This window comes from Convolutriloba macropyga, chromosome 14, assembly GCF_964194025.1.
Source record: "Convolutriloba macropyga chromosome 14, txConMacr16.3, whole genome shotgun sequence".
Classification (NCBI taxonomy): domain Eukaryota; kingdom Metazoa; phylum Xenacoelomorpha; order Acoela; family Convolutidae; genus Convolutriloba; species Convolutriloba macropyga.
In genome coordinates, this window is record NC_134481.1 from 5,887,742 (window position 1) to 5,959,830 (window position 72,089).

At 36.0% G+C, this 72,089-nt stretch overlaps 1 protein-coding gene across 2 annotated transcripts; it reads right to left on the minus strand.

Annotated features, from left to right (window-relative positions):
- Nucleotides 1-22,472: 22,472 nt before the first annotated feature.
- On the minus strand, nt 22,473-49,452 carry LOC142353279 (zinc finger CCHC domain-containing protein 24-like). Of its 2 annotated transcripts, none has more exons than XM_075405510.1 (3): nt 49,203-49,452; nt 36,005-36,161; nt 22,473-22,817 (listed from the first exon to the last, which is right to left on the minus strand). In XM_075405510.1, the coding sequence occupies exons 2-3, from the start codon at nt 36,140-36,142 to the stop codon at nt 22,674-22,676; spliced, it is 282 nt and encodes a 93-aa protein (XP_075261625.1). In that variant the 5' UTR covers nt 36,143-36,161; nt 49,203-49,452; the 3' UTR covers nt 22,473-22,673. The 2 variants fall into 2 exon arrangements, with proteins under 2 accessions (XP_075261625.1, XP_075261624.1); XM_075405509.1 differs by lacking the exon at nt 49,203-49,452 and adding an exon at nt 40,021-40,168.
- Between the last annotated feature and the right edge of the window lie 22,637 nt (nt 49,453-72,089).

Here is a 72,089-nt window from a genome sequence, read left to right on the forward strand (position 1 = left end):
GACGCAAATTTCGACCGATAAAAAGAAACTTTCTAGGCCCAGTTGATTTGTTTTTCTATTGACACTAAAAAAAATTTTTCCAATCGATTGAATGACTACGGCAGAGTAATGAAGGTGACCCTAAACAAGAACATTCAAGATTAGTTCTAAAGATGATCTTGGTAAAGAGTTGCAAATTGTGTATAAGGTTCTTATTCAAAGAGCCATTTTTTCAACAGAATATTGATTTCGCTCTGGAATGTCAGTCTATTGTCTATATGAACACCTAAGTATTTGATTTCTTGAATTTCCTCAACAAGAGCGCCATCAATTTTTAGAAGTTCCCTCTGATTTTTTCTCGAAATTTTGCTAAAAACTATAAACTCAGTTGATGTTCTTTGAAATAACTGGTTAATTTCATAGCACATGATGAAAGCTGGTTTTTGCTTTTTTAAATTGAATCGCCAGGTGTGAAAATGACTGTGTCATCTGCATATTGATTCAGCTCTGTTTTGTTGTCAACTTTTTCATGCATATCATTGATAAAAAAGATTGAACAAAAGAGGTCCTAAAACAGCGCCCTGAGGAACACCTCTTAAAAACACTTAAACTATCGGGAAGAAAATAATTTAATACCACTGACTGTACTTGATCCGATAGAAAACTACCAATTAATTTCAGTGCAGATGTATCGAAGCCCAGATTATCAAGCTCGATGCTTAGTATTTCAAGATTAATTGAGTCAAAGGCGTTGGAGAGATCAAGGAACGCTGCTGTTACAAATTTTGTTTTAATCTGTTTCTTTTCTGATGAGCTCTGTTGCGTACATTATTGCATCTATTGTAGATCTTTTTTCCTTTAAACCATATTGATGTTTACTGGAAAGGCAATTAACATTCGGATAATCGTTGATTTGATTTCTCATAATGGTTTCAATTAATTTAGAGTGATAGGAGGTAATTGATAGTGGTCTATGATTATTCTGTTTTTCAAGGACACTTTTTTTGAAAACGGTATCATTTGGGCTTTTTTAGGCATTTGGGAAAATTAGATTCCTTGATGCAGTTGTTCACAATGTAGCTTAGATGATGAGTAACAAAAAGACTCGCATCTTTAGGAGCCCGTGCGGAAATAAGAGATGGAGCAAGAGGTTAAGTTTTACCAAGTTTTTTTATAGCATCAAAGCATTTTTTTTCGGTGACAAATCTAAACGAAAATGTTTTCCAAGTATAGCGATTTTGCATCGGAAGAGTTTTCTCAGACCCAGAAAATTTACTTAGTTTTGAAAACCTATAGTTCAGAAGATTGGATAAATTTAGGGTCTGTGACATAATCGCTGAATACATTTTTCAATCAAGTTATGTTCGGCTGAGTTTTTTTCGAGTTTCTGATCTCCTTAATAAGCAACCATTTCTTCCGGTCGCGTTCAGCGGCTTCGATTAAATTCTAATAATTTTTTTTACAATCTTCACTGAAGGAAGTACTTGGTACTTGAAGTTTCTTGACAAGACAAAATTTATTTGAAATCCTCATTGTTCAGGAAATTTTCATCATCTGCTGTATTGTGGTATTAGATATCCATTTTTCTGATAGAGAGAAATTGTTTTTGTTCTTACTGATAAATGAAACTAAATGTGAAAATAACTGTGTCATCTGCATATTGATTCAGCTCTGTTTGTTGTCAACTTTTCCATGCATATCATTGATAAAAAGATTGAACAAAAGAGGTCCTAAAACGGCGCCCTGAGGAACACCTCTTTCAACATAAAAACTATCGGGAAGAAAATCAATTCATACCACTGACTGTACTTGTTCCAATAGAAAACTACCAATTAATTTCAGTGCAGATGTATCGAAGCCTAGATTATCAAGCTCGATGCATAGTATTTCGAGATTAATTGAGTCAAAGGCGTTGGAGAGATCAAGGAACGCTGCTCTTACAAATTTGTTTTAATCTTTTTCTTTTCTGATGAACTCTGTTGCGTACATTATTGCATCTATTGTAGATCTTTTTTTCTTTAAACCATATTGATGTTTACTGGAAAGGCAATTAACATTCAGATAATCGTTGATTTGATTTCTCATAATGGTTTCAATTAATTTAGAGTGACAGGAGGTAATTGATTTTGGTCTATGATTATTCGGTTCTTCAAGGACACCTTTTTTGAAAACGGTATTATATGGGCTTTTTTAGGCATTTTTGGAAAATTAGATTCCTTGATGCAGTTGTTCACAATGTAGCTTAGATGATGAGTAACAAGAGGACTCGCATCTTTAAGAGCCCATGTGGGAATAAGAGATGGACCAAGAGGTTTAGTTTTACCAAGTTTTTTATAGCATCAAAGCATTCTTTTTCGGTGAAAAATCTAAACGAAAATGTTTTCCAAGTATAGCAATTTTGCATCGGAAGAGTTTTCTCTGACCCAGAAAATTTACTTAGAATTGAAAACCTATAGTTAAGAAGATTGGATATTTTTAGGGTCTGTGACATAATCGCTGAATACATTTTTCAATCATATTATGTTCGGTTGAGTTTTTTTCGAGTTTCTGATCTCCTTAATAAGCAACCATTTCGTCCGGTCGCGTTCAGCGGCTTCCATTAAATTCTGATAAAATTTTTTACAACCTTCACTGAAGGAAGTACTTGAAGTTTCTTGACAAGACAAAATTTATTTGAAGTCCTCATTGTTCAGGAAATTTTCACGATTGATCATCTGCTGTATTGTGGTATTAGATATCCATTTTTCGGATAGAGAGAAATTGTTTTTGTTCTTACTGATAAAACACTTTTTTATTGGAGCGTTTTTCTCAAGCGCTTGAACGAGTGTATTAGTAAAGAGATCAAACATTACATCAATATCCGTAGTTTGATATCTTTTATCCCAATTTGATGAATAAAAAGTTTGTCTAAACTGTTCTGCCTGATATTTTTTTATCAAAGAACGTTTTTATTGTGCAAAGCTGCTTGCTGAATTTTTTGTATTTTAAAAACCTAATGTAGCAAATTGGTCACTAAAAATAGCATTGTCAAAGACTATAGTACTGTTCACCGTAAAATTGTCTGCAATCATATAATCAAAAAGACTTCTGGTAAAATTATTTTACTGATACGAATTTGAATAACTTTGTGCTGAACTTTTAAATTATACTGTGTTAAAACGGTCTCCAAACTTTGTTTTTCAACATCTTTAAAATAATTGATATTATAGTCACCCAAAAAGACAATTGTCTCATTTCGTGAAACACCGTTATCATTGTTTATAGCAAGCTCAATTAGAAATTGCATGCTTTGTTGTTTGCTTGGGCAATACTTCAAGTTAAGTAGCAGGTTCTGTTTGTGAGGTAGTTTAAAACTAAACCAAAGGCTTTCAAATTGTGTTGAAACTTTGTTTAGATCGTTTCGTATTTTTGGTGATAAATTTTTCGAGGCTAAAATCATTAATCCACCTCCTCTTCTAACTTTGTTTTCATTCATTACTTTGCTATCGTATCTAAAGCAGCAGAAACTTTATTTGTCAGGGTTGTACAACTGTTCATGGTCATTTTCATTGAACCAAGTTTCTGTAAAGCAGTAAATACAATTTCGACATGAGTCATTAACCAGATTTTTTAGTTGATGAAAGCTGGTTTTTGCTTTTTTCAATTGAATCGCAATGTGTGAAAATAACTGTGTCATCTGCATATTGATTCAGCTCTGTTTTGTTGTCAACTTTTCCATGCATATCACTGATAAAAAGATTGAACAAAAGAGGTCCTAAAACAGCGCCCTGAGGAACACCTCTTTCAACACTTAAACTATCGGGAAGAAAATCAATTAATACCACTGACTGTACTTGATCGGATAGAAAACTACCAATTAATTTCAGTGCAGATGTATCGAAGCCCAGATTATCAAGCTCGATGCTTAGCATTTCGAGATTATTTGAGTCAAAGGCTTTGGAGAGATCAAGGAACGCTGCTGTTACAAATTTGTTTCAATCTGTTTCTTTTCTGATGAACTCTGTTGCGTACATTATTGCATCTATTGTAGATCTGTTTTTCTTTAAACCATATTGATGTTTACTGGAAAGCAATTAACATTCAGATAATCGTTGATTTGATTTCTCATAATGGTTTCAATTAATTTAGAGTGACAGGAGGTAATTGATATTGGTCTATGATTATTCGGTTCTTCAAGGACACCTTTTTTGAAAACGGTATTATATGGGTTTTTTTAGGCATTTGGGAAAATTAGATTCCTTGATGCAGTTGTTCACAATGTAGCTTAGATGATGAGTAACAAGAGGACTCGCATCTTTAAGAGCCCATGCGGGAATAAGAGATGGACCAAGAGCTTTAGTTTTACCAAGTTTTTTTATAGCATCAAAGCATTCTTTTTCGGTGCAAAATCTAAACGAAAATGTTTTCCAAGTATAGCGATTTTGCATCGGAAGAGTTTTCTCTGACCCAGAAAATTTACTTAGTATTGAAAACCTATAGTTCAGAAGATTGGATATTTTTAGGGTCTGTGACATAATCGCTGAATACATTTTTCAATCATATTATGTTCGGCTGAGTTTTTTTCGAGTTTCTGATCTCCTTAATAAGCAACCATTTCTTCCGGTCGCGTTCAGCGGCTTCGATTAAATTCTGATAAAATTTTTTACAATCTTCGCTGAAGGAAGTACTTGAAGTTTCTTGACAAGACAAAATTTATTTGAAATCCTCATTGTTCAGTAAATTTTCACGATTGATCATCTGCTGTATTGTGGTATTAGATATCCATTTTTCTGATAGAGAGAAATTGTTTTTGTTCTTACTGTTAAAACACTTTTTTATTGGAGCGTGTTTCTCAAGCGCTTGAACGAGTGTATTAGTAAAGAGATCAAACATTACATCAATATCCGTAGTTTGATATCTTTTATCCCAATTTGATGAATAAAAAGTTTGTCTAAACTGTTCTGCCTGATATTTTTTTTATCAAAGAACGCTTTTATTGTGCTAAGCTGCTTGCTGAATTTTTTGTATTTTAAAAACCTAATATAGCAAATTGGTCACTAAAAATAGCATTGTCAAAGACTATAGTACTGTTCACCGTAAAATTGTCTGCAATCATATAATCAAAAAGACTTCTGGTAAATTTATTTTACTGATACGAATTTGAATAAATTTGTGCTGAACTTTTAAATTATACGGTGTTAAAACGGTCTCCAAACTTTGTTTTTCAACATCTTTAAAATAGTTGATATTATAGTCACCCAAAAAGACAATTGTCTCATTTCGTGAAACACCGTTATCATTGTTTATAGCAAGCTCAATTAGAAATTGCATGCTTTGTTGTTTGCTTGGGCAATACTTCAAGTTAAGTAGCAGTTCCTGTTTGTGAGGTAGTTTAAAACTAATCCAAAGGCTTTCAAATTGTGTTGAAACTTTGTTTAGATCGTTTTGTATTTTTGGTGATAAATTTTTCGAGGCTAAAATCATTACGCCACCTCCTCTTCTAACTTTGTTTTCATTCATTACTTTGATATCGTATCTAAAGCAGCAGAAATTTTATTTGTCAGGGTTGTACAACTGTTCATGGTCATTTTCATTGAACCAAGTTTCTGTAAAGCAGTAAATACAATTTCGACCTGAGTCATTAACCAGATTTTTTAGTTGATGTTTTTTCTTAACTAAACTCTGGCCATTCAAATGAAAAAATTTGAACTCATTTTTTGATTTCTGCGCGGTAGTTTTCAATAGGGCCTGGGTTGAAATTTTAAATGAATGAGCAGTGTAAACAAAAGAAAGTGACTCCAAAATTGCAGACTATACATGGTAAAGTGGGATCTGATCAGAGTAATGCTCAGAACAAAAAAACATGCTGTTTTAAATTTTTTAGCGCTGTATTCCAATGCGCGGTAGGTCCATGTACAAGAATGTCACAATCATTTCCTTCAGCCCATTCAAATCATCAAATCATTTACGTAAATAAGATGATCAGAACTGAATAAAATGTGAAAATTCAGAAGTAATTTAAATGAAGATCTAGGACAGCATTCATGTTACAATTTTTTTTGAAAAAAAAACAATGCAAAAACGAGATTGCAAACCTTGATAATCTTTGCTTGATTCCCAACTTATCATCTTGCTATCTGTTGATACTTCTGCTTCTGTTTTCTGAGGAAAAATGCAGCAAAAGTTAGTTCTGCTTGGATTGTAATGAATAGCGATTGAAACGTACACATACACAATAAGACATGAATCAATTAAAACAATGGAAAATTGAACCAGCGGCCAAAAAACGATATATTTCCTTAACATATGATCCATGTTATCGTGCACTAATCTCCTGTTTTTAAAGTAAATCAGGAAGAGAAATCCAGATGAGATGACAAATATTGAACAGCAAACTACAGAAACAGAAGTTATAATGGCAATAACTGTGCGTTTTTTGAAATAGTATTTATATTTGAACGGTTTAACAACCGCAATATAACGATTGAGGGTCATGCAAAATATAAGTAACAAGGAAAATAGTGTCAAAGCACTGTCAAGGAACAGGTAAGATATCATAAAACAAATGCCAAATTCAAATTTATTCGGACAAATTAAAGTCAAAATTTTGATTACGAAAGGAAAAGATAAAAACATTAACCCATACACTCCATCTCCCAATAGACCAGTTATAATGAGATAATCTGAGGCGAATTTCTTATCCTTCCTTAGAAATATAAAAGCGATTGCTAAATTGCTGCCCAAAATAATCATCGCCATCACGCAGTAGGCAATTAAAATCACAGTTTCAATCAACGTGTCCTCTGTTGACATCATTTTGATTGAAATTCAAAAAATCAGTGATCTTGATTTGTTTCCTACTGAAGTCGAAGTTTGTTTGAAAAGTTATAGATGCTGCGGCAGTGAAGATAACGGCAAGGTCAAATCATGGAAAATTGAATTGTTGCATGGTGTTCGGCCTTCTAGTGCCTTCAAAAACTTCGTAAACATTGAAATTTTACTAACAGAGAAAAGTATTATAGCTGCTTGTAGCTGCTTGTGCTGGAGAAATATACATTTTTATGATTATTTAACGTCTAATGCTCGCATTCATGCGATATCAACACACTCGACAACTCTAGTTTAGTGAGGGATTTCTTCTCATTAAAAGTTTCGTATCGAAACTAAAAAAAAATTTTAAAAACCAGTGCAGTCAATCATTATAGCCTCGAAAAGTGTCATACTAAACTTGGTAAATCTATGCACTACCATTTTTGTTGCAAGTCAGAAAAACTTAATGACTTTGTAGAACAAAGGCAGACTATAGTTGGGCTCCGTTCAGAGCCCTAAAGAATGAACAAATAGGGCCAGTAGTTCTCTCAGACTAACCGGCTCTGAAAAACAAAGACAACCTTTAGTTATTACGGTGAAAAAATTACATAAAACCGGAGTCAAAATATGAGATATACACATAGTGATCTCATATAATAGACTGACTACAGCCAACTGAGCTAGCTCTATATAAAAAGAATATAGTCCTCTCAATCTTGGATGGTGGAAAATACACATACTTTGGAAAATACACAGGTTTCTCCGTCTGCTACCTCCATCCGGGTTTGAGACTTTTTCATCGAATTTGTAGAACGCAGATGAAATGTTTTGAATGAAGTAGTCCCTGTAATTTGATGGAGTCGATAACTCTAGTCATCAATGAGAAACGCTGTCAAGTGAAGTGCTTGATCAGAGGCATCAGTTACTGGTCCAAATCCTGTCGGTTGAAGATCCATTAAAGATTTCAACTAAAAATATGCTGACCAGTGATGTCAGTTCTGTGGTTGTATCCAGTTGTCTCCCACTGTCATTTTGTTCGGATTTGTTTCCAGCTAGGTGGAGAGTTGTAGTTTGTAGTCTGTGTAAGTGGTACAAAGGGTTTTCAATTGGTCTCCGTTTAGTAACGTCTTTTGCAATCGGATTTACAAGCTTAGCTTCTGGTTAAAAGCAAAGATAAAGGCACGGTCAAACTATGGAGAAATGATTTACTGCATGGTGTTCAGCCATCCAGTCACTTCAAAAAAGTTTTAAACATTAGGATTTTTAGTTCTTGTCTCAGTCAAAACATGTCTTTTGAGTAGATAATTTAGGTCTAAATATGAATTTTCAAACTGACTGCTCTAAAAGTAATATGTTATTATCAGACACAATTATCATAGCTGCCAGTACATGTGGTTAATGACCAGAGGCGTCAGTTATTGGTCCAAATCCTGTCGGTTCAACATCCAGTAAAGATTTCAGTTACAAGGTATGCTGGCCAGTGACGTCAATCCTGTGGTGGTATCCAGTTATCTCCCACTGTCATTTTGTCCGGATTTGTTTCCAGCTAGGTGGAGGGCTGTAGTTTGTAGTTCCTGTCAGTGGTACAAAAGTTTTTCAATTCATCTCTGTTTAGAACTGTTTTTTGCAAGCGGAGTTACAACTTAGCTTCTGGTTAAAATCAAAGATAAAGGCAGTGTCAAACCATGGAGAAATGATTTGCTGCGTGGTGTTCAGACTTCTAGTCCCTTCAAAAAATTTGTAAACATTAAGATTTTTTGTAATTTTCTCAGTGAAAACAGGTTTTTGAGTAGATAAATTAGTTCTAAATGTGAATTTTGAAACTTACTGCTCTAAAGGCAAAATGTCAATAGCAGAGAAAACTATAATAGCTGCCAGTACATCAGGAGTAAAATACATTTTAATGATTGATTGACCTCCATTGCTCACAATCATTCGACGTCAACATATTCCACAGCGGCAAAGCAGTGATGGAAATCTAGTTTTAAAATTATTGTTACAAAATATACAAAATTTCAAAACAACTTGTTCTGATTTTGTTCTCAATTTGTTAACCCGATGCATTATCATATAGCGCTGCACGTCAAATAATCCAAACGACACTCTAGGACGAAGGCAGATCATATCTGGGCCCATTTTACTGCCATAAAGCATGAAGAGCTAATAGTTCTCTTAGACTAACCGCCTACGTAAAGACGAGCTTTAGTTATAACGGAGAAAAAATTATACAACACCGGAGTCAATAGAGAAGATATACACGCAGTGCAGCTATCTAATAGACTGACTACACTCAGCCATGCTAGCTCAGTATAAGATGGAATAGAGTCTTCTCATTCGGATTGATGAAGAGTACAAATTCTGTCTATCTGTCTGCTACAACGATTCATATTTGAGAGCCTTTCATCAAATTTTTGATATGAAGCTGAAATAGCTCGATTTCTGTCATTCCCTGTCGCAGATTGGAGTCAGTGACTAACGCGCCAATGATAATACCTGTTAAGTGAAGGGATATAATAAATATTAAGAGGGATATAAGAAATATTAAAAAAAACCACGAGTTAAAAAATTTAGAGGCATTCTGTCTCGCAGATGAGGAATTGTCGGAACAGTTGCCACTAGTGGTGTCCAACTTTCAAATTCGGAGCTTTATTGTCAGAGTTTTGGAACAATTGAAGGGATTCTGGATCCCCGGCGAGATATGCAACAATAACCCAAGGATAAATATTGAGGTTGCAGTGTGGTTACATGGTAAGATATGTTTGAGTATCGCTTCTTTGGCCTGCAAAGTCTCCTTGTCTTCTAGCCTATGAAAAGCTTAGTCATGTTGAAAGAGATTAAACATACGGCCATTCATAAATTCTGTAGTGCCTCGCTCTAAACATTGCAGGTACTCAATAGGCAATTCGTCGTCTGCGGGGGATCAAAGAAGAAGTAATTCCGATTTGTGTCAAATTGGTTCATTCGCAGTATTGCGGTTCGTTGAATTATGAGTATTTCAGATAATATGCGGATGTGTTATTTTTGTTCACATCCCGTAGACGTGAACTGACGTGCATCAATGTTTCAGTATTTTTGAAATGATATCGCACAAAAAGATAGTTGTGAATGATCTGCAACATCTTTACCCTGTTGAACCACGTGAGACTGGTTGTTCAGGACTATATGCGTTGGATGCAGGAATCCACATCGCAAATAGAAATGGTATACCTGAAATCGTATTTCTGGTATACATGTTATATGCTGATATAATCGGTGGCGTGAACATTTTGTTTCAATAATCAGTGACGCGGTCTACCAAAGCGAAGAAGTATTTGAAGTGTGCCAGAAAGTTTCCATGATCCTAGAATTGATCAGAAGGTGTGAAAATTCAAGATGGAGATCTTTGTCGCGGCTCCCATCCGTGTATTCATTTTTGAGCTGAACAGTGGTACGTGTGCTCGAGGTCGGTTTGAGCATTTGCACGGTTTAGGTAGCATTATAATTGATCATCTCAGCAATATGGTTGCGATTTCTGTCCTGGACCCCAAAAAAATTTGTGAACTGATAAAGGTGACAATTTGGTCCCGCTGCCCTTTGGCATGTGCTTTGTGTTGGCACAAATTTGTTCGGCTTTGGGTTGCCTTAACGAGGACTGCGAGCCTCTAGAGGACTCTAATTTGACCTCTTAGAGCAGCTGGCGGAAAACTTTGAGCCCCTTACTGGAGACATCTTGACTGTTTTTTTAACCTTATTGGGCGGGTGGACGTCAACTAGGTGAAGGACCAGTACGAAGGTAGTTGTGCGTGGAAGTAAGACTGTCAGAGAGAATAGGTTAAGGAAATTACTACTGTAGGAGTGGAGCAGGTAGAAGTGGTCTACTGTACCAAGAACTGTGTTGTGAAACTGGTACCAATGGCGCTCTGTTGGGGCGGATAGACCAGAGGTTGGGACCGTGCTTAAATCATTTGGAACCCACAAGCGTCATCCAGTTTGGTACGATCATCTCCGGGGTCAAGCGTGGTGATTGCTCATTAGCAAGGTCGTAAACCAAGGCAATGTATTGGCTGTGTACCCTCTTGGCCCACCTTAAGTAGCTCTGGTGACAAACCTGAGGATTCTTGCATTCTCGTCTGTTCTGAGCCGTTAGGGTCACTCCCAATAACGAGTAGGAGGTGTCCAGCTCCGGGTGACGAGGAAGCAGTTGATGGTGATTAAATTATATAGCAATGGATTCCATAGAAGAGATGTACTCATAGTGCAGCTTTTTAGTATACTGATTACACTCAGCCGTGCTAATTCAAAATACGATAGAATAGAGTCTTCTCAATATCGGATTGGCAGAGAGTACACATTCTGCATTTCCATCCGCCACACCAATCCGGATTTCAAAGTTTTTCATTGAATTTGTTGAGTTTCAGCTGAAATACTTTGAATGTGTTAGTGCCTGTCATGTGGTTGATTCAATTACTATTTTCATCAACGGGAACCCCTGTCAAGCGAAGTGCATTACAAGAGTCTTCAGTAGGTGGTTCAAACCCTGTCGGATGAATCATCAGTAAGGACGTCAGATAAAGAGTTTGCTGGCCAGTGACGGCAATCTTGTTGTTGTATCCAGCTCTCATCCACTACCGTAAAGTGACAATTTTTTTCCAGCTCGGTGGAGATTTGTAGTGAAATTTATGTTCTGTGCGCTACTCAAAAAGTACAAGACAATTGCTCCCTATTCTTCAGTTTAGAACAGATTATTTTTTGATAAAATTTCATTAAGGAATTTTTGATTTTTAAATATAAACAGAGACAACAAAATTAAGATTTTCGAGTTTTTCGGAGCAGTGAGTCATGACAATGCGTTAGAGACCATGTTTGGTGGCACTGTGGCTCGCTTGCGTAGTTCAAATTCGAAATCAGGAGGAATTTCAGGAACTCTGGATGTCTGGCAAGAAAGCAGCAGGAGCCCAAAGATATATGTTAACGATTGACGCTGCAGTGTGGGTGCATGACGAGAGGGTATTTGAGCACCGCTTGTTCATCCTGCGACGGCTATTTGCCTGCTGGCTTGTCTGCGATGCATTCATTTTAGAGGACGCTAATTATATGGCATTACATACATTTTCTAGGGCCTCCCTCTACACATCGCCCGTACGATAGGTTATGAGATAATCAGTGGCGAGAACATCGTGTTTAAATCAGTAGCGCGGAAAGCTAACGCAGAGAGGTATTTGAGGTGTGCAGGTACTATTTCATCAATCTAAACCTAAGCAGAAAAATTTCACTTTCGAGAGGGATATCTTTGTCGCAGTTTTCTTCCAAGTACTCATTTTTGAGCTGACGAGTGGTACATGGGCTCGAGGACAGTTTGTGCGTGTGCTTGGTAGGGGATGCTTTATAGTTGATCCTCTGACGACCATAAATGCCGAGTTCTGTTTTGATCCCGAGATTGCTTTTGAGCTGGTTGAAATGCAAATTTAATCGCAGTGCTCTATGTTGTTCTTTGTGTCGTTACCATGATGCATTGTTTTGTTGTATTGATGAAGACTGTGGGCCCCTGTGAGTACAGCAAGTGGGTCGTTGAGGGGAGCTGGAGTAAGAGTGTGGCGCCCTGACAGGAGACTTGGTGCCTGACTAATACTCATGCCGTGTTGAAGGGGACGACTTCAAACTGAAGTTTAAGTACCCGTGTAGTGGTCCTTGTGTCCTTGAATGCAGGCCTGTTATAGGGAGGAGGATGAGGAATTCAATACTACGGGAGTGAAACAGGTTAGAGTGGAATATTTTAAAAAGGCATGTGTTGTGAGACTGGCATCTGTGGTGTTGGCATTTGCTGTGGAAAATGGACCAGAGGTTGGGATCAAAAAATGGCCATTGGGACCCCATCGGTTTGTTATTACCGTCTGAGTGGTGAATTGTTGTGAGTTCTCAGTAGCAACAACGTGCGTCCAGGCTTGTTTTGGAGGATGGGTTCTGTTGTTCCGTGAGTTGTTCATGCGACGAGCCTTGTGATTTTGGCATCCTTGTTTGTATCGGGGAGTTACGGCCACTGCAAAAAAGAGCCGGAATTCTCCAGCTCGAAACGAGGAGGAAGAAGTGGCTGTGAAGACAGTGTTTTCACTTGTGAATATTTGGCGGCGAGAACAAGCTGTGGCTTTGGTGATGCCTGTGCTTTTGCATCTCACACACTAGTTCTGGCATCGGAGGGATTTTGGCAAGGGTGTGAGTGGCGGCGGAAGAATATCATCGACATCCAAAACGATGAAGTCGAACGCTTAGTGTATGATGTTCGGAGCTGCTGGGGATCCCTCGTGGTGAGTAGCCATGGATGAGGTGACGTCTTTGTTGTCACTGAACCAAAATAAATTTTGTATGCATGCGTTTGGTAAATTTAGAAAAAAGATCCTCTGGAAGTTCCTGATAATCAGGATCTTCATCAAAGGAGTCTTGTTGTAGAGATATAGTCTGCATGCGTTCTGTTTTACTGCGGATACAGAATTCAAAAGTTTGGATTAAAAAGTCTTGTTTGGGATGGATTTCAATAGACAGCTCATAAAAATCATAAATTGATGTTGCTAGAGTTGATGTTCTACGTTTCGAGTCAGATTTTTTGTGTACGGGTGATAAAGAAATTTTGTAGAAATTCGCAAACCGCTTTTATAATTAATTCATCTCCCCCTTTGTGAATGGTTGTGAGTGGTATTTGCATACTATCTGTGTTTTTTTGGGATGATGGTTTATAAATTTTTGAGTCCGGTTGTAGTACATAAAAAAATTTCTGTGGATAAAATTTTCAAACAATCCGGATATAATTAGCCAATTTGTACCTTTCAGTTCTAAATTATTCGGTTCCAAAAGTACCTTTCAGATTATAGGCAATAAAAGCGCTGGCGATTAACGCAAGGAAATTTTGTAAAAAAAAATTGAACGCTGTTTCTTTTAGAACATACCATGAGTATCCAAAGAATCCAATAGGAGAGTGTACCTGTTAAATTTCGTTAAATATGACACACGAAGTCAAGTCGGTGAAGTGTAAACTCTAACCCGTTAATAAATACTTCAATAAGTTTTTAACACCTGTCAAGGCAGAGCCCGTTTTGGCTCGCTCTACAGTCTTAAAATTTAAAGAGTTAGGGCTCCATAGTTCTGTGCGAGAAGAAGGCTTACCTAGTTCTCTCGGACTAACCGGCTCTTTAAAACAGTAAATACAATCTTTTACTAATACGATGAATAAATCATATAACACTGTAATTAATAGAGAACAAATACACATAGTGCAGCTATCTAATAGACTGACTAGAGTCAATCGTGCTAGCTGTGTTTAAAAGGCAAAAGCATCTCCTCGTTCTCCGACTGTAACACGGTACGCAATCTGTATTTCTGTCTGCTGCAGGACTATTGAGATCTTCGCATGAGTATTTTTGAATCAAAACTCGACCAACTAACAGCCCAGAATGAATTTATTTCTCATGGCCAGTAATAACATGATGATAAAATTAGAAGACACTAAGCAACAAGATGGCAAAATTAGAAGACACTAAGACACAAGATTAACCAGGAATTATCACAAACTGACATTTAATCTGATATGCTTAGCAAAGGGTGATTTAATTATCAGAATTTGAGACTCTCTATTTAGATTTGAAATATTTAAATAATTGATAGTTCTGTTTTTGCGATTTTTACACCATATACAAGATTATTAACTGAGGGAAACAATTTAGATCCCATGGTAGTAGGAAAATCTACTAATGACGCAATTGTGGTCTCACATGAAACATATAATGCTTAGCGACCAATATTGAGGTCACGACCAATGTAAAAATTAAAATTTTGACAGAAAAGTTTTGCTGCACTCTGGAATTGAACTTCACATAATTTGATGAGAGTTTGTCTGATGAATCAAATTTTGGCAGAAAGCACTTCCTCGCTAAAGAGCCAAAACCACTGTTAAAGATGCAGTTTTTCCTGGGAAATTTTGTTATTGTAAAAATATTTTACCGGATGACTGAGTTCACTTATTGTGTCCTCCTCAATGATCAGACTTCGGCTCGTTGATGATCAGAATTTAGATCGCGTATGGTCAGACTTTAGCTCGTTAATGATCAGAATTTAGCTCGTTAATGATCAGACTTAAGCTCGTTAATGATCAGACTTCAGCTAGTTGATGATCAGAATTTAGCTCGTTAATGATCAGACTTAAGCTCGTTAATGATCAGACTTCAGCTAGTTGATGATCAGAATATAGCTTGTTAATGATCAGACTTAAGCTCGTTAATGATCAGAATTTAGCTCGTTAATGGTCAGACTTAAGCTCGTTAATGATCAGACTTCAGCTTGTTGATGATCAGAATTTAGCTCGTTAATGATCAGACTTTAGCTCGTAAATGATCCGAACCTAGCTCATTAATGATCAGAATTTAGGCAGACTTTGACTAAGAAGCTCGTTCATGTAGGCAGACTTTATTATGACGCTCGTCCATGTAATCAAAGCGCAATTTAACCCCCACCCCTGTGCGTTTTTAATTGTCTGATCATTAACGCACACCTCGACCTGGGGGCCTGTTATTTTCTGTAATGAATAACATTCAACGTATTCAATTTTATGTCGACTTCCATTAAAAAAGACCTCTCAAACTTTTCTGTATGACATAGAATTGTCAAATTTCGCTTAAAAAAGTTTGCATCACACTCTATGGATTACAGAATCGTTTCACAACTGGTTACCACAGAGCGGTTGACCCATAGATTCAAATATCTTGGATGTCATGCTTATTAGTGAACTTTTAAAAGCAAACGCCTCTGTTTTTTTTCTTTTCGGTGATCTAATTGGAACGTTTGGTGTGCTTCATTTTTACCATTTTCATTCAGAGGTTCAAAATTCAGAGAGTTGAAATGGCTCATAAAATCTATTTTGTTAAAAATCAGAGTTAAGTTCTGTATTAGGTCGAGCCAAATATGTTGGAGATCTTGGTTTTTTAGTTCATGTATATTGAAGCACAAAGGCATCGTAGCATAGTGACATCGACCCAAAAATGATGTTATATCTATTCCGAGCTAGAAATAAAAAATACAAGCAACTTTTCCCTGTCTTTTGAGAGTCTGCGCTGGCAAACGAGCCAAGACTAAAAATATAAGCCCAGCAACCCGGATCAATTTATCAGAGATTTTGAAAGCGGTTTAAAAGTAAAATTTGTAGTAACAGACAAGAGATTGAATTCGTCAAGAAGAACAGAAATGTGCTCTGAACAACCAGACCAACCGAGGTCAAACTCCTTGGAGGGGTTCTCACGTTCATCAAAACCGAAGTGATATCTTGTCTCTAGTAAAAAGCAACGGCGATTAATCACTGGTGTATTACGTCTAAAAATTTCAGGTCAATTTAGAGACTGTCAGCGGAGCACAGATTTTGAGAGCACCTCTTTTCGAGCTGCTGCCTTGATTTCTTTCCAAAACTCGTAAATTAAAAAATAACCGAATAGTTACAGTTTTACATGCCTTCAGCATAAAAAAAATTATGTATTGAAATAATTAAATTCATACAGAAATCTATTAATGATCTTTTGGTTATTGATTGATTTTGCACATTAAGCTGTGCGTTCCTATATATAAAAATGTAGATAAAAAACAAGGCAGTATCAAAATAACTCTTTGCAAAAATAGAAAAAATATAATTTCAGTATCTAAAAATTGATCCCGAATTAGTTAGTGGCTATAATGGAAACAGTGGATATAATCTCCCAAAATTTTCAGAAATGGGTTCACCTATCTGTCCCCCAAGAGAACGCACTAACTGAAAAGTCCCCAGGAGAAAGCATCCACTTGCGAAAATACCTATAACGTCTGGTCTAAGGGGGGGGGGGGGTTTAAAGACTTTAATTTCATAGTCGAGGGACTCTAGTTAAAGTCAAGTTAAGTCTTTTCCATGGGTCAAGCTTGAAGTCTAAACAGTGAGAATGGCACATGAAGGAGTAAATTGACCGCCTCATTTAATTATTTGGTTTCGGAGAAACATGGATCTTTTTTCCGCAAAACATCCATGATTTTTCGTTATGATTTTATAAAAACAATATAAAAACTTACCCAATAAAAACCAACGACGCTTCACTCTCGTTAAAAATTAAAGTTTCTGTTCCAGCTTTTTCTGGCGCTATCTCTATATCATAGAACTATCAATTGCATCATATTTCCATCTACCACAGAAAGTTTTTAATTGCTAATGATCAAAAAGTATTGATTTTGATCTATTAAAAATTTGAATATTTACGAGTTCTTCTTGGAACCAAAACTAGTCAGACGTCCATCAGGACGGGATGACAAAATTCGCATCCCACAATATAAAATATATCTAGAATTAGCTTATCTAACCTTTTTTATATATCTTTCATCAATAAGTACCAAATAATTGCAATTCAAGTTTATGATTCCACATTTTATATCATTCGACCAAAAATGAAATCTTGGGGGTAAAATTAACAATTGTTAAAAAACCATAGATGCAGATTTTTTGCTAAACCCGCTGATATTTAACATCAGGATGCGACTATGCCTGAAGCCCAGTAGATGAAGAACAAAAACTACAAAAATATTGTCCTCCTGGTTCTATTATTAAAACACTGCTGGATGCCAACATTTTTTTTGCAAAAAACACACAATTGCTCGAGTGTATATACTCTGAAAATCGATGTTTTACGCATGGATTCTAAGCATATAAACTAAGATCTGGAAATTAAGCGAGCGCAAAAAAGTGCAACGTGCTCAAAAACTTGGTATACAAGTCGCTATTTTTTGCATTTTACTTTGTGGAAAAACTAGCAAACTAGCGACAAGTGTAATTAACTCTAATCTTTTGATATCGTCGCCTAATCTAACTGTTTGATTTTAGGGAATTAGTCGTCAATTTTTGCTGTGCTTTTTTCACTAGAATTCGCTGTCGGAATTAGCCACGAAGGAAAAGCAATTTGGTTGGCAATTTTCACATTGTTTTTGATTTCGGCAATTTTGCTAAAATACGAAAAAGCCACGAAATGAACAATGGGTTTACATAAAAGAAGAACCAATTTCAAAAACGTGTACTAAAAAAATATTTCAATTTTTTTGAAATTTTTTTGTTTGTTTTTAAAAGTGCTGGTGAGCCACTTTTAAGAACCCATGCAACAAAACCACCCCCTGAAGCAAACTAACAAATTTGTTATCTTTTGTAGAAGATTTAAATAAGTTTGAACACGCAATCAAATAACAGAAATGGTTTGTCTGAATTCACAATAGTTGACAGTTGTTACAATCGAAGCGAGAGAAATTAGAAACTGTTTTGAGGCAGACTCTATACAAATGCGATTAGGGGTGAGTTCATAGCTAAGCAAACAGAAGTTCTCCTGGAAACATCTTCAATAAAGTTCATGTATATTTAATCTTGTCACGCGCCATCACCTACGTAGGTGTAAAATAAACTCAGTAAGTTAGCAGAACTGTGGCTTCTAGGGTTATTTCAAACCCCAGTTCACTTCGAATAGTTACTTTTCAAGATTTTGCAAGATTCTGGAATGATCTTGCGAGACGACACATCGTTTTTTAAGTTTTCCATCCAAATTCTTGGAGGTTCTTTCAAGATGACCATTCGTCTTGCAAGAACCTTGCAAGATAAGCATTCATATTGCAAATATGCAAATAAAAGAACATGATCGAACACGACCAGAATGAGACGACCCGGGTCGAGGTGTCACCGCCATTCAACGCAAAATTATGTAAGATAAGCGGTTAATGCGAAAATTTTTGTAAGATAAGCGGTGAATGCGGTGAAATTACATAAATCAGGCGGTGAATGCGGTGAAAAAAAACTTTATCGCCTGGTAGCGCTGAAATTACATAATTTCACCGCTGAATTTAGCGGTGAAATTACATAAATTCACCGCTTCGAAAAAAGTGTCCAAATTATGTAAGATAAGCGATGAATGCGGTGAAATTACATAAATGCACCGCTCAACTTAGTGGTGAACTTACATGAATTCGTCGCTTAGAAAAAATTGTTAAAGATGTTTGAGATCAGCAAAGAATGCGGTGAAATTAATGGTGAGTATGGGAGGAATTGTTAGATTTGCCTTTCCACTAAAACTACCGCTTAATCTTACATCTTTTTGACACTTTTTTCTAAGCGGTGAATTTATGTAATTTCACCACTAGAGTAAGTGGTGAACTTACAAAAATTCACCACATTTCACCGCTAAATTATGTAATTTCACCGCTAAAAATTGCAAATCTTACAAAAATTCACCGCGCATGTTTTGCAGAAAGCAGAGTGAATTCGATTTATCTTCAAACAAAAAATAATATAATTTAGTGAGAGATGGTGCAGTGGAAGAAGAAGTGGATGACATGCAGGAGGTGAGAGGTTCGTAACCTTGTAAGAGCGGTGAAATTACATATTTTAGTGGTGAATTGTGGTGATTTTTTGTAAGATCACCGCTTAGTCTAGCGGTGAACTTACATAATTTCATCGCATTCACCGCATTTCACCGCAAAATTACGTACGAAATTTGCAGTGAAAAAACTAAATTTTCACCGCTTATCTTACATATTTTTGCATTTTTTTCTCGACCCGGGGAGAACGTTATTGCCTCACACTTTTTTTTCATTATGGAAAAGATTTACTACCAAAATAGCTTCAGTCTTGTTTTTTCCGCGCAAACTTAAATATCAAATAACTTTTAAAAAGATTATATATTGGATAGTGAAATAAAAAAGTGTCAATAATTGATAATAAAAGTACTGATATCAAACAGTTTAATTAATGCTTTGCTGAGTTCTCTATCTGTGCTTTTAATGTTCAAAGAAACCCTAAAAATTTGATTTTAGTTGACTGAGCTTATGAGGTACTTCTAAAAGACATAAATGTGTAGGGAAAATTTTGCTTCAAATAATCTCTTACAACTCACTCAAGTTTTTTTTCAGAAAGTCTGCGCTAATTGAACGCTAACTTTCTGAAACAGCAGATAAGAGCATAGCTCAACAGGAAAGAGTTTGCAAGAATCTTGCCTGATCTTGCAAAATTGGCATCATCTTTCAAGATCTTGCACAAAAGCTATCGTCCTGCAAGATCTTGTAAAACAGCCATTGTCGTGCAGGGTCTTGTAAAAAAGCCATAGTCTTGCAGGACTTGCAAGATAGCTATCGTCTTGATAAAATTCTCCGGTTTTTAGTTTTTTATTAATTTTTTGGCTCTAAGTTCCGGCGAAAAAACAAGCAGTTCTAATCTTTTTTGCATATCAATCTGAATGGCATCTGACTGGTTGCAGTTAGCATGTAATAACAAAGTGCTATGGCACACAAATACTTTTATAAAAAATAATGCCCAGCACAAAAATTTTCGGAAAAGAAAAGGAGGGTAATGTATTGAAACAAGAGTGGTATCCTGAAGTTAAGGTGCGTAAGATTTTTGAATTCTAGAAAAATTAAAGAGCTGAAAACGAGATCAAACATTTTAAACATTTCCTTCCCATTAATTTTTTAAGAAAAAATAGTCTGGATTAAAAACTGATGAATAACTTAATGGTGTAAAAGACATCAATCTTTATACAATTTTTATATAAATATATATATATATATATATATATATATGTGTGTGTGTGTGTGTGTGTGTGTGTGTGTGTGTGTGGGTGTGTGTGTGTGTGCTTATAATATTTTCTCAGCGGAGATATAGTAGACCAAATAAGATATAGGAGATATAATATTAGATCTCAGCGAAGATCTCTATGGGATCTCTTCCAAGACTTGCGAGAACTTGACAGAATCCAATAATATCTTTGATAGCTCAAACTCTTCTTCCCGAGAAAGCATGAAGAATTTCTGGAAGAAAACTTTGGAGTTGCTTAACTTAAAATTGTTCAGATCTTAGTAAAACTCTATGCAATTTTTTGGGTTTTGAAGTATTCTTTATATGTCAAAAAAAACTCTTTATTCTCAAATTTCTTGAAAAGATCTTGACATGGACTTACTTAGTATATCTAATTGTTTACATACTCTGCTTTTAGAAAATTGCCTTTTTTGATGATTGGGTCCTTTTGTAAGCAGTCTTCCTTTTCAGAATTTTATTCTTCGTTTTCATTCTAGAGGACAATCAAGTGCGCTCAAAATAGTCTGATCAGAGAAAGATTTTATTTATGAACAATTCTCTTAACTTTGCTATAATATATTCATTTCATAAAAACTGGTGTTTGCAATATTAAAATCATCTAAGGAAAATCCAATTCGGAAAATATTGCTAATGAAAACCAATTCTAACTGTTGAGAAAAAAATCTTATTTCCCCTTTGTTCATATTTATGACTCAATGGATGAACTTAGACAGCTTTCCACAAGAAACGTCGTGGTCTTCAGTTAATCAAAATTTCCTCTTGAGGGGACCGGCATTTGCAATCAGCTGGTCTCCTTGTTTCTGATCAGAGTCATCGGACTTTAGATGAGTCTCTGATCAGAACGCTGCTTTATTGTTGCCTCTTGTCAGAGCCAACATCCCTCAATAAAAAAAACAAATTGAATAAATAATGCACTCGAAATCAGACCTTCCAGACCGAATTGACCTCTGATCAGACCGAACCCAGACCATGGTCCAGACTATAAAGACTGTGATCAGACCTTCCAGACCGAATTTACCTCTGATCAGACCGAACCCAGACCATAGTCCAGACTAAAAAAGACTATGATCAGACCTTCTAGACCGAATTGACCTCTGATCAGACCGAACCCAGACCATGGTCCAGACTAAAAAGACTATGATCAGACCGTCCATACCGAATTGACCTCTGATCAGACCGAAATCAGAACATGGTCCAGACTATTGTGCGCTCGAACCGCTTTCCAGACCCTGTAATTTCGGTCTGGGAACATGGGGGTGTGCGCTCGATTGGGTCTGATCATAGCTCAATTTGGGTCTGGACCAAAACCTGGGTATCTTTCTGTGATTTTAGGACAAAACTTGGACAATTTTATGGCTCTTTATCCGTATTCCGTACCTATTTTGGACGATTCTTATACGGATTTGTCTTGTATTGGCTCAGACCTGGATTTCTACATGCTACGTATTGGCCAAGACTTGGTATGAGACTTGGACGTCTTTGCCTCGACGTGCATGATGCTGGCAAGTGCAAATAATGACATGATCGTTTTCCTAAATCAATACAACTTACATTTGCGATCAGACATTCCGGGTACTGGTGTTGGGTTCGAGCGTTTATTAAACCTCACTCACGAATTTTGGCAGATAACTGTCAAAAAATATTAATCAAAGAATGTTTCTGATCCTTCTTTTTCTGTTCGTAAACAAAACATACAGTCTATAAATGCACGAATTAAGTTTGAATACCGAAAACACTTACTTTTTTCGTATTTTTCAAAGGTTAATATAACGACAGTTTCTCTATGCTTGGAAACAGAACAAACTAGAGTTATCCAAGTGAAAACGTTAAAAATATTTGTTTCCGGATAACTGATTTCAAACATCTCAGAAGTAACTTCCCACGTTTAAAAATAAATTTGTGGAATGGGGTCACATTTTTTTGAAAAAGAATATTGGTCTGATATAATGGAAATATGGAAGTGGAATCAGAACATTGATTCAAAAAATATGCGAGCTCTCTAATCTCTTGTCGTATTTGTTTCAAAATTTGAACCACAGATCTAATTTTGTTCTACGATTTTCTACAAATAGCTCACCGATCAGGACTTTAATGCTTGCAGATATCATCAGCATTGAAAAAGTTGAATTAAAAAACAACCAAACATTTGTTATTAAATCAGAACATTTCAAGTTAAATTTCCCAATTAATCAAAAAATTTCACATTTCTCAGTTCTTTATGTTCACTATTATCAGAATTCTGTTCAGATCGTTCTCGCAATTTGTTCTTGTCGAAACTGGGGGGGGGGGGGGGGGGGGGGGTTAAAATTTAACGCCAAGATCCTCCATTGCACGGCCGTCCCAGTTGTCGACACTTCTGGCATTTGTCTTGTGGGTGGTCTTTGTTCCGATTGATATGATCTTCATCTGGTTTCAACAGCTGTGTCTGTTTGTATGGGTACACAAAGTCACCCTAAAAAAACAAAATCAGAAAGATAGCCCCACATTAGGGACCGTTGCCGAGTATGAACTTATAGTCGAGCTATAGACTTCGTTTAAGAAAAAGACACAAAAAGTCATCTAGGGACAATAATGACCCAAATTACATGGCTGACGTCAATATAATGTCTTTTCATGGGTCGAGAATGTTCTTATCATACAATAATTTAGTCGAGAGACTATCTTTTCATCGGTCAATACAGTGTCTTTTCATGAGTTGTTATTGAATAAGGGAAGGAGGGGGTTAATTAGATCTTATGATTTGGGAACTGTTTTGATTAATAATGTAATTCAGTTATGTTTTGTTTCGCTTGATTTTGTTGCTACAGTTTTTGGAAGTCAGCTACTTCCGTCCAGTTTGATGATTATGATTGTTGTAAAATGCCGGGCTTTTGTTAACGAGAAGTCACAGTGTCCTTGACATCGCCGGCCCCATTTGCAGGATTGCAAAGAAAGAATAAAACTGTCGGATTGCAGCGTGTTGAATCATCCGTAAAGTTGAAACAAGAAGTAAAATAAAAATTGACTGTAATGAAATATAAGGGTACAAATTAAAGCTGGTGGTTCTTAAAAACGAGCCAACGAAATCAATAATCGGAAATACTAACCAAAATACCTCCATTGTCAAAAGAAAGTAAGAGGGGTGGGTCTTAGACCTGCGAGAAAATAAAACCAATAACAAGTTGAAATGGGCTGGTGATAAGGGATGATCAATGGAACATAAATATGTGATGAATCGATCTGCTGGTTTGTAAATGACAATCCAGAACGTAAGAGGGTGTAACGTGTTAATCAGAAGCCTTGAAAGTATGAGCAGCCACTTTTTCTTTAGAAGGGCAAACTGTTGTCCCTAAATTTCCTATCTTTAAAGAGATTGTTTGTTTATGCCGCAATTTGGGTTTCATTCTGCGAAAACTTTGCTCAGTTTCACAACGGGTCTAATGCGTTCTCCGAAAGACGTCTTCAACTTAACTGATCGGACAATCCCATCTGTGCCAGGGAAAAGTTGAATGACTCTAGCCAAAGGCCAGAGGCCACGAGGGGTGAAATCTTCTAGAATCCATACCAAGTCGTCAACCTGTAAATTTTTCAACGTCTTATGCCATTTACAACAAACTTGTTCACCTGGTAAATACTCCCGTAGGAAACGATTCCAAAAGTGAGTTGCAATTTGTTGTGATGAACGCCAACTTTTTGAAAGATTCTTCTCTTTACCAATGAAGACGCAAGGAGACCAGTTAACAGATGAACGACCTAGGAGAAAATGATTTGGTGTCAGTGGTAAGGGGTCGTTTATATCATATGGAACATTTGTGAGAGGCCTGGAGTTCATGCTTGCCTCTATCTCGCAAGAAACTGTATTCAGAATTTCGTCAGTTAAAGTTCTCGAACCAATGACCTTGTAAAGTGATAGTTTAAAAATTTGTACCAATCTCTCCCAAATTCCACCGAAAAGGGGGGAGCAGCTGGGGGATTAAATTTCCAATCTATCTCCACATTCACTAGATGTAGTTTAGCTGCAAATAATTTTGATTCCTTCAGTTCTGCGATGCTAGATTGCAGAGCGCTGTTTGAACCAACAAAAGACTTGCCACAATCTGAGACGAATTTGTTGGGTTTTCCTCTGCGGCTAATAAAACGCCTGATGCAGTTGATTGTAGAGTCTGTTGTGAGATCATTCGAAACTTCAAGATGTACTGCTCTAACAACAAGACAGGTGAAGAGCAAAATATATCGGCTAGATAACCTGCCATTGTTTTTAACAGGAAAGGGTCCTGTGAAATCGAGACCAGTTGTTTCAAAGACAAACTGATTTTTCTTGGGTAATTTTTCCTCGGGTAAATCAGCCATCTGGGGGGGGGGGGTGCTAACATCTTGCAGCATTCTACGACATGGCAAACAGTGGCGTATAGTCTGTTTAACAACTGCTCTACAGCGAAGTATCCAATAGTATTCCATGAGAGTGTTTCTAGTCTGCTCGGGACCACAATGACAATTAACTTCGTATGTGTGTTGCACCATCAGTTTAACTAAAGCATTGTTACCGTCAAGTATTATGGGATGACGAGCGGTTATCAAAAGACTTGCTTTGTCAGACGACCACGTGCTCTTATTAGGTTATTCACGTCTAGGAAAGGTGATAGTGCTTTCAATCTGCTACTTCCAGAGACTTCAAGTTTTTTTTTCAACAACATGTACTCTGATTGAAAATCTTGTTTTCGAATATTGTGCATAACGTGCAAATAAGCTCTAATGTAATGTGCTAACTTCATTTCTGCGTTGCGTTTCCTACATTTGTCCGCAAAAAGAATACAGACTGCTGTCACACGTATTATTTTGTTCCAACTGCTAAATCTTGTCGCGTCGACAAGGTTTGACACAGTTGAGTTTACTGAAGAAAACGAAACAACCTTTACTTGTTGAGCATGCAAAATTTCCTGTTTTGGCCACGCAGATCTTTTTTGACTCAAAAATCACGGTCCTGAAATCCATCGAGATTTTGATGTCATTTGCTCAACGCTATATCCTCGAGTTCCGTCATCTGCAGGGTTAGCTGTGGATGAAACGTACTTCCAATCGAAAGCGGAGGAGACATCTAGAATTTTGGCTATTCGATTTGCAACAAATATTCTATGGCGCATTTCAGGTGTTCTCAGCCAGTACAGGACTGTGGTGCTGTCAGACCAAAAACACAATCTGAATACTCTATATCTTGTTCTTCTTTTATAAACTGGGCTAGTTGGGCTCCATATACAGCGGCTTGCAATTCCAGATTGGGGATAGTCATCCTTTTTATTGGGGCTACACGAGCCTTGCCCATAACAAATTTAACGGAGATCGATCGATCCGAGTACTCAATTCGCATGTACGAGACGGCAGATTGAGCGTATTCCGAAGCGTCAGTAAAGGTATGAAGCTCAATTGAGCTAATAGTTTTATCTAGGAAATAGTTCCTAGGAATTTCGATGTCCTTAAATGCCGGAATTTCTTCCCTTAAGCTACTGAAATCCTGGATGTTATCGAGTAAAAGGGGTTTGTCCCATTTTGGACCATGGTTCCAGGCGGCTTGTAAAACTTTTCGTAGACGAATTGTTAGAGGCGCTATGAACCCAAGGGGATCAAACAAAGACGCCACTAACTTGAGTAATACTCTTTGAGTTTTGTTGCCTGAAATCTGGATTTTTTGAAGTAGTTTACTTTCAATGACATAGCAATCTAATGCTGCGTTCCATGGTAAGCCAAGTACCTTTTCGTACTGAGGGAGAGCGTTGTCCGGATGTAACTTTATTTTAGGTTCTATTGAATTAAGAAATTCAAGACTGCTTGAATTTCATTTGGTTAGGTTGAAACCTCCCTTAGAAAGAACTTTTCTCATTCCCCTGCAGTATTTTTTGAGCATCTTCGAGTGAATTTGTGGAAACATAGAGATCATCCATGTAAATGTTGCGTTCTACAAATTTGAGAGCATCTGAAAACTGTTCTTCGTTGTCACGAGCCGTTTTTCGCAAAGCATATGAGGCAATGCATGGTGAGTCTGTGGCTCCAAAAATGTGACTGGTGTACTCGTAAGTTTCGATACGACCATCATTGTTCCAAAGGAAGCATAGGAATTTTCTGTCTTCGGGAGCTAACTTTACCTGCATGAACATTTGTTCAATATCAGCGGAAAGCGCTAATTTGTTCTCCCGGAATCTCAAAATTACACCGGTAAGATTGCTCAGCAAGTCTGGACCTTTCAGAAGATTAGAATTTAAGGACTGAACTTGAAACACACTTGATGCATTAGCGACACGGCGTACTTTTCCAGGTTTGTTCTCATTAGTCACGGGGTGATGAGGAAGGAACGAAGTCTTTTCATCTGGTTGTTCTTTAATTTGATTAATTTTTGTGACATAGCCGTTCTGCAAGTCCTTCTCAAGCGTTTCCTCGTATTTTTGCATTAATTCTGGATTATTTGAAAGTTTATTGTTGAGCTGATGAAGTTGTTTCTCCGCAAGCCATCTGTTATTTGGGAGATCGGCGTTCTCTTTCCACAGAAGTCCAACTTCATAATGACCATTGACGAGTTTAGTGGTATTTTCTAAAATATCAATATTTTTAGACATTGCTTTCTTGGATGATGCTATGCCTAAGTTTTCAATTTTCATCCAATCGGAGACCAACTTGAACATACTGTTGTCCATATTAGGATTGCTGTTTAGCTGAGTGAATTGAACTGGATTGCAATCATCTGGGATTAAGTCAGTTTTTCCAGCGCATGTCCAACCAAGTTGGGTTTCAACTCCCCATGGTGCATTCTTGGGTCCTTTAACTATTTGTTTGTAGTGTATCAGATCTAGATTGTCAACTCCGAGAATGATGGAAACATTATTGTCCCCTTATGTCTGGGAAACATATATGGTTGAGGTGTTCAAAGGAATCACAGAGGCAATTCAGTTTCTTTGTATCAACGGGTGACATATTGAGATCCAGAACGGCGACGACGTCTATTTGTTCGAATGACTGTTCCCCTTGTAAGGGTCTAATTTGAAGTTTTACAGGTGCACAATCAATTTCTTTAGTCATATGATAGCCACTAATTGGCATTTTTCCAATGGTATTCATGTTTAAATTCAGATTTGTTGCAGTTGACCTCAGCAACAAGCTTTGGCAGCTACCATTGTCCAAATTAGCATAAGTATCCAAAACTTCATCACCGTTTTTGAGTTGTACAGGAACAACGGCTACCTGTCCTGTTCCTTGTAAATTTAAAGTTTTCACATTAGACTTTTTTGAACCTGACTTAATAGCGAAACTATCGTGCAATAGAGTGTGGTGTTTCATACCGCAATTGTGGCTGCGGCAAACGTTTTTGGAAGTGCACTTTTCTACGTGATGGTTTCGAAAACAGTTGAAACATAATCTAAGTTTTCTTATGTGCTCTCTGCGAATGCTTGCTGGGAGAGCTTGGAAGTGGGTACATTTGTATAGGAATTGGCAAATTTCATTGCTTGGGCAAAGTTTCACAGGGGGTTGCCTGCCTTCAACTGTCAAGTTCCTGCTAGAACTGCTATTTGACTGTTTATATTGATTAGTTTTCCATCCACTTGTAGCTGATGTGTAGTTTTGTACACTCGGAGAAATTTTCCAGGACGATTGTGCGTGGCTTGATTGAAAAGTTTGGAGGCTAGAGTATAAATCTCGACACGTTTTGGAGTAGTTCAGAAGCCAGTCAGAGAGTATCTGTAGAGACGGTTCCTTTTCTAGCACAAATTTGTTCCACTCAAGACGTACGGGATTGGGCAATTTTGCTAGCGCCACATTTAGGTTGTTAGTTGAATGAAGGTCGTGAACGAATCCTAATTGCTGAAAGGTATCCACCATTGTCAAAAGAAAAGAAGAGAATTGTGTGTAGCTCTCTGGATGGGATAATTTGGGTGATTTGAATCTATTCAGTTTCTCAAGGAAAGCGTTTACAATTCGCTTTGGATTCCCAAAGTGTTCTTGAAGGCGATGAAGTGCTGAAGCGTATAAGTCACCGTTGCAACCATAGCCGTCGACGAGGGCTTTCGCCTCACCTGTTAATAGTGATTGTAGGTGAATCATTTTTTCAGAAGATGTCATTGGTGCTCTGTCAAAAGTAGCTTGAAAAATGCTGTACCATTTCATCCAGCTTATTGGATCACCATCAAAATGGTCCGCATGTAACTTGGGTACGGAATTTTGAAAGCATGTAGATATTGAGGCACTGTGTATAGGAGCAAATGACATCTGCGTAACTGATGTGTTAGGAATATTACTGAAGCTTGGCTGTGTTAATGGAAAAGAGTTATTTTGTCCAAGTGAGTTGCTATCAGTTGAGGTAAATCCGCAAGGAAAAGTTGAGAACGATTGCTGAGATGCACTGCAGGGTGCAGCTGACATTTTACAATTTGAGGTGAATGAGGTATTGTTGACAGGTAGAGTTGTACCACCGGGTGCAGTATAACCATAACTGACAAAACGCGAAATCTCAGCGGGCGCTGACGAATTGCTTTGAGTGGTGTGATCAGTCGAAAGAGTGTCGTCAAAGACAAAATGAGTCCGGCGTTGTTGTAAATGTGATAAGGTGTTGTCATGTGTTTCTATGTTCTCATTGGAGTTCAAGGATAATCCACCAGATGAGGTTTGCTGGAGAGGCCTCTTTGTCTCTTTAACGTGTTTTCGGAATAGTGTCAGAGTCTGTTTTATTTCTATCTTCAAACGACTGTGTTCTCTGGACATAATATCTTGTTCATCAGGCTCCAAGCCACTGATTAGGTCAATGACAACTGGTTCAAGCTTCTGCTGCATTTCCCTGATTTCATTAACTGTTTCCTCTAAAGTTTCGATATCTTCTGAGGAGTCTATAGCAGCGATCAGGTAGTCAGTATGTAGTTTGATGTCATTTTCGATCATAAGTTTAGAGGTTTCCAAACGCTTCTGTTCATTTGACTTGGTTGCTGTTGAGGTACCAATAGATTGTTGAGTTAACATTGCTCCATCTGGGGAATCGGATGAACTGGTACTCATTTTGGGCACTGTATTGTTTGAGGTTGACCGCGTCTCAACCATTAATGAGAAGTCAGAGTAGTTCAGACAAACAGAGTAAAATCAGGAATGTTTGGTGGTAACAGTAGTAGTTTTTACCGCCAGAACCTACTGAAACCTATCGATATCAATGCCCTACGAGTGTTAGAACCAACCAATACCTACCAAATACCAATACCTACCGAAAGCCGGAACCTACCAATACCTACCAAAACAATACCTACCAAATACCGAAGCCTACCAATACCTACCAAAACCGTAACCTACCAGTACCTACTAAAACCAATACCTATCAAATACCTGAGCCTACCTATTCCTACCAAAAGCCGTAACCTACCAATAACTACTAAAACAAATACCTACCAAATACCGGAGCCTACCTATACCTACCAAAGACCGGAACTTACCAATACCTACCAAAACAAATACCTACCAAATACCGGAGCCTACCTATACCTACCAAAGACCGGAACTTACCAATACCTACCAAAACCAATACCTACCAAATACCGGAGCCTATCAATAACTATCAAAAGCCGGAATTTATCAATACGGCCGACCAGAAGGGGTCCCTGGGGCGGGTAAAACCCCCAAAAAGACCGGAAAGAAGGCAAGGGGTTGGGAAGACGACCAACCAGAAGGGTGTCTTCGGGGCGGGTAAAACCCCAGAAGAACCGAAAAGCAAGTGGGGGGTTGGGGAAACGACCAACCAGAAGGGAGGTCCTCGGGGTGGGTAAAACCCCAGAAGAACCGAAAAGCAAGTGGGGGGTTGGGGAAACGACCAACCAGAAGGGGGTCCTCGGGGTGGGTAAAACCCCTGAAGAACCGAAAAGCAATAGGCAAAATTAAATATCGATAATATGTTGAATGTTGCAATCTTTATCTTTGTCTTTTTGTGTTGTTACCCCACCATTGTTTGATTGTTATTAGACAAGGAGGGGGTTAATTAGATCTTATGATTTCGGAACTGTTTTGATTAATAATATAATTCAGTTATGTTTTGTTTCGCTTGATTTTGTTGCTACAGTTTTTGGAAGTCAGCTACTTCCGTCCAGTTTGATGATTATGATTGTTGTGAAAGGCCGGGCTTTTGTTAACGAGAAGTCACAGTGTCCTTGACATGAGTCTAGGTTTGTAACAAAATTTTTTCATTACTGATCTTTTAGTTGCCCTGTTAGTGTAGCAGTAGAAATACTGGATGTACACCTCAATCCAATCAGAGTCTGAAAAGACTATTCTTTTTTATATAGAGCGAACTCCACTAACTATATTCAGTCCATTAGTTAGATACAACATTTGTATACTCTTGACTCCGGTGATGTACTTTATTACCACTGCAATAATAGAAGTTTATCTCCAGTGTTTTACAGAGTCGGTTAGTCTGAGAGATTTAGGTAAGCCTACTTCGCGCGCAGAAATAATTAGCCCTAGCTCTTTATACCTTAAGGCTGTAAAAGGAGCCCACATCGGGTCTGCCTTATTAGACCTCGACTTAAGAAAAGACTATGCTCGAAGCAAAATGCGCATGCAGCAATTTTGACTTCAAGAAAACGGTAAAACCGGTTGCACTTGAAAGATTTCACAGAACAAGATCATTTTTAATATCCTCCTAAATGAGCTAATCCCATATATCTCGGGTTACATAAAGATCATACCTGAGGCTCCTGAATCGTAATTCCCTTATATGGTAAAAATTGTTCCCCGGGGAACCATTAATAACCATAAAAATTTACTTCAAATTATAGAATCGCAGAAAAAATTCAATTCAAATGATCGAAAGTTTAACAAAAAAAGAAAAAAAGATAGTCAAGAATCGCAAATTCTCACTTGGGACAAAGTATACCTGAACTTTAGCACCATAGAGTCCAAAAAAAAATTCAATAACTGCAATTTACCATATTTGGAATTGACCTCAATAGTGCATTTTATAAATAAAAAGGACAAATCGTTTTCTTGCAATCTGTAGCCATGACAAAAAGTGACTGATAAAAAGAGTTTCACAGAATAAACTCTCCTTAAATCTCCTTAAAAATAAAAAAACAGTCACATTTTCGGGAAGCAGAAGCTATCAGGCGAGTGATTTTCTTGCCCAGTCACTCTGGCATGCACAGTCACTCTCATTAGCTGCGATTTGTGGTTCTGATTTAACGTTGGTAGCCTGCAGGCCGTGTCTCTGCCAAACCGTAGAAAAAATTTGAGCTCGCCAAATGTAAGGGGCATTGTATGCACTTTCTCCTCAACTCATGAAAATGGATTAGAAGATCTCAATTTGGCCAGAAAGGTGGCCAAGTGGTTACGTTATGAGGTTTAGGTCCTAAGCTACATTTCACCAAAGAAGAAGGAGCATTGAAATGCGCGTCAAATTATTGAACTAAGTTGTCAACGTTGATGTAATTTCCAGCCAATTTTTTTAAATGTATTTTTGAGACAAAGGCCGTGTTATTGTATTAACTATTGTAATGTGTTTTCTCTTTGAAATTACTGTACCCTTTTGTTCAAAAGTGAGATACAATTTTTATACTCGTTTCTTTGTCCAAGTTCGCTTTTACAAGCAATAGGGTACGTATTCTGGAATCATAGACTTCTAAAAGTCCAAAAGGTCCGCTTAACTTGGTTAGATGCCTTTACGTAAAATTGAAAACGATAATAAAAAACTGAGAAGTTTTGGAAAAATGGGTTGTCCACAAAATATTATTGATAATTAAATCAGTTTGAACTGATCAAATAAACAATAAAAACAACGCGGAAAACTACTTACTGATATCAATCAAGAAGGCCGTTAATGAAAAGAGAGAAGACCAGACTTCCTAAAAGCGTTTTGCGTTATATTAAAACAGAAGAGATGTTAAAACACATTTTTATCGTTTTGACGTTTATCTATCTTAAAGAGGAAAAAATTATTGAGAATCAGTTGACTAAAGTCTAAGAAATTTTTTGCACACCAATTTAAAGCCAATTTTTAGCAATACCCTAATCTCTTATGCTCATCTATAACTAGAGACGGTCATAGACAACCGTGGAAGACATAAACGAGAAAAAAGTCTTTGGTAATTCTGCACGAGCCCTAATTATGAAAGAACTTATGCCTCAAACTTTAAGAAGTATAAGATAGTCAAGAATCGCAAATTCTCACTTCGTAAAAAAAAACTTCTCAGCACTTGCACCATAAAATTCTGAAAAAATCTACAGGCCGAAACGTTAAGTTATCACGTTTTAAGACTGACCTTAGTAAGGCCATTTTTAAATTAAAAAGGGCAAATAGTTCACTTGCAATCTGTAGCCATAACAAGAAGTGACTGATAGAAAAAGTTTCACAGAAAAACCTCTCCTTAAATTTCCCTAAAAAAACAAAAGTCACACTTTTGGGAAGCAGAAGCTTTCAAGCAAAGAATTTTCTTGCCCTGTCACTCTGGCATGCACAGTCACTCTCAGTAGCTGCGATTTGTGGTTCTGATTTAACGTTGGTAGCCTGCAAGCCGTGTCTCTGCCAAACTGTAGAAAAAATTTGAGCTCGCCAAATGTAAGGGGCATTGTATGCACTTTCTCCTCAACTCATGAAAATGGATTAGAAGATCTCAATTTGGCCAGAAAGGTGGCCAAGTGGTTACGTAATGAGTTGTAGGTCCTAAGCTACATTTCACCAAAAAAGAAGGAGCATTGAAATGCGCGTCAAATTATTGAACTAAGTTGTCAACGTTGATGTAATTTCCAGCCAATTTTTTAAATGTATTTATGAGACAAAGGCCGTGTTATTGTATTAACTATTGGAATGTGTTTTCTCTTTGAATTTACTGTACCCTTTTGTTTAAACTGAGATACAATTGTTATACTAGTTTCTTTGTCCAAGTTCGTTTTTACAAGCAATAGTGTATTCTGGAATTATAGACTTCTAAAAGTAGAAAAGGTCCGCTTAACTTGGTAAGATCTTCACGTAAAATCGAAAACGATAATAAAAAAATGAGAAATTTCGGAAAAATGGGTTGTCCACAAAATATTATTGATAATTAAATCAGTTTGAACTGATCAAATAAACAATAAAAACAACGCGGAAAACTACTTACTGATATCAATCAAGAAGGCCGTTAATGAAAAGAGAGAAGACCAGACTTCCTAAAAGCGTTTTGCGTTATATTAAAACAGAAGAGATGTTAAAACACATTTTTATCGTTTTGACGTTTATCTATCTTAAAGAGGAAAAAATTATTGAGAATCAGTTGACTAAAGTCTAAGAAATTTTTTGCACACCAATTTAAAGCCAATTTTTAGCAATACCCTAATCTCTTATGCTCATCTATAACTAGAGACGGTCATAGACAACCGTGGAAGACATAAACGAGAAAAAGGTCTTTCGTAATTCGGCACGAGTCCTAATTATGAAAGAACTTTATTTATGAAGTGAAGTTTATCAACAATTTTGATGTTTATCATAATAAAATTTACTATACCCTTTTATTTAAAAGCCAAAAACATTTTTTATTAACGTTTCTTTGACTTCGTATCACAAGCAACAGAGGCGTTTTTACATGAAATAGGATACGTTTTGTGGAATTAAAGACATAAAGAAATCAAAAATGACCGCTTTACCTGGTTGGAGGCTTTCTCTTAAAGTCGAAGACCAAAAAGTTTGAACGGATAATATAATAGAGGCTGCATGGAAAACAACTTATTGATATCAATCAAGAAGGCATCTAATAAAAATCGTCTTCCGGTAGCGTAAAAAAATATGTTGAAATACATATTTATCGTTTTTACGTTTATGCATCTCAAAGGCGAAAACCATTGGCAGAGAATTAATTAAATAAACGCTAAGAAAGTTTTAACACTTTATTTAAAACCAGTTTTAAATAATACCGTTTTTTTGTTATGCTCATCTATATCTATAGACGGCGCTACAAAACCGTAAAAGAAGAAAATGAGCAAAAATTGTTCTCAGGTCGGCTTGAGTCTTAATTATGAAAGAACTTGTGCCTCAAATTTTGAAATTTGGAACTCAGAGTACAGCAATAGTTACGGCAGTTCTGGCCACTCCATTCAAGACAAAAGAACCCGCGCAAAAAACGTCGAAAAAACTCAAAAACAATTTAATTAAAGCAATTGTTTCTGAGCATTTGTCTTACTCAATGCACAAAAAACCATTCACCTTTCACTAAAACAAGTTCTGACAGTTTGAATTTTGCGAGTTGGCTTTCCAAGTTAGATAAAAACATTATAAGCAATGAATTTCGAGAACTTTTGTGTCCAAATTAAACGTTTGAGATCGATTTAAATAAATTGTTCTACAATTCATTTTGAGAAGGTCCCGTGACACAACTCTGAAGATTTGTTCATCAGACCCTAGCAATTCCTTTTTATGAAGGCCTGAAAAATGTCAAAAACCATTGATGAACAAAAATGGATTATTGAAGACAAACTAGTTACCCGGACTTTGTCGCAGAGCATTTCAGCGCTTAACCAGCACATTTCAAGAGTAAAAGTACATTTCAGCTTTAAAATACTCATTTCTTTGTGTGCAGTTTTTCTTCATCATGATTTTATGTTGTCATAGAGTTTTTCCAGGCTAAACTTATCCTGTATAATCTGACAGTTACTCATACCCGAAAATTAGGTCTGAGCAGAATAATGTCTGAATTTTGTATCATAAAACTTCTAATTATTATAGTAGTATGCACACTATTTATACATAAGAAAGCTTATAGGCAATTGCCACAACGCCCATTTAGCCTATCGGTTGCTACTTGCTACGCAAAATAAATGCTACAAGTACCCACGGGGAATTTCGTATATAAACAAATCTTGCTCGCGGGAGGTAAACTGATCATATCGTTTTTCATGAAGTAAACTTTGCTCAAAGAACAGGACTGGCCAATTTAAATTGGGACATAAACAGAGTACAAGCCTTAGAAATATTTTTTTAAATTTTTTTTTCAGTTTTGAGCTAAGTTGAACAGCAACAATATCCTTCTCATAGAGAACTGATTTTTTCAAGTATAAAAAATTTGGAATTTTCACCCTTATTTCCCCAAAGGTAATTTATAAGAAAATTGCAGGTTCGCAAGATTTAAATTGTTGAAATGAGATTTAAAATGCCCCTCACATATTTTCATATAAATATTCTGAAAATATGTAAAAAATTGTTTTTTATTCAACTTTGACTCTCTGATTACCAGAAAATTATCATAAAACAATAAAATGTTGAAACAATATATAATGTTATCAGTAAACAATAGAGCGTAAAAGCTATAAAACAACGTTGTTTGAAGGCAATAGAATGTAAAAACAGTAAACAACCTATCGTAAAACCAGGACTTTGAAAAAATTTTTAGCAGCTTCAGTCAGTGTATTTCGGTTTTACATTTCCAGCAACTTTATCATCATTTTGCTCGCTTAAATCAAACATCTTCCATAAAAAACAATTTTTTTCCTAACAACATTGCGCTATTTAAGCAAAACACAATTATTTTGGGCAGTTTTTGTTCTTTACAACTCTATAATGGTATTGAATAGCTGCAAAAAATTACAACTATTATCTATGTAATACCATTTTTGGCCAGTTTTCACAATTTTGGCAGAGGAATCTAGATAAAAGTCAATTATTTTATATTTGTCACCCACTTTGCAGTTCTCGCATTTCTGACCCATGTTCGCCCAACTGTTTGCACTTTGCCACTTCCGGTTACAAACTGGGCACTTGAACTCCCCAAAACATCTGGATTTTCCCTGGTAGGGTGTCAAGCCGGCTTTAGGTGGCATTGCTTTTGACCTCACAGATCTAGGAAAACAAAAACACTTGCGTCTGATAAAAGAAGAAAGAGAAAAAATGCAGACAGGGAAATTGCGCTAATATCCTGTGATAAAGACTGCTACTTGTCCCCCATACAAACCAGCAATTCATGCCCGCAAATAAATTCGCCGAGATATCGAAATGTGGTAAAGCCTAAATAATCATTACAGTTTTTTCGTCAGAAATTTATAAATTACAACACAATAACACGATTTACAAATGCAACCCCCCCCCTCCCTCCCTCCCACACGTAACCCTCATCATACAATAAAAAGGGCTATACTTCAGTGGGAGGGAGGGAGCTTGGTTTGGGTGTGTATGTGTGTTCACAAAACGATATTTGTAGGCGCTCGACTCGACTCGCATGACTTATATTTGTATAACTTTCTATTTGTAGGTTCGTCTGATTTTTTGACGTATAGATGACTAAATTAAGTGAAACGAGAAAGAGAAACCATTCATGACAATTGTAGAAAAGAAGTAGCCGAATAAATTTCATGACAAGAGTATGTCATATGATAAAAGTGAAAAAAATTTCCCCGAACTTAGGCTACCAATCACTCAACAGTCCAATTGGAGCACATTTTTCGGCGTACCAATAATTAAAGAAAAGCAGGATCGTTACCTGTTCCCAGGATCTTTACCCTAGACCGCTCTGATCAGACCATTTGGTTCGCACATTAGTGGCGTGGTGCGACCCAAAATACATGGTCTGGGAAATGCTTGAGTCGCACTACGGTCTGATCAGAGGGCAAAACTCATTTCGTGGGTTCTTTTGCTACAATGTGAGAATCACCGACAAGATTGCCATTCTTCGTCGCTAATATCGGCAGCGAATTCTAGCGACAATAGCAATGCAAAAATTGACTACTAATCCCCCAAAATAAAAAAAACTAGATAAGAGTCGATGACGAGATCAAAGAGTTAGAGTCAATTACACTTGTCGCCAGTATTCGCGCATTGTAAAATGAGAAAAACTGCTACCTATTTTCCGAAAATGTAGGCTGCCGGCTTAAAACAGTGACGAGTCGAGTGTATATACTCGAGCAAATGTGCGTTTTGCGACTCGGATGTGATATTTGTCAGTTAGCCATAATCTTATTTCTTTCATTTGTTTAATAATTGCTTAAGGAGCTTTTTACTTTGGAGACAAATTTTCATAAAATCCTTGTATGACAACGTTTTGTTTCAAATTTTGTCATGCTAACATTCAATAAGAAATGCGATTAAACAGGTTTCAAATGGAGAATCACTGAAACAAGTTTATTACACATTAGGCCAAGAGTTCAAATTTAAGAGAAGTGATTAAAATAGTTTTTGTTGATCTCTCTGTGTTAAAAGTTTTCAAGCGTTTGTCATATACAGCCATTTTTACTGGTTGGACTTGGGCTCACGGTTAGGCGGTGATTTAACTCCGTGGCAAGTAAGCTTCATAAACATTTCAATTTCTTAAGGTAAGTATGCTCTGCCATTTGACAACCAAAATTTAAAGAAAAAACTTCAAGCATATAAAAAATTTCTTAATCAATGAGAAGAGGATACTTTTTGATGGGGCTCGAACCACCTTCTGAGCTGTGGTTATGCACAGCACCGATATTTGTCAAAATTTTCAAGGTTTTCAGATACTCTTGTTCCTCCAGATACTCTTTTTCTAATAGAAGAGGTCGTCAAGAGTAATTGTGGAGGTGTTGAGACGGCATTGTCATTTTTTATTAGCTCTCCCGGGTTGCTCATCCTACAAAATTCTTTTAAATCATACTAGGTTATATGTGATTCTTAGTACTCATACTAGGTCATATATGATTTGTATGAGTTCTTGGTAGTCATACAAGGATCATATATGATTTCCTAGTAATCATTCGGGGATCATACAAAAAATTTCAAAGTCTAAAAACAGTTTAAATTACCTTTTCTATCAAGGTTGAAAAAATTTCTTGGAAATCATACAAGGTCATATATGACATATAAAACGTTGACTGGTGCCACAAATTCGCGTAGAATGTCGTCAGAGGACATGTCAAATGAATATATTGCATTTACAATCCACATTTGACTCATTATATGCACTAAAAGAAGATCTTTGAAATTTGAACATATTCACAAAACGATTTTGAGTTTATTTGCTAAAAAATTTTTTCTATGTTTCTTATTAATGAGCATTTGTAGGTACTAACTGGCTTCAGAGAGTATCAAATCTTTAGTTATGCATTTGGACATATTCTTTTATTTAGTGCCCAACTTTGCAATAGATATTGTAGGCTAGGGTCTTCTGGCGGATCACAAAGTGATGCCGGGAAATCCCAAAGGTGATGCCTAACCGAATGAAAATTTAAAAAAAAACATAATTGGAAAATGATTTATGAAAAATACATGTATGATTCTTGGTAATCATACTAGTATCATATATGATTTCCTGTGATCATATAAGCTTCATGTATGATTTCTCGGTAGTCATACAAAGCTCGAAAGATCGTACTAGAAAGTACGTTATGATTTGTATGACATCATATATGATCCTTGTATGACTACTAAGTAGTGGTGACTCGGGCTACTGCAGACTCTATGTTATTTTTTTGAAGAAAAAGTAAATTAAACATGTAAATTCTCAATTTGCGCACACAATTTAGTCCTAATTGGCGGGCCGGTGGGAGCGCGTCGTGGACGGCCGCGATAGCAGGCCCATTTTTTCGGATTACATCACACAGCGTGTGAGATTGGTCTGGAATCTTTTGCATGGCGTTGCCTTGGGTATTTCTAATCACTTTAAATCAATATGGGCCCATGACTACATCATCGGAAAATAATAACAAGGTAGCAATACTTAGAGAGTGTTATAAAATAAACTGTTGTCGCGTGCAATTGTTGTCCAGTTGAAACGAAATGTGGTGTCAACCATTTTATTCGTTGTCCTGTTGACCCAACCCCCCCCCCCCTATAAATGCACCTAATGATTGTCGCAAATTGCGTCCGAGAGACATTGGAGGCGACATCAGACGGTTAATGTTAGAACGTAGGAACGAGTAACGGTCATGGCGATTAAATTCTGCCGTTCAATTGAGCAACCGGTCTGCTCCAGTCAATCAATTGGTCAATTTAATTGTTACATAATGGCCAATAAAATTCGCCGATGGTCAACCAATTTTCTAACTCACAATGCACCACAAAATTTGCCCCATAATCGCTGACTATATTTATGCGTGTGACCACCAGAAACACTGCCGAACTGATTTTTGTCATTGCTGGCATCATGTTCTAATCAGAGATCATCCATCCTTATGATGGTCTGGGACAACATTTCAAGCGCAATTTAGTCTGGACAATGGTCTGGAGCTCGTCTGAATAGAGGTAGTTTCGGTCTTAAAATTGTCTGATCAGAGGCGGCTTCGAGCGCACTTCGAGCGCAATATGGGCTTCGGCGCACACTAGTCTGATCAGAGGTCTCTTTTGTCTGATCAGAGACGATTGTGGTCTGGACCTCAACCTGGGTTATAGTCTCCTGAAATATTGTTCAAGTTTTCCTTCAAATAGATTTAGTTGTCTTCTTCGCCGAGAGTCTTAATTGATTGATATCTAATTGAGATTATTTTTTTTGGGTTTCAGAATCTCTTCAGAACAAACTTTAGCCGCAATTACTTCGTAGAACCGTTTGAATTTCCGACCCGTCACTAATAAGAGAAAATAAGATGACCTCACACAAATGTTCTCCCATTTGTAAAAGAAACAATTTCGTTGAAGAACTGTAAATGCTGAAAAATTCAATACTTTTGAAATAGTTCCTCCTGCAAAGTTTGTAAAAAATGTAATTCTTGCTATTTGTTGAAGTGTAATCGTTCAAGCTTTAACTTACCGGAATTGAAGAAAAACGGTGCGGTGCGCGCTTCTGTCAAAACAGTGTTTTTCTATGAAGCGGGATATATTGGTTACACAAATTTCCCTGAAAATATATTTCTGCCTTGCATTTTCAAAATGTCGTTCACAAGCAGAAAAAAAACACAATTGGCGTTTCAATGTGTTAGATTTGAGCACTTTTCTGTAACTGCTGTATATAAAACGGAACAAAAGCCACGCTGTTACTAGTATGCACTTTTTGTAAATCTATGTATAGAAACAAAAGAATAGATCTCTCAAAGAATACTTTAGTAGAAACAATTTTTGTAAAATGAGACTAGATTAGCGACGTTATTTTTTGATTTAGCAAAATGCAAGTACTGACAAAAGTTGTATACATTTATTATGACTCTTTTTGATTTGATTTTTTTCTCATAAACAAAAACTGCGCATAAATCGAACTATGTTTATGACAAAATATTTCTAAGACAGCATTGAGGCCTCGAAAGTTTTTTTATTCTTCTAAAAATGAAATTACAAGAAGATATGTTTTGTTCAGGCATTCAGTGACCCAATCACCCACTTTCACTACCTTGTTTTCTCTCAAAAAAATCAATTGCTTAATATAAGATTTAAAAAGTAGCTAAAAAACCTGAAATATTTTCACGAAGACAAATGAAAACGATTCAGGTGTATGCGTGTGTGTGTGTGTATGTGTGTGTGTGTGTGTGTCGTACAGGGTGCAATTCTCAAAATTGGTTGTTGCCTTCAGGGTTTCGAAACACGCTAGAGAAGTCCGCGAAGTCAAACGAAAACTATCATTATTCTTAACAGAGTCAAGAAATCCCTCAATAATAACATCCTTCCTAGCAGCGTTATTTTTATCAGCCTTCATAAAAATCTGAACCTTGAGTATTTCAACATAGAGAAAAAAAATGGAAAAATGTTGTATGGGCACTTTCAATAAAACTATGGTTTGCAAAAAAACTGAAATTACCTCCCGGGTAATACATTGTATTTAATAACACTCAATATTTATCTGTTTCCTCTCTCTCACACACACACACATGCGTGTGCGATAAAATAAGGTGAGGTGTTTAGGGAACTATGGAAAAGAAAGCAATTTTACTTCACCCAGCGTTCTCTTCTTCCTGCAGTTGATGTAGTAAAAAATGTTCAATAGACTACTTTTATCAGTAAAAATTCAATAATTTTTCTTAGCGGTGAGATTTTTCTTATCAGAATTGAGTTCTGCGATTCTCAGGTTGAAACTAAGACAGACTGTGTGTTAGTAATATTCTCCTCAACCTCATTACCTTCTACCGTTTTGTTTATTTTGTATTCAAATCCTCCTAAAGGCAAACTTTATGGGCTGAAGTTTTTCAGAGGCTAGCAGTTTTTACAATATTGTGTTTTGAGGGGTGAAAGGGATTACTTTATTGCTGCAAACCGGAGTCGGCAAAAAGTTTTACCACTAAAAACAGCAAATCCTACGAAAAATTCCGCAAAAAGTTTTGATCTGATTTTTTTGCACTGATTTGGTTTTTTAGCTTGTGAATTTTTTTTCTATTGTACCGTTGAACCTCTATAAGGCACGATTCTAATACATTCGATTAACAACTAAAAATTATTACTTAAAAATAACCATGAAATTCTTTATCTTCCAGAAAACAAATTTGATTTCCTCGCATCTGTGAGCAAGTTCTTAAAAACAAAACTTTCGATTAGATTTCTATTTCGAATGGAAAACTGGCAAAGGCTAAAATCAAAAACCACAAAATAATTTGGGTCATGTGCGTGTAATTCGATTATTAAGGAGAAAAATTTTCTTGATGATAGTTGATTGCAGAGTTTCATAACAGGAAAATGATGTTTGGAAAGTTTTACGAATCAATTAAGTCAAGAAACTTCTACCATTATTTTCTCTCTCTTAATCAACAATGTATTTTTGTACACTTTATCAGCCTTCATTCACACTTCATTTTTTTAAGGAAGCATTTATGGTTTCAACATAGTGTGCAATCAACTCCGAGCGGTTCACGATGAAGAGAATTTCAAGGCCAAGCAAAAGTTTAACTCAACTTTGAATGCTTCTTCATTAACAACGTGTTGTCAATTACAAAACCGGATTTCAAAAAGAGTCAATCACCTACCCAAAATTTTTTCCATGAAGTACAGTTTTTATATTGCTGCATCTTTCTGCGCTCTCTTTCGTGTGGTAACATTTCAGTATTTGAAACATGAAAAAAACTGAAAATTAAACATTCAGCTCTCATTTTACAGTAATGCTGAGTTGGAGAAAGACAAGCAATCCTGTAGTGTTGGTTACTTTTTTGTTATCACCGCTCAATTTTATATTTGTAAAGGTTAAACTTTCAAATATCCACATTAACTGGAACTCTTACAAAATTGAAATTAGATAACTTGATTGGAGCCTCTAATATTCTGAACGTCAGTCCCAACTCCTCCATTTACTACAGTATTACACTGTTCTTTTTAAATCCACTTTATGTTAAAATTTTGGTAAAATTCTGTTGTAATAGGGGGATTTCTAGCATTTTGTTGTCAAAAAATTGGTTGAAACAAAAAATTTACTATTGCTTACAGAAATTAAATATTCATGATTAAAAACCGCGAGCCTTGAGTGTGTATTTTCAGTAATGGTTTATCGTAAGATTTGCGTTTTTGTTGGCGTTTAATTAAAATTTTCACCTTTTTAACGCCAGAAAACGTCACAAAGCGTAATATCCTCAACTAATGGTTCACCATTTTTACCCCAATTAGGCATTTTTTGCTTATTGTAGCTTTAGCGTCCATATACCACAATGAACAAGCAACTCGAGAAAACAATAATGATTTAATAATGTACTGATACATGATTGAGGAATTTCACAATAAAACTCCTCATTTTTTTCGAAACGAGAAGAAAGCGCTAGCTTAAAAAAAGACACAGCTGAATTGAAAATCTGAACAGTGAAATTAAACGTCGAAAAATGTTCAACAAAAAACAAATTGTAATTTGATAACATAAGATTGCCGAATTGTAGAACTGACAACAGCACTCTTTTCAATGAATTGATTTAGATATTGCATGAACGTGTTTGAACTATAATTCAAAACCTTCAACACAAGCATAAACCAAGATCAATACATCTTACTTGAGCCTTTTTAAATCGTTTGAACACTAAACTCTTAAAACATCTTTTGGTTACTACCTACGCAGCCAATAGAGAGATCACTTTCGAATACGGTTACCCCAAGCTAAGTTAATACGTTGTTGAAACAAAAGGCACAACCGATCAAAATTAAACGATGTAACAAATTTGTGGCGACATTCTACTTTTAAGTCGTAATTATAGTTCAAATATGGGGTTACGAGCATTCATAAATATTAGCACTTTTTAGTACCATAGCGAAACATGATTACAGAGAAGGAATGCCTAAAATCCTAGTATACTTTTTCAGAAGTCTATATGTCAATCGTAACCAAATTCACCATGATGTCAATTTTTGTATATTTTATTGGTTTAATTGTGAGTGTAGTTTTTTATTCTGAGAATTGCGTTTTGATTGTCAGATTTGCGTTGTAAAAAAGTCAAAAATGTGAATAGATTCCAAATCAATAAATCAATATCACCGATTTATTTTGGAATCTATTCACAATTTTTGCCTTTCTTTATAACGCAATTCTGACTCAAGTCAATTTTTTTTATTGCTTTCAATTTTTTTATCAGTTCACATTCAGATTAGACGAGCTCTTAATGAAGTTCATTAAGAGGTCGTCTAATCTGAATGTGAACTAATAAAAAAGTCGGAAGCAATAAAAAAAAATTGAAAATCAAAATATTTCAAGAAACTTGCAAGATGGATTAATAAACTTGCAAGAATGTTGCAAGCACAATGGAGTTAGTAGGCAAGATTCTTGCAAAATGCTTCAAATCTTGCAAGAACCTTGCAAGCAGACTTTTGGAAGTAGTATGTACTCTTTAACAAGACTGCATGCAAGATTCAGAAAACATATGCATATGCCATTAAAATTAAGGGCGCTCCTGGTTCGAAACTTTAGATCTTCATGCCCCGAAAACTAACTGGACCTTTATCTCAGCATATTAAGTATTGTTGTTGGTTCTGAGTACATTTGCTTAAGTCTTACTCGAAGAGTTTAGACAGTATTCTGTTAAATTTAGAATCGGTTCAGTGAAAAAAGCGTGTAGTTTTCGTTTATTCAGTCGTACTTAATTCGTGGGGATGAGGTTCAATTCTAATCAAAATCAAATTGTGGTCGATATAACCTTTGCGACTCTCATCTGGACAAACCCGACACTGCTTAGCCTCAATTCAAAAAGTTTATCAGAGGAACTCTATAAATGAAGTTGGTAGTCTTATTTAAGTCTTGTTGTGAACTTCCATTTACATATTTAAGATCACATTAGTGAAAAAATATTAGTCATAGCACTTTTATTTACCATAGTGCTTTCATTTGTAGCACTTATGTTTACCGTTTAAATTTGTGAAGTCAATGATCCTTTTATGAAAGTCCTAAACTTTACATATGCTTTGTATTAAGAAATCAAATAAGATAACTGTATTAAGTTATTGCAACTTCAACTCATACAGTTTTTTGTCTGCTTGGTTGACATATATGATCCTATATGAACCCAGTATGAATGCCAAGTACCTCTTTTTTCATAAATCTTTTACCATTATTGTTTGTATTTTTATTGTTTTTTTTCGGTAAGGCAACCGCGAATCAGGAAAATCATATATTTCTAGGAAATCATATATGATCCTTGTGTGACTACCAAGAACTCATACAAATCATACATGACGTAGTACGAAATCAAAGAAAGTTGTATAATCGGTAATCCGGGTGGTCTATACGCAAATTAATTTGTCTTAAGAATATACCCGGAGTTCGGTTGTTCAGTATAATTACTTAACTGTATAACTGGACAGTATAACTGCCCGTACTTCATTTCTTAGTACAAAGCATATGTAAAATCCCGGGTTGGAGTCCCAGTGTATCTCATCGATGGATCCTTGTTGTTTCATAGTAACTTCTAGATTCATCGATGGGTCAGTGAAACTTCATAAAACCTAAGTTTCCATCGATGGATCATAGAAAACCAATATTCCCATCAATAGATCAAAGTAAATCCATGAAAATGAAAATATCGAAAATCTCACATGTTTTCCAGTTTTCTTAATAAAATGCAGTTACGTGCCCCTAAAAGTACTGTTTTCAAACTTTTCCGGAACGTGTCATTAAAAAGAGCATCTCGGGAGGGCGGGGAGGGGGGAGGGGGGAGGGGGAGGGGGAGGGGGGAGGGAGGAGGGAGGAGGGAGGAGGGAGGGAGGGAGGGAGGGAGGGAGGGAGGGAGGGATGGAGGGAGGGAGGGAGGAAGGGAGGGAAGGAGGGAGAGCAGTGTAAATAACCGAATCGAGAATTAAACCGACAAATTGTGGGGGGGTGGGGGAGGGTATTACTCCGGTGGGGGGAAATATTAGAATTTACACTTGCTTGTTTGGGTATTTTTGATGTTTTTTCGACCTATTTTTGACGTTTTTTTCGACCTATTTTTGACGTTTTTCCGATCAATTTTTGACGTTTTTTCGACCTATTTTTGACGTTTTTCCGATGAATTTTGACGTTTTTTCGAACTTTTTTTGACGTTTTTTCGACCTATTTTTGACGTTTTTTCGACCTATTTTGACGTTTTTCGACCTATTTTTGACGTTTTTTCGACCTATTTTTGACGTTTTTTCGACCTACTTTTGACGTTTTTCCGATCAAATTTGACGTTTTTTCGACCTATTTTCGACGTTTTTTTGACCTATTTTTGACGTTTTTTCGACCTATTTTTGACGTTTTTTCGACCTATTTTTGACGTTTTTTCGACCTATTTTTGACTTTTTTTCGACCTATTTTTGACGTTTTTTCAACCTATTTTTGACGTTTTTTCGACCTATTTTTGACGTTTTTTTGACCTATTTTTGACGTTTTTTCGACCTATTTTTGACGTTTTTTCGACCTATTTTTGACGTTTTTCCGATCAATTTTGACGTTTTGTCGACCTATTTTTGACGTTTTTTCAACCTTTTTTTGACGTTTTTTCGACCTATTTTTGACATTTTTTCAACCCATTTTTGACGTTTTTCCGATCAATTTTGACGTTTTTTCGACCTATTTTTGACGTTTTTCGACCTATTTTGACGTTTTTCCGATCAATTTTGACGTTTTTTGATGAATTTTCTATGGCCCAGTGAAATTCCATCGATGGTTTTTTATGATCCAGTGAAAATCAGAGGTTTCCCATCGATGGATTTTCTAAGATCCAGTGAAAATCAGAGGTTTCCCATCGATGGATTTTCTATGATCCAGTGAAAATCAGAGGTTTCCCATCGATGGATTTTCTATGATCCAGTGAAATACAGAGGTTTCCCATCGATGGATTTTCTATGATCCAGTGAAAATCAGAGGTTTCCCATCGATGGATTGTCTATGATCCAGTTAAAATCAGAGGTTTCCCATCGATGGATTTTCTATGATCCAGTGAAAATCAGAGGTTTCCCATCGATGGATTTTCTATGATCCAGTGAAATACAGAGGTTTCCCATCGATGGATTTTCTATGATCCAGTGAAATAGAGAGGTTTCCCATCGATGGATTTTCTATGATCCAGTGAAAATCAGAGGTTTCCCATCGATGGATTTTCTATGATCCAGTGAAATACAGAGGTTTCCCATCGATGGATTTTCTATGATCCAGTGAAAATCAGAGGTTTCCGATCGATGGATTTTCTATGATCCAGTGAAAATCAGAGGTTTCCCATCGATGGTTTTTCTATGATCCAGTGAAAATCAGAGGTTTCCCATCGATGGATTTTCTATGATCCAGTGAAATACAGAGGTTTCACATCGATGGATTTTCTATGATCCAGTGAAATACAGAGGTTTCCCATCGATGGATTTTCTATGATCCAGTGAAAATCAGAGGTTTCCCATCGATGGATTTTCTATGATCCAGTGAAAATCAGAGGTTTCCCATCGATGGATTTTCTATGATCCAGTGAAAATCAGAGGTTTCCCATCGATGGATTTTCTATGATCCAGTGAAATACAGAGGTTCCCCATCGATGGATTTTCTATGATCCAGTGAAATACAGAGGTTTCACATCGATGGATTTTCTATGATCCAGTGAAATACAGAGGTTTCCCATCGATGGATTTTCTATGATCCAGTGAAAATCAGAGGTTTCCCATCGATGGATTTTCTATGATCCAGTGAAAATCAGAGGTTTCCCATCGATGGATTTTCTATGATCCAGTGAAATACAGAGGTTTCCCATCGATGGATTTTCTATGATCCAGTGAAATACAGAGGTTCCCCATCGATGGATTTTCTATGATCCAGTGAAAATCAGAGGTTTCCCATCGATGGATTTTCTATGATCCAGTGAAAACAGAGGTTTCCCATCGATGGATTTTCTATGATCCAGTGAAAATCAGAGATTTCCCATCGATGGATTTTCTATGATCCAGTGAAATACAGAGGTTTCCCATCGATGGATTTTCTATGATCCAATGAAATACAGAGGTTTCCCATCGATGGATTTTCTATGATCCAGTGAAAATCAGAGGTCTCCCATCGATGGATTTTCTATGATCCAGTGAAATACAGAGGTTTCCCATCGATGGATTTTCTATGATCCAGTGAAAATCAGAGGTTTCCGATCGATGGATTTTCTATGATCCAGAGAAAATCAGAGGTTTCCCATCGATGGATTTTCTATGATCCAGTGAAAACCAGAGGTTTCCCATCGATGGTTTTTCTATGATCCAGTGAAAATCAGTGGTTTCCCATCGATGGATTTTCTATGATCCAGTGAAATACAGAGGTTTCCCATCGATGGATTTTCTATGATCCAGTGAAATATAGAGGTTTCCCATCGATGGATTTTCTATGATCCAGTGAAAATCAGAGGTTTCCCATCGATGGATTTTCTATGATCCAGTGAAAATCAGAGGTTTCCCATCGATGGATTTTCTATGATCCAGTGAAATACAGAGGTTTCCCATCGATGGATTTTCTATGATCCAGTGAAAATCAGAGGTTTCCCATCGATGGATTTTCTATGATCCAGTGAAATACAGAGGTTTCCCATCGATGGATTTTCTATGATCCAGTGAAAATCAGAGGTTTCCCATCGATAGATTTTATATGATCCAGTGAAATACAGAGGTTTCCCATCGATGGATTTTCTATGATCCAGTGAAAATCAGAGGTTTCCCATCGATGGATTTTCTATGATCCAGTGAAAATCAGAGGTTTCCCATCGATGGATTTTCTATGATCCAGTGAAAATCAGAGGTTTCCCATCGATGGATTTTCTATGATCCAGTGAAATACAGAGGTTTCCCATCGATGGATTTTCTATGATCCAGTGAAATACAGAGGTTTCCCATCGATGGATTTTCTATGATCCAGTGAAAATCAGAGGTTTCCCATCGATGGATTTTCTATGATCCAGTGAAATACAGAGGTTTCCAATCGATGGATTTTCTATGATCCAGTGAAAATCAGAGGTTTCCCATCGATGGATTTTCTATGATCCAGTGAAAATCAGAGGTTTCCCATCGATGGATTTTCTATGATCCAATGAAATACAGAGGTTTCCCATCGATGGATTTTCTATGATCCAGTGAAATACAGAGGTTTCCCATCGATGGATTTTCTATGATCAGAGAAAAAGTGGTAATGAACCATTGATGACCCATCGATAGACTTTTTATAAAGTTTCTATGATCCATCGATGGGATTCACTGGGCCTCCAACCCGGGATCTTGGAACACTCGGAGTTCCAATCTTGGAGTCCGGTTGTTCAGTATAAGTCAAGGAAGATCTGAGCTCTGTTTCAACATAGTGAAACTATTTACATGAACTGCGCACATGATAATGGGCCTGTGTCTTGCTAAAATCTGTGCAGGTAAATCCTTCTACCTGCGCACATTGCAGGCAAGCTTTTGTTAAAAATTGTCCTGGGGTTTTTATTTCCCCGTTCGATTTGGAAAGGTTAATTGCAAGATTTCTGCTAGATTCTTGCAAGATCCTTTCTGTCAGAATCTTACAATAAGATAGCCATCCATTCAAGATTTAATTGAAAAAGTATTCGGGAAATCGAGATTATGAGTAACTATTACCTGTATGATAATATTGTAGATGTTCAGGCTGTCCGCAGCACTGCAAAAATCACACTTCCCATATATAGAAAATGTTGAAGGTGAAGTAATAGTTATACGATAATTCAATAAACTATATGCTTTTGTGAGCTAAGTTGGTTTGTTAGTAAAACAGGGTATAATTCCTCGAGCGTAAGTCTATTTTTCTGAGAATTAGCTTTAACTATTTCTCAGAAAAAAAAACAATTCGACTTGAAGGAATGACAAATTATTAAACAACCGCCACAACCAACTGAACGTTATATTTGAATTATTGTGCTTAGAGTGAATAATTTTAGTAATATTGATCAAAAAATTTGCGCAACTGTTGCAACTAATGAAACAACACATAGAAAACAATTTCAAGTAAAAAGTATTTGAAAAAGGCATGTAAAGTTTTCAATTTGAATGACTATATGCTCAGCTAATATATGTACTAATATGACAAAAAAAATAAAATGCCAAAAAACAAAAAATCTGAAATCATTTATACAAACGAGGTTTCAAAGTGCAAAAATGTTTTAGAGAACAGCTTAAAACTTGATTGTTTCTCAAATAATTGGTCACAAATTCAACTAGATTCTTCATTAATGAGATTAAGGGAGAACAAACTACGAATGTGACAGTTTAAAGACAAGAGCTTGCAGAACAACAAATGCCTTGTTTTGAGAAACTATAGCATCAATTTCCCACAAATTATAAGGCATTAATTGAAAAAACAATATAATGGATCTCAAAGGTCTCATTAAAACGCTAAAAAATTAATCGAATACAAAAACTATCAAAAGATAGGACGAAAAACACACTAGCTCTCTGTGAAATATTTCACAGAGAGCTAGTGTTTTTTTCGTCCTATCTTTTGATAGTTTTTGTATTCGATTAATTTTTAGCGCTTCAATGAGACCTTTGAGATCCATTATAATGTTTTTTCAATTAATGACTTATAATTTGTGGGAGGTTGATGCCACACTTTCTTAAAACGAGGCATTTGTTGGTCTGCAAGCTCTTGTCTTTAAACTGTCATATTTGTAGTGTGTTCTCCCTTAATCTCATTCATGAAAAATCTAGTTGCATTTTTGACCAGTTATTTGAGAAACAATCAATTTTTAAGCTGTTCGCTAATAAATTTTTGGCACTTTGAAACCTCGTTTGTATATAGGATTTCATATTTTCTGTCATTTTCTATAGTCTGACTAGAGGCAGGTTCAATTAAGGTTCTTTTAGGATTATTATATTTGTATGCTTTAAATAAAACTAGAACGCAATGGTTTGAGAGGTCCAGCTTTTGAAACTTGTTTATAAATGCAGCATCCAAAAAAAACAACACAAAAACAATTACTTTAAGGACGTACCACAAGGCGCTGTTCTGGGTCCTTTCTGTTCATTTTGTGCATGAATGATTTCTCCCAGTTTGTAGTGAGAGCACTTGATTAAAGTTCACAGATGATACAGATTTCAGTAGTGCTTTTAGTGTAAGAAACTTTGCCAATACTTAGGGAGATTCCACAATTTTCTGACTTTTTCAATGCTGAAAAAATTAACAATTAAAAATGACAAATCTGTAATTATCGGGAAACGCACAATGGAAAAAACCAAAAATAAATGAAAAGGTACCGGACAACAAAACATCAAGCTAGTTTTTATAATTCTTCATTGATAAAAAAACACTCCGTGATCACAGTCACTTCGTTGCTAAAACGAACCATTTCGGGCACTAATATTTCAGGTACGACATTATTGTCCAAAAAAATATCTTCTATTGCTCAATCTTTTCTTTTGTTGAATCGATTATAACATAGAGTCTTTTGATCTTCGACAAAACAATCAGAAAAACCTTGGCAAAAATGGGCTACAATAAAAAATCCGTTTGAGCTCTTTTTCAAGGTAAAAAAAAGAATCTTAAGATCTTATTGTAGTTTATCGCAAAATAGATTCGTTATACAAACTTTTCTTGATTGAATTTTCCAAAGAACTCTGCTAACAATTGAGGTAAAAAATCTCTGCCACAATATATAAATCCTGAGATTTTTACAGTCATTACAAAGATCCAGTTGGAGCTTAAGAGGCTCAATTTGACTTCTTTTCCTTCGAAATATAATTTTTGTTATGTCAGTCACTTTTCTTTTTGGCTGAGTAGCTGGTTTGCAGAGTGTTTTTTGGCTGAGTAGCTGGTTTGCAGTAAGTGTAGAGTGAATTCGAACAAGCTTCAATTGAAGTTGTTATTTTCCTTTCTGTTTGTTCTTGATAAAATTGAAAGAATTTCAGAGTTGCGCAGCTTTCAGTTTATTTTGTTTCAAGCATGTTGATGTGCAAGGATTTATTTTCGCCATCTTGTATTGGTTATAAGATAGTATTTGTTATTTTCCAATTTTTTCCACCTTTTACTTGCTTCGTGTAATGACTATTCAATCACGTGATGAAAATATAGTTGGCAATGTATTGCAAAAAATATCACTTCTTCTGTAAAATAACTGCAATTAGGAGGCAGATGATATTTATTGATGTTTTCTAAATTTTCTTTAGATTATCTGTGGGATTTATTCAACAATACTAATGAGTTGAAAGCAAGTTAAATTCCCCCGATGTCTCTCAAAATGGAATGAGGAACAAGTGGTTGAACAAAAGTTCTTTTTCCAAACCCTGCAGTTTCTTGTATGTTTTTGCTAATTTGCTCCCATTTTTTTGTAAGCAATTCTTTTTGAGGGTGATAAATTTGTTCTAATGAGCCATGAAAGCAATTGCCTTGATCGAACAATATGCAGCTATCACTTTTTATGGCTTTGCCATTATGTTTTTTTTTGTGGCCAGACCGAGTTTTGCCGTATCTTTCATCTTTTTTGTTTTTGTTTTCCTGTTAATTAGCCTCATTATATAAAATTATCATTTGCTGCGTATGGGGCTTTGCTTTTCAGTTAACTGCTCATGATTTTCAGGGCTCCTGTACTTTGAATTAATTTGTGATTTTTGTTCTTGGCTGTAAATTGCCAGTTTTTTCGTCTTCTCGTTTAATCCCATTGCTAGCAGGTCTCAGTGATGTTGTAATTGAGTCTCTGTGAAAAGGAGCTATTTTTTTATCAAGTTATGTGACCTTTTTCTGTTTAAATCTACTTTTAAAATGTGCTTCTGAACTCTTGAGCTTTGACAATTTTTTGGTGTCGTCTTCTACTGTCCCATTTATAAAACGTTCGATTGCTGCTAATCTATGATGTGGATGCCATGTGAATTCGCAAAAAATTAGGCTTTTTTTTTGTTTTTCTCTACCTATTATTCTTAATGTAATCCTATAGTATCACTAATGGTAATTATAGCCTACGGTATTTTCACTTATTGGTGTCAAAAGTAAATCAAGAGTAAACTTATTGACAGTTGCTTATGCAATGCAAAACTTTATTGGTGATAGCTAATGCTTTTTGTAGCTATGTTCCTGTGGATGATTATTTGTGCTCAAGATTATTTCTGATTTTTCATTTTCGCGACCTCCTTTTTATCTGATTCTGCTTTACTAAGAAAACAAACATCAAATTATCGCTTTTTCGCAAATAACATTTATGCCTTTGATACTAATTTCAACAAAAAGTGAAAAGTTTTACAAAATTTGTTTGCTGAGTTGTCTTGCCTATGTTTAATCGATACTAATTACTGAAACTAATGAGCCTTCTATTTGTGGCTTCATTGAGTGCTGATATTGATTTTTGCTTCATTCTATTATGGCTTCATTTAATTCACAACCAATGCTTTCGGCAGCTCTTTGTATTTCGAACGACAGATTTTGTACACTCCCAGTGAACTTAAAATTGGTACATCTTGATAGGAAACATATTAAATCTTGGTAAATCTTCAAGATCTTGCCATGATACTTACCAAGAAAACCTGAAGATATGTACGAACTTGCAAGTTTTTTGCGTGGCTTTCAAGAAACAAGAACTTGGCAAGATTTCAAAGAAAGATTAACCATGAGATGCAAGATATGTCAAGTATCTTTTTGTCTGGATGGTCTTGACATGGCTTTTTTTTGTCTGGATTTCCAGTTCCACCACCTAACTCCAGGTAGCTTACAAACAAAGTTTCCTATCTGTCAAGAATTATCAAGATCTTATCAAGTCACGCCAGAAAATTTCTTGAAATGTCTCGATAAGATCTTGCCGAGATTTTATCAAGGTGTTCCAAGGAATATTCGCCTATTAGTCTATTAAGATTTTTGCCAAATGTTTCAAGTTTTGCTAGGGATAAAAATATCTTGCATGACATGGCAAGGTGGATCAAGTTTCGTTTCAGCGACATTTTGAATCGTGGCCTCCTTTTTAGTTCATTTGATGTGCTGTCCTTTCTGTGTTTTTGCTGTTTTGTGGAACTAGGAAAAAAGTTTAGCTGTTTTTTAGCATGAAAAGCATTTTAATATGGATTATGCGTACCATTAGCTATAACGCCATTAATTTTTCTGAAAGGTTTTGAACTTTAAAAAACATATTATTTGTCGTTTTTGTCGTCTTTTGTACTGTATCGCAAACTTGTCGCATGTCTTCCGAGTACGCGTAGTTTGAATTTTAATAAATTATGTTTGATTGTGAAACTTTTGACACTAATTGTTATGAATTCGATGTCATGTTTTCAATAATTTTATTGATTCTTTCATATCGCCACTTTATTTTGATCGACTCTGTCTCCATCTGCTCTGCCTCCAACCCTTTTCTTATTCACAGGTTTTCGATTTTGATTCTGAGTTCTTGAGTTTTGATTTCAGAGTTTTTCTCGTCATCTGCTTTTCTCTTTTTTCGTATGTTTTAGGCAAAGATATTAAATTGTCTTGTCCCTTCAGCTGTACTTCAGTTAATCAATATATTTTTTCAGATTGTATCTGTCTTTAATTAGTAGGAAACAATTTTGCAATTTTTTTAGTGAGAACTTTATTTTTGACTTCATTGTTATTGTTCGCTTGCGATGCTCTTCATTTTATCCTCCTTCATGTTTTTCGAACTAATATCAATATTTGCTGCTTCACAATTGTTTTTGGCATAAAACATTTTAATATAAATTTAAGGCTCTTTTATGTCTGACGAAAGCATTTTTCAAAAGTTTTTAAAAAACATCTCTGCCATATTGAGCTACGATTTATCATTGTTTTGTAGATTTGATGTGTTTTCGCGGTACGCCGCGTTAATTTTGGCAAGTTTTTGTTCACTTTAATAACTTTGGCGCTATCTGAGTTTTAAATCGAAAGATTTTCGAAGCGTTTCAATGTTTTTTTTAAATCACCGTTCCATCACTCGTTATACCTAACCTACCAATTTTTGCTGTAAATTACATAAATTTTTAAAATTATGTTGCGGCTAATTAATCAGGCGCGAAGAAATTCAACGAACTATTATTTCGAATTAAAATTCGACTGCTCCTGAGATATTTGTTACAGCTCCTCATATGGTTATGTTTTTTTGAGCATACGAGGCTTACATCAATCAGTAGAACGAGAAAGATTGAAAATGGCTGAAATTAACTGAAATTTGAACAAGTAGTCTCGTTGATGTGCGTTCGCACATGATGTTCCGGCCAGAGCTGATCTACAATTTTCACTTAATTGTCAACCAGGTGATGAGATAACAAATAAACAGATGTTTGAGTTAAAAAAAATTACAACCAAACCAGTAACTGAATTATATAATGCCATGCCTCATCACAGCGCTCACGAGATCTGCCATCATAAATTTATGATAAACAAAACAAAAAGTAGAAACAATGCAATCAGATAAAGCCTTTAAAAAGAAAAATTACTTTTTTAAACTATACACTAGATGGTACTGTTTCTTAATGAGTCTAGGTATCAAATCGACGAAAAGAAAAAATGAGGCGAACTTCAAATATCAAAAAACATATTTTACACCAAATAATTTCAAACGTCTTAAAAATCATTAGCTTTTAACGAAACAATTTTCAATAAATTTACAAATGATTCCTTGCCAAAAGGACCTGTCGCTGGTTAGACTAAGCCGAAAAAACGGACTAATGATTACAAAAAAATCTATTAATTTTTGAAACTCAATTATTGATCCATTAATATCATTAGCTAATATCTGAACACTGTTTTTTAATATTTACCTGTAATTTAGACTAATTCAGCTAAAAATTTACTCAAAGCTCGAAAAATTCACTTGGGCATTATGCGAAAACACTTGTGATATGTTATAAGGCGAATGTGCTAATGATACACAAATATTGACCAATCACAAAAATTTTTTTAAAATGAATATTTTCCAACAAAAAAAACATGAGTTCCGACATAATATCAAAAAACGTGTTAGCTTCTGAACTACACGGAATTGGATAGGACCACTCAAAGACGAGAATAGGTTACAAAATGACAAAAAGAAAAAAACTGAAAAGTTTTTAAAAAATTTGAAAACAAAGAATACCATTAATACTATTTGCTACAAAATGACTGCATTGAGCAACATCATTCATTAAATCCTCATTTTAAAGCATAAGAGAGCCCTCAGCCATTTTACGGCTACATAAAAAAAACAGGCAAAAAGAGCAAATTGAAAAAAAAATTGGGAGATTAAAGTGTCGAAGCAATTAAAAAATTAAGTTTTCAGTAAAAAACTTTTCTATTTTCAAAAAATTATTTAGCTGATTTTGTTAACAGCAATTGGATTTTTTTAACTTTATGACTTCAAAAATTTACCAAAGATGAATAAATACATTAAAACCCTGAATGATTTTAAAAATTTAGTAGTATCAACGCCATTAAATACAATAATACGCTAAATTATGTGAAGACAATGATGTTTTTCTTTCATAGGCCATCAATAAGACATAAGAATAAGTCTTACGACTATGAAAACAACAACAACTACAGGCAAATGCGGAAAAATTCAGAAGAAAAATGTGGGAAGTAATTAATGAAGCCAATTAAAACATAAGTTTTTCTCTGAAAATTTTTGACGTCCATTGAACGTCTTTTGAAAAGCATTGTAAGGCAATTGGAGTTTTCAATAAAAAGATAAGCTGATACAATTTCAGAGGAACCAAAGCGATAAAGAATTATCCAAGAATTGAGAAAAATTGTGGAATCTCGTGGCATCGAAGTCATAAAACCAATAGTTAGAAGTTAAAACCCATAACTAGGTAAAATTGGGTGCAAAAAAGAAAGAAACGGGGTCTTTCCATTACTGAGACTGACTTACATTTCATAAACTTAAGTATAAGTTTGGTTAATGTTCAAAAAATTTCGAATTATATTTTTTAAAGTCTTAACAGCCATTAGCTGTCCACTCAAAGCACTAGATAGGTTCATTTAATTCTTGTCAGGAAGCCTATTGTCTTCTTAGTCAACGAGTAATTGTCATAGGGCTACAAAAATTAGTAAAATCTTAAAAAGGAATATCTTTTTTTCCTTAAATATTACGAAAAGTCAAATTCAAAGCCATGAAAAATTCAATGCCATAGCGATTCCTTGAAAACCCATTTTTACTCATTTTTCATTCTTTGACTGTGAAAGAGTTTTGTCATTATTAAAAACTCTATATGAACACTGACTAGTCTCTAAGCGACTTAAGAAACGAAAATAACTGAAAATTTTTCTAAAACAACAGCTCTCAAATAGATTTCGAACTATTTTTGATATTAAGCTTTCCTTTAGGACCAGATTCTGCTTTTTTTATCGCGTTTCACTTTTTAGGATTAAAAAAATGATTCATTTTGTATCGTTTATAGAAAAAAAAGACCTATTTTGAACAAAAATAACGCTAAAAGTGAACATAACCATTCGATATATCCCGTGCTCACACAAAATTTTTAACCTCAATAACTCCTCAATAAAACGAAATGAAAAAGAAATCATTTTAATGTAGATTTCTACGCTAGAAGAGCTGTTTAATGATACCACTCACATTTCTTTACGATGAAAATATCGACCGGCCAAAATTGACTGAAGAGAAAAAACGCATTTGATTATATAGTTCCTCTCCCTCCCCACAAGCGGTTTCGGAACAGAAAAGTACACCAAAGATGGGTGTTTATAAAGCAGTGTTACCCGAGAGAAATTTGTTCAAAATAACTTTGCTTTGAGAATGGAATTTTGTAAACAATGTCCAACAATGTTCGGATTGCGTTAAACAAAAATTTGTTTTTTTTGAGCTTTAGAATTTGTATTAGCTTCATTTCCTTATTTTTAAACAATAGCTTGATTCTGTTCATTTTTGAAAATTCAATAAAAAATACTGGTGCACTCACAAATCATTCCCGGTTTAAATCACGAAAAATTTAACTGATATGTGTTTCTCTAAATTGTGGATGGGTTGGATCGTAATATTATGTGCTAATCGAATTTACTTCCTGGACTTGAGTCTAAGAGCTTTTCAGCGCTGAACCGGCACATTTTAAGAGTAAAAATTCAATTCAGTTCTGAAACATTGTATCTCCAGAATATTTTAAGTTTCTTTATGTGCAGTATTTTTTCATTATTATTATATGGAGGTCATAGAGTTCGCGCAGGCTAAACTTATCCTGTATAGTCTGAAAATTACTCATACTCCAACTTAAGTCTGAGCAGAATAAAGTCATACTTTTGTAGCTCATAACTAGTAATTACTATAGCAGTGTACACACTATTTATATTTAAGGTGGTTTGTAGGCAATTTCAATAAAGCCCATTTAGATCAGTGGTTACGACTTGCTGCGCAAATTAAATGTTACAATTACGGAAGTTCAAATCGCATCCCGGGTTGAAGTTTCTTTGATTTCATACAAGTATCGTATATGATTTCATATTGTCCATACTTGATTTCTTAGTAGGATCCTTGTATGAAACCAAAGAAATCATATATGATCCTTGTATGATTACCAAGAAATCATATATGATCCTATTACGACTACCAAGAATCATACATCTATTTTTCCAAAAGGTTTTACCATTTGTGTTTTTTTTTTGTTTTCATTCGGTACGGCATCACCCATATGATACCCCGGCATCACATTTGCAAAGTTTGGCACTAAATAAAATATTAAGTCCAAATAGATAACAAAATTTTGGACATACTCAGAAGCCAGTTTATACTTATAAATGCTCATTCATAGAAGATAAACAAGACAAAAATTTGCGTATAACTTCAACTCCGTTTTCTGAATATGTTTAAACCACAAAGTTATTCTCTTAGCGCACACAAAGTATCAAATGTGGATTGCAAATGCGATATAAAAGTTTATTAAGTCCTCTGACTACATTATACGAGAAATTGTGGCGCCAGTCAATGATTTATGTGTCATATATGACCTTTTATGATTTCCACGAAATTTTTTCAACTTCAAAATAAAATCAAAATTATACAGTTTTAGTCTTTGAAATTTTTTGTATGATCCCTGTATGATTTCTAGGATATCATATATGATCCTTGTATGACCAACAAGAATTCATACAAATCATATATGACCCAATATGATTACTACGAATCATATATGTCCTAGTACGAAATCAAAGAAAGTTGTATGATCGTCGAGCCGGGACATAAGGCAAAACTTTTTGGCGGGAGTTAAACTGAACAGATTATTTTTCATGAAATAAGTTTACTCAAAAATAAGACTGGCCAGTGTAAATAGTGACATGATCAGAGTGACTGATCATCATAAAAAACAGAATGTATTTCGACTGATTCAGCGCTGATTTTCTCTACTACCAACCTCCGGGATGGCCTCCTGGTTTGATACAAATTTTTAATCCTCTTTTTATATTTTTCTACGTTTAGGTCGCTCTTTAATTTTGATGGCAAGAGGAAGACTCAATTCATAAAAATTGAGTTTTAAAACGTCCAAGTTATATATACTCAGAATGACCAAAAAAGGAGACGTGACAAAAAACCAATAAAAAACTTTCCATTATTAGAAAAATAATCAGAACTTTCGAAACAATACAGAAAGATACTACAGCCATAACAAGGCTATGAACAACTCTAATCGGCTTCAACAAAAAACAGTGAATTTCGATATGACTGTTCAGAGAGTAGTCGGTCATTGCTAGGCAACCCAGATCAAAACTAACTAAAGTTAAAAATGATTGATAAATTTTGGCATCGAAAATAGCACACTAATCACTTATCCTTAAGAATTATGTCAAATAGTTGATAATAATAAGATTTCAATTTTTTTGAAATCTGGATCGTGTCAATTAAAAATTGCCAATTGGCCTATACTACGTGTTTGAAAATTATGAAAATTATAATCCAAACCTTGTATTAATTGGAACAATTTATATATAATTATACACACATATATATATATATATATATATATACATATATATATATATATATATATATATATATATATATATATATATATAAATATATATATATATATATATATATATATTATATATATATATATATGTATATATATATATATATATACATATAGGTATATATCTATTTTTATATATATATATATATATATATATATATATATATAAAAATATTTTGTAAATATGATTCAAAACTTATTGTCAGAACTAATTATAGTCGAAATTTACGTCTTGTCTGACTTTATAGGAATTATGTCAAATAACTGATTAAAATCAGATTTCAACTTTTTGAAATCTGATCTTTGAAACTAAAAACAGCCCAATTGCCCTATACTACGTCTTTGAAACCAAATATTTTTTAATTGCAACAATTTATTTATAATCATATTATATATAATTTATAAATATGATCCGCAAATTATTGTCCGCGATGCACCCTCCCTGCCATAAACTAATTCTTAAGCGGTACGCGATAGTCAAAGTCATTCAATTAGATCTTCAAACAAATAGGGAGAGAAGAGGAACAGCCACAACAACTGAATTGTAACTGTTCTGTTAGAACGTATATAGCGAGTGATTTTATCTCAGACAGATGTTTAGCATAACCAGAAAAAAGCAATACACAATGCACATGGTTATGCAAGGTTAAAGATCACGGTACAGTTCGAACTATAAATGAGCAGTTGTGAGTAAGCTCGATAGGCGGGAACAATGGTACAAAACTATTTAGTAACGCGATAGTCCGGAACTGAACTTAACTGAATCGATCGCGAGTACCACATTCCCGACACGATAGAATTAAATCTTATACATCGATTTAAGTCTATGAACGATTAAAAACATAAAAATCACTGATGAACTCTGCCTCGGACTAGGCTTTGGCTGACTAATGAGTAATGAATTAGTTTCATGACGTTATGAGTCTAATATAATATCTTAAGATCTGAAGAGCGAGATAGATGGAGTAACAGGTAATAACAGGTATACAGTATCTGTCATGTCCGATATAATTGGCCCCGAAATGACTAGGTAAGCGGCTGACCAATTACTCGGAACATGATAAATTTTATGACATCAGTTCTTTGAGTTTAGGTTACTATAGGAAACGAGTTTTGATGACACGACAACCGCGTTGATTTTTTGATGTAGTTGGCCCCAAATTAACAGGGTGAGCAGCAAACAACCCGAATTGTGACATTAATAAAAGTTTCCTTCTAAAGTGAAGTCTTTTTCCAACTCCGGGTCCAATTTTTCAATCGGCTCTGATTTGAACAAACGTTTTCCTGAGTGTACTGAGTTGTTCTATTGTGTGTCGAAGTCAATGTCCAGCTGCATAAGCTTGATTGATTCCCTTTTTGTATCAATCCTATTGTCATATGCCTTCTTTGAATTAATTCTTTGCTGATGGTGGAGGAATATACCTGTCTTCTAGGTATCTCGTCCATAATGGCATTGCTTTGTCATGTCTTGACTTGTTTCCAGGACCGTGGCGATTTGTTTTTGAGCTACTTTCTTCCTCGAAACCAAACATTATTGTTTTCCAGATTTGCCTCCCACTATTGCTAGTCCATTTCACCTGTGAAAGCTCGTGGATCTCTCTTAATTGGAGATTTTTTCAGTCATTTAAGCGTCCATTTTTTGGTAGAATTAGTCATTTCCTCTTGGTGCTTTTTTGGCATTCTAATTTTAGGTACGCGTAGCTGCAGGCCAAAATGCACATTTGAGAGTTTTGTCTTTCTTGACCCCTCGGTGTTGCCTGGTTTTTTTGTGAAGAATATCAGGTTATTCCTTTTTTTCTGTTCCGTGAGTTATCAATTTGATTTCTGTCAATTTTTTCGTACTATTGTTTGGTCGTTTACTTGCATACATTGCGAGCGGGACAGATCTCTCCTCTTTAGTGCCAAATTTTGCGAGGTCATAAGTCTTCAAGCAAACCGCGGGACAACCGGGTTCCATAACGTTAGAGGTAGACGTAGTGGGTTCAATAACTGTTCCGGGAGCTACAAGTTTGAATAAACAATCTTGATGACTCATAGCTCTCTTTTCGCAGTCCACCTTCCGAGCTATAGCAATGCGAGCTGATTCGTCTGTTCTGGGTAACGGTTTACTGTTTTTGTTTAATTGAAAGTAACGAAATACAAACTCCGGGATTACATTTTGTCTTTTATTTGCCTCTTTGATCAATGTAGCTTTCTTGCACTTTATTTCTTTGTCGCTTTTATCGTCAATATTGTTCTGTATACATCTGGCAATAATTCCTTGCTAGTCACAGTATCTGCATCTAAAAAAAATTTTTAAACAATTTTCCGGGTTATGGAGTCGAGATTTAGAACAGCTGATCTGTTTTTTGAAGGTATTTTTGGAGTTTGCCAGTAATGATCGTTAAACGAAGAGCCTTTCATAATTTTTGTGCGATAACATATCCGCAATCGATAAGTAATGTCTCTAATTGCCTTTGGGAAATGGTATTGTGATTGCTTATTGTGTTTTGTTGTTTTATGCCACCTAGTCTGCGTTTGATTGTTGAGATTAATCTCGCGACCGAACGGACCGTCCGATGGTTGCTTGCCAGGGCTTCTAGTAAAACTATTTATCTTTTTTGGAGAAACTTTTAAAGTTTATACTGATGAAGCCACGCGTTTGATAGCTTCAATTGCTTCTGGATATTCCGTGATTATTTTGGTCATATGCAACTAAATATAATTATACAATCATTTATTGTACCTGGATAGTTTTTCGCCGTAGGAAATTTACCGAATCGGTCTACTGCTTCCATTATATGAAGTTATTGACATTGATCTTTGAGTATCAGACGAGGGAAGTCTAATTGTACCTCTTCGTTTGGGATTTTCTATTTTTCAAATGGTTTGATTCTGTCTGTTGCTATTATTGGTCTTACACTTTACCTAACAGAATGAAAGGAGTGCACTCGGGCGCTTTAGCAAGAATTTCACTATTACTATATGGCCACCATACTTTTCCTCATAAGTCTGACATCCCCAAACTACCTGAGATGCATGAAAGGATTTAATCACCGCGTCTTCCATCGCATGTGGAATGGCCATTTTGTCAACAATACATAAGCATTCGTGTCTGATGAGCAAGTCTTTCCAATATGAATGTATGTTTTTTGGTAATCGCTATCATTTGTTGATTACATTGATTGTCAAAAAACCAATTTCAGTTGTCTATAATTGTCAAAAAACCAATTTCATTTTGTTGATTACATTGTCTATAATTGTCAAAAAACCAATTTCAGTCGGAGTGATAGCCGATGTATTTGATAGGTCAGAGTACTGTGTTGAGTTTGTACTCCCAGAGGACACGTTGGTGTCAAAAATAACAATTTTTATTTTTGTGTTGTTGAGTTTTTGTTTTGCGTGCCTTCTGGGTCCATTTCTCTTGATATATGTTGATTTTACTCTCTCATTCGTAATGGGTTAAGTTTAGGAAGTTACGATGTGCATGTACAAAACTAAATTGTTAGTGGAAGAATTGGATTTAGTTGATTCAAATTAGTGCCTTTGAGCAGTATCAGTACTAATTGCAAAAAAAAAACGATTTTAATTTTAGTTCTAATTTGGGTAAAGATTTTAGCATGTGACTTTACTTGAAAAGAGTGTCTCAAAAAGGAGTGGAACTTAAAATGTGTTAAATTTTCGGTCGCGTTCTTTTCCTCTCATGATTAAATGCAACTTTGCTAGTTTTTTTGGGCAGACAGGTCAAATTTTCATTTTGCTAAAGTATGTTCAATATTTACTTTTTTATCATGTTGATTTTTGCTACTATGAACTGTTCGTAAAAGAATGAAATATTATGTTCATCTCCGGATGGATGACATAAAATTTAATCGTCAGAACCCATACTTGAGCGACGCACATATTGAATGTTAATGTTCAACGATATGAGCCTGTCTATCCAGCTGTTAAGCAACATTGGTATGTTTTCTTCGCTCTATTTGGCTTTAGGACTGAAAAGAATGCTCGATGATCAATCACAACTGTCCATAAATTTTAGTTCAGATAGTGTTTGAATTGTTCTATTGCCCACAGACAACCTAGCAATGCCAATTTGTTTATGCTATTTTTCTGTTCGCAGTGATTTAAAAAACGGAATGAATCATAAAACGGTTTGCATCCAATTTGTGTTTCTTGTACCAGAACAGAAGAAAGTCCCTCCTTTCAAGCGTATCATTCAACACCCATGTTCAGATTTGGAATGAAATGGTCGTTTTGGGCAAGGTCTTTTATTAAGTTTTTTAATATGTATTTGATGGATATCTTTGCAAGCAAATTTTTTTCCATTTTTAATAGATTTTCGAATGGATAACATGATTTTTCCAACTTTGGGACAATTTTTGCAACTTGATGTACATAACCCATAATGATCGTATTGGTTTAGTGCTGATGGGGCTTGTGAATCTAGGACTGCTTATAGTTTTGAAGTTACTGATTTTTTTTTCAACATTTTTTGATATTTGAAATCCGAGCTAGTTTGAAACTTTTTTCGTGAAATTGCGTTTTAGAAAAATTTTCTGATATATTTATTGACTGGTATTTGAGGCAAGCGCAAACGTCTTCCATTTGTTCCAATTTTAATCATGTTGTGCTAATTATAAAGTCATCTAAATAGCAATAAGCGTTTTTTAGGGAAGATAAGGTACAATCCATTGCTTTTTGAAATTCGGCAAGGCATGTGTGTTGGACAATAGTATTAGGTTTTAAACTTGTAAGTTCCTTTACAATCACCTACAATGATGTTCAAAAGTACAGCGCTAAGGAGTTTCTTGATCGAAATTGAGTTGGCTGTACGCGTATTTCAAGTAAACGGTACTAAACCACACCTCGCCATCCTTGGATTTGCTGATCGCGCTCCAATTGTTGTTCATTAGGACTTCAATACTCGGCACCTTGTTTTTACGAGTGGCTTCAATAAGAACTTTTGATACTAGTTCAAGTTTTATCGATTGGTTCCTTTGCTGTTACTACGATCGTGGAGATAAAGAAAATGTCTGGGCAATTTTTCAATTTCATGACATTTCCTTCAAAAGTTCGCTGATCTATTTTGTTTTTTACCTGATTTTCGAGATGGATTGGATATTGTTGATATTTTGGATGTGATCCTGTAATTTTTTGTCAGAATTGAACATGTGATTTTTTTTTATTTTTCTAGGCGTTTTAATAAATTGGGAAAAATTTTACTAATTTCTAGTATTGTAGGACATAGTTTTTTAACAGTAAAAGTTGACTTTTTTTGTTTCTGGATTAGTTAAGACTAAATTTTTGGAATGAGATCTCTTCCGAATTAGATTTCGTTCTATCGGGCAACACTAGTACTTTCAAAGAGTTTCCTTGCCATCCATTTGTTTCATTATAGTGTAGCGATCCAATAATATCAAAGGGTTCGTTTGAGACAGTTTTGAGTATTGTTTTGTCTTTCCTATTTCACACAAATTCATGACAGGATTGTAAAAATTTGTTTGCCGAATTTTCGTTCACAATCTTTGACGGGCTTCCCGAATCAGCCAAATTTTCTGGCACCACGTTTCCCAGCTTACTTCTTTGGTTTGATTTCTTAGTAAACTTCTTGTACGTATAGAACACGGTAACCATCTGAGTGCGATGTTTCTGACCAACAGTATTCGTTAATCTTTGATTCAACCAGCGAGTTTACTTTTGGCGATTCAAGGTTTGTATTTAGTAATTCATTTTCTCTTTTGTTGAAGAAGAGGATTGATTGATATTCGAAATGACTTTTTCCATTGCAATTATGGTAGATTTCAATGTTCGCAAGGCAAGATAAATTGTAATCTTCACCATAACGAAAAACGCAATACGGCAATTGTTCTAATTTGTTCTTTGTTGAAAATTTTTTGCCAGGAGATTTCCGTTTGTCGCGACGAAATAATTGATTGTTTCCCGATGCTCGCGCGCTGATATTTGAAATATGGTCATAATTTAACGAATTTGATGAAATTAGTTTGCTTGGGTTTTTTTCTTATAAATTTTGATTGAGGATTCTGGTATCTGGTTCCACTGTCTCTTTCAAAAGCTCTTCGTATGTGGCAATTTTTCATGTTAATGATAAATTGATCTCTGATTAATTCCTGTCCCAGATGATCTAGTTTACAGTTTTCTGCCACTTCTAAAATAGCAACAAAAAAATAGGTCACTGATTCGTGTTTGCCCTGTTTTCGACTCCACTTTGTCAAACTGTCAAAAGTAAAGGTCCCTTGTTTAACGAAAATCTTTTCCCTCAGATTCGAGAGGACTGACATTTCTATGTTTTCGATGTTCACCTGAGGGTCCTGTCTATAAAAATTTCTTCAATGTTCTTTTCCAATACTTAGAATTGATAATGAATACGCTTTCCAATCAGCAATCACCCATGGTTTTTTCGCACAGATTTTAAACATTTCTTTCGTTCTTTGGCATCTGCGTTCCAAATGCATTCTGAGTCCTTTGTTTCGAGTTAGTCTTTCGCTTTTGAAAGTTGGAGTTCGATTTAGAGTTGGTTCCTCGTATATATGTTCGACTGGTAAGACAACGGCTGTAGATATTGGCCCAAGTAATAAGTATTCCCAGATCGATTTTCTTGTTTGCCAAAAATGCAAGTTTCATGTCTTAAACTAATTCCTAAGCTGTAGGCGATAGTCGAAGCCATCTGATTGAATTTTCTTTCATATAAGGAGAAAAGGGTAAAAGTCACAACAATTGAATTCTGACTGCTCTGTTTGGAAGCAAATAGAGAGTAAGTTGATCTCAGATAAATGTTTAACATATACGGACAAAAAGCAGGAAAAGAACTAGGTTTTACAATGTTAAAGGTCAGGGTAGAGGTCAAACTAAAAATGAACAATTTTTAGTAAACGGGATAGGCGAACAATAGTACAAACTGTTTGGTGATAGTCAGGTACTGAAACTAAATGAATTGGTTGATGTTACGACACTCCAAATAGCACTCCCATGTTAGTTACCCGGTCGGTACGATAGTCTCTGTCGCACTATTTCAAACCGTATGCGTGTTACTTCGAATCATGAGAACCAGCAATCAAATCATTGTCCTAATAAGTTTGAGTAAAGCGAACCAATTCGAATCAAAAACCCAAAATTACAAAACATAAGTAAACAAAAATTTCGATAGTTGTTGTGATAATCTTTTGTTCTTAACTTCTTCACTCCCACATACGTCAAAGTCGCACGGTTTAGAATCCTCGCACTTTCATTTCATCGAGCAAAAAATTTGCATAGTTCTGTATGGTTGAAACTCTAACAAATTTTCTCGGAATAAGTTGCGGTAGTTAGAGCCAATTCAAGATATTTGGAGTCGAAAGCCCGTGTTTGGTCTGGACCGTCCGATCACGGCCAATTTTTGCATAGAAAATTTAATTCACGTGTCCAACACCTCACAGATCCAAAATGAAAGCAATTATTGAGAAATTTTGAATAGTTTTTGTTCAATCGAGAGGCAAAAACAATTTTTTTTATTTTATCAAATTTTTTTGAAAAATTGTTTTTGAGAAAAGAATAACGAAACAAAATTACCGCTCCACTTAAGTCAATTTGTTAAAAAGACAAAAGAACCCGAATAAAATAAATTGTACCTAAATTCATTGCATTTCCGCTTCATATGTGTTCAATTTCTCTTGAGTTCGTGTGCCAATCACTTTGATCGACAATTTTTAGCTATCGATTATCTATGTCAGTTTGTTTTTTGTCTGTTCTTGTCGGTCTAATTTTATAAGCCAGCTTTCTACTCAGCAGTTTCTAAAGTGAGCTTTCCAAATAGCTTCGTTCATCGAAACAGATCAATGTTTGTATAAAGTTCATTGCATTTATGAAAACACCTGGTAAACCAAAAGTTGTTATCCTAGGACTTTCCCCTTATTAATCCTCAATGTCATAGACAAAAAAATGTTCAATTTGGTGGGGTTAAAACTTTCCGATAAAGTAAAGGTCTACGGTTACACTTTTATCATGAAAGAAAGTTCTATGACTACAATATTCCCACGAAGGAAACTTCTATGAAAACAAAATTTTATCATAATAGGAAAGCTCTATGATTCCCTAGTTGAAAGGTCAACTTTATGAAAAGACTTATAAAGTCAACCTGGGGGTTTTTTCCCTACCTTAAATACCCGTTCGGCCTCATAGTAAGGGTCAACCTAAAGTCTTTTCATAATTCGACCAACAGTCTTTCCATACCCAATAGCGGCCGTCCACGGTCTTTTCTTCAATCGAACAATGGTCTTTTCATTTCCCCTATCGGTGAACCACGGTTTTTTTTATATCCGATACAATTGACCTAAAGTCTGAACATCGGTCAATTTTTATCAAAATTATGGGGTTCCTTAGGAGGCAGATTTTTGCAGCAGTAAAATTGCCTTAGCTATTGCATGCGCCTATTAGTTTCTTTGAAGACTAGAGCCGGTGCATTACTGAGCTCCATTACGAGAGCAGCTTTCTTTGTTTCTGGATTAGTTTCAACCCAATTTTTTAAATTAGATCGCTTCCAATTTGTGATACCCGACCAATTATTTATTTCTCAATTTCATTGATGCAGTAAAATTTATATGATGCTCTTAATTTAGTTCATTATCTTAATCTTAATCTTATGATCTTGTTTCAACTGTCTGGTTAGTTTCCCGCTTCGTGATCAGACATGTCTGATCACGCATTCACGTTGTGCTCGAGTGGTTTTAGTTTATTAATTTCATAGTTCTGATTTCTGCAATTCAATTCAGTTTGCAAAACCTTCTCTCAATTTCCCGCTCTGCAAGTAAGCGAAACAAAAATGAAAGTAGATCTCGCGCCGCGAATAGTCAAATAATATTCTCTTTGCAATCTCGCACCGCAAATCATCACAGCAAAATAATAAAGTACGACATGGCGCAGTCAGCAACGAAAAGAACACCTTTTGGAATCGACCCTTTCTGGGACAAACCAACACCGGATCCACCCCTCCGCTGGGAGAAGTGGAGGGTACAATACAAACTCGCGCCCTTAGCCAAAGAAAACATCATCTTGGACACGCTCCTCGGCCCAAAACCTGATGCGGTAGAACTACCTCTAGAGCCAATCTACGAAGAGACAATTTTTCTGCATCTGCACAATCGGAGAGGGAGAGGAACGCGCGCAACGCGCAACAAAAAATGAACTGGCAAAACAAATGTCAACGACTTATTGAGGTAGGCATCATGTGTGGCGACAAACCCTGGTCATTGGCAGACCGCAAAACAGTCTCCCTTCTATAATTGAGCATCGGAATAGAGGGACGTCGTATCCTTAACTGTAAGAACCCGCATATCATGATAGACACTCTTGCTGCTATCGATTTTTGGAAAATCGTGGAGGAAGCATTCATTCGGCCACGCAACATAACATTTGACAGACATGTCTTCCTGATCACAAAACAGCTTAGAGGAGAAACTGTCGAGCATTTCTACAGAAAATTAAAAGAACTGGCGGAAAACTGTGATTTTGAAAACAAAGAGGAGACCATAATTCGAGATGTATTCATCACAAATCTGATCGATCCCGAACTCCAAAAAGAACTAATAAAACAAACGGTAGAACCGCGACAGGCGTTGGAACTCGCAATCAATATGGAACTCGGGATGCGAAATCAACATCAAATACAACAGCACCATAAAATTGTTGTTCCGGCGAATGTCAATGCTATTCAATTCAACAACAACTCACGAAGACCGTATTGGCAGAACAATAATAATGTTCTCAGACAAAATAATAGGTCAACAATGTATTGTTCGAATTGTGGCGGAGTCTGGCTCCCAGATCATCGCGAAAAGTGAATTGCAAAAGGAAAGACATGCAACAATCTCGAAATCAATTAACGCATTAGAATTAAACACTGAATACCCTGCATCACATTTATACCAGTTATTAACAAATTACACTCTCGACCCACAAAACACATCTAAAATTGAGATACTTGATACCGCATTACAAACTACACCTAAAATTGAGACCACTAATAATTCAGTAAATTCAATTAACACACGCGCTACGCGGGTACGCAAACATGTATTTGGCAATTCACTCGCTCCGCGAAATCATGCCTCAAATAGTATTTGTCAATTAAACAATTTAAAGTATGCAACACTCGCGTCTCAAAATCCACTTTGCACCTCTCTCGCCCTGCAAAATACCAGAAACAACAAACAATTAATCCAAATTAGGAATAAAGTGACATACGCGCAGCGCGAGCATCCATTCACTCAATTACAAATCCCGCCAATCAAATCACATTCTACAATTACTTCTAAAAGTCATCACCCAGAATTAAAATCAGTGCTTTTTGCCTCTTGTCATTCTAGAAATCAGTTGCATCCTTCTAAACTAAATAATTATAATCAATCATCATCCGAATTCAAATATATCAATAGCATAAATAGTAGAATGCCTTCGAAAAAGAAAATTACCCGAGTCCGATTCAACGATGCATCCCGCGCTGCGGATCAACCTTCAACAAGCGACAACACTACGCGCCCCGCAAGTACGCGATCGAATTTGCAAACCAGCTCTCGCGCGGCGAATCAACCCATACACAATCCCAGTACACCGCATGCAACAAGTACGGCACCAAACACAACTCCCCCATTCCCAACTCATTCTTCTAATGCTAGTACCCCATTGACGCCGAGCCCGCACGTACCCACTTTCGATTATATCGTCTCCAAAATTTTTAATAAGTCTCTGATTGCCTCTCTAACTAGTAAGCACGCTGTTCTTAAAGAGGTCAGAGATTGTATCTTGACTAACAACGGAAGCAGATTAAAGGCAATAAACCCCTACATACACTCGTACTGGAGGGATCTGCACGTGCGCTCCGGGTGCGTGTGCATAGATGAACGAGTGGCTATCCCTAACGTGCTCCGCGAAGCGCTGATCGACGATATCCACTCAAGTCACCCAGGTACCTGGGGCATGATTTGTATGGCTACACACTCCTGGTGGCCCTACATGCACAGGGAATTAATAGTTAAATCCACTGAGTGCAAACCATGCACAGCAATCGGTAAGAATCTTAAATCTATTATTCCCGCTAAACAATTCACTCCTCATATACCATGTGTTGAACCTAATCAAGAAATTCAAATCAATTTTGGGGGACCCATTTTTGACGAAAAGGGCAATGGGGTGTACTTTTTGGCAGCAATTGATCGTTCTTCTAAATATCTAACTGCATTTATTTACGACAAAGCTAATTGCCCAAATGTTTTGAAATTTTTGGATATGTATATTGAAACTCATGGAATTCCAAGATCTATTCGTCTGGACCAAGCAAAATGTTTAATTGGACATCAAGTAAAGAATTTTTGTAATAAAAACAAAATCGAGATTATTGAAGCGCCGGTAAATGATCATCGCGCTATTGGGTTCGTGGAACGATTAATTCAAACAATTAAGAATAGACTCGCATGTATCAAAGAAGAGAAATTATCTACACACGCCTTTCATGTAAAGCATGCATTAAAGATAATCATTCACCAATTGCGTATATGTAAACAAAGAACAACAAAGACCTCGCCCTTCGAAGCACACTTTGGGAGAAAGCCTAATACCCCGCTAAGCGTGATTGCAACTAAACCTAATTTGCTGAATCTGTCATACAAGAGTATTATAAATCATTATTTAGACGAGGACACAGTGATGCCCGAAGAGATCCTGCCTGACGATAAGTGGACCAGTTGATATCGTAGCGATATCGAAGTAGAACTTGGCATGACCCGAGCTACAGCTGAAGCACGATCCAGGGATCAGGCCAGCACAGATGGGGAACCAAGATTTCTCAAGACCACGGCGATCCGCCCCATTCCCCTGAAAGAGCGTGCGGCCGAACTGAATCTTGCGAGAAAGGTCCATGGCAAGAGACGCTCGGAAAAGAACTTGGAGGGTTTATACGAGGTCCTTGCCCCTGGGTCACAAATTCTCAAAGTGAGGCCCACCACGTCGACCATCAAAGAACCGGGCAAGCAAGTAGTGACAGTTCGCAATAGCGATATTGCGAAATTTGGAACAAAGTTTTAGAGGCAAACTCCACTGAAAGTTTATGCGGATAGACGCGGACCCCGTTCTGGAGAAAAAGTCGTAGAAGAGCTGATTCACAGCCACATCAAAGAGTTCACCCGAAAGCAAAAGGGTGACAAGAAAATGAAGCACAGGAAGAGAGAACCCGGCAGCGGGGTTTCATCGCAAAGATCGAATATCTCACGCGCGATGCGGGGACGCATTCCCAAATTACCAAACTTCTCTGCGATACATAATCAACAAACTTCACTCTCGACTAGCGAACCAACCACAACTACATCTACTCACGCGGCCACAACATCATCTTCTACGCGTACTTCAGACCGTCCTCGTCGAAGCCCGTCATATTATGGCTTCGAGACTTCTCCACCAGCTTCTGATATCTTGCCTCCACCGAAACGACCCCGCCGAGCGGGCGATGTGGAAAATTTTGCACCACCTGACACCATTGTCGAATCGGTACAGCAAATTGTGGACAATCAGCCCGAGGAACAAAATGTGTCACCCATATTGGTTCTGTCTCGCCTCCCGCTA

Coding starts and splice junctions, on each gene's coding strand:
- LOC142353279 (XM_075405510.1), bottom strand. CDS start 36,142: ATGCCACCTAAAGCCGGCTTGACACCCTACCAGGGAAAATCCAGATGT. Junction 22,818..36,004: donor AGAAATGCGAGAACTGCAAA/GTGGGTGACAAA, acceptor TTGTTTTTTTAG/GGTGACTTTGTGTACCCATA.